This window comes from Vipera berus (assembly GCF_964194415.1).
Source record: "Vipera berus genome assembly, chromosome: 3".
NCBI lineage: Eukaryota > Metazoa > Chordata > Lepidosauria > Squamata > Viperidae > Vipera > Vipera berus.
Window position 1 is genome coordinate 53,566,788 of NC_138204.1, and position 72,089 is coordinate 53,638,876.

The 72,089-nt window shown below is 41.4% G+C and overlaps 2 protein-coding genes across 2 annotated transcripts; both read left to right on the plus strand.

The window, feature by feature from the left end:
- The first annotated feature begins 6,679 nt into the window (after nt 1-6,679).
- Nucleotides 6,680-33,955, plus strand: ATXN7L2 (ataxin 7 like 2). Its single transcript, XM_081323674.1, has 11 exons — nt 6,680-6,836; nt 10,024-10,092; nt 13,288-13,392; nt 15,596-15,800; nt 17,725-18,023; nt 19,459-19,541; nt 25,366-25,613; nt 25,719-25,911; nt 26,586-26,707; nt 28,552-29,416; nt 33,429-33,955. The coding sequence occupies exons 1-11, from the start codon at nt 6,695-6,697 to the stop codon at nt 33,441-33,443; spliced, it is 2,346 nt and encodes a 781-aa protein (XP_081179800.1). The 5' UTR covers nt 6,680-6,694; the 3' UTR covers nt 33,444-33,955.
- Nucleotides 33,956-36,056: 2,101 nt separating this feature from the next.
- Nucleotides 36,057-50,983, plus strand: CYB561D1 (cytochrome b561 family member D1). Its single transcript, XM_081322391.1, has 3 exons — nt 36,057-36,224; nt 48,321-48,358; nt 49,426-50,983. Exons 1-3 carry the CDS (start codon nt 36,101-36,103, stop codon nt 49,924-49,926), a joined length of 663 nt encoding a protein of 220 aa, XP_081178517.1. The 5' UTR covers nt 36,057-36,100; the 3' UTR covers nt 49,927-50,983.
- The last annotated feature ends 21,106 nt before the right edge of the window (nt 50,984-72,089 follow it).

Genomic DNA, 72,089 nt, shown 5'->3' on the forward strand with positions numbered 1-72,089 from the left:
AGAGTCAGAAACGACTAGCACGCATGTGCGGGGGAACCTTTACCTTTACCTTTATGCAAGTAGTTGAGCACTGCTTCCCTCCAACCCCCAGGCTTTTTACAAAACTTTCCAATATAGTTCATAGCCCTAGGATTTCCTGTGTGATCTATCATCCAAATAGCAACAATACTCAGCCCAGTTTGATTTTTTTAAAAAGGCCATTTGAGTTGGCCTTTAAAGATCAAACCTATTGATTTGAATTTAACCTTATAACGAATGGGCAAATCTGTAAGAAATAAGTTAAAAAGAAGAAAGACACCTCAGGTCAGGCTTGATTCCTGTGATTACATGAACTTGTCTATGTCATTTTCTTGGGAGCAATACAAAAGAATTTGCCATAATCTTCCAGGTTGTTTTCCTATTTAGTCTACAGCCCTCTCTCTCACTCCTGGTGTTTTGACACTCAGGCAGTAATAGGGTCCAACCCCGCTTGATTTCTGAATCCTGTAGGTTTGCAAATTACTGCCACCTGCTGAGATAGTCAAAGTCACAGTGGGTAATATATGCCAACTTGCAGGCTTCAGTTAAAGACTGGCACTTGAATTCTGCACTGAGGTTTCCAAAGTCTTCTGTAACGAGAATTTCTTTCAGATTGCAGATGAGAAGAGTCTAATCAGGAACTCTCTCTCACCTACCCTGTAATGTGCTGGGGAGCCTGCTGGGATTACTGGGCATTACATAAAAACAGAAAGTGTCTACAGACACCTCAGATCCTGACATAAACTGTTTCAACTTCTCCACTCAGGACGCCGCTATAGGGCACTGCATGCCAAAAGAACTAGACATAGGGACTGCTTTCCCCCTTCCTGCCATCACTCTGCTAAACAACTAATCCTTACAGTATTGTCTTATTTCTAAGTATATTCACCCATGTTGTATGACATTATTGTTGTTGTTACATTATTATTATTATTATAAAACTTATTCATAAAACATGAAACTCAGTCAACTGAACACACAAATTGACTGGCACTAATGGTTGACACGGGCTGCTGCCAGCATCCTAGGTATCAACCAGGTATCTCCTTAAAATATAAGATGTTCCGAGTGGCGCAGTTTTTTGTAGCTTTGCTGTAGTTATTGCAGGAAGCTGCAATTTCTTGATGTATTTTGCAGTTTTGGGACATAGTTCCCAGTGCCCCGATGACAATGGGTATCACTGTTAGGCGTTTCATCCATAATCGCGCAGTTTCGATGGCCAAGTCACGGTATTTCGTAATTTTTTCCAGTTCTTTTTCTTCGACTCTGGCATCTCCTGGTACAGCGATATCAATCAGCTGTATGCTTTGGTTCTCTACAACTGTGATATCTGGCGTGTTGTGTTCCAAATGGCGATCTGTCTGTATTCGCAAGTCCCACAAGATCTTCACCTTCTCATTCTCGACAACTTTTTCCACCCTATGTTCCCACGACTTTTCAGACACAGGCAAGCCGTATTTTTTACACAATGCCCAGTGGATTAGTTTAGCAACTCAGTCATGTCTAGCTTTGTAATCAGTTTGCACGATTTTGCTGCACTCACATATTAAATGTGAAACAGTTTCAACTTTGTTGTTGCAAAGTTGGCAATTTGGATTGTCAGTAGATTTTTGTATCTTCGCTTTCATGGCATTAGTTTGTAGTGCTTGTTCTTGAGCAGCCAGTATTAAGCCTTCCGTTTCTTTCTTAAAAGGGACACGGTGGCTCAGTGGGTTAGGAAGCTGAGCTTGTCGATCATAAGGTCGGCAGTTTGGCAGGACGAATCACGAGTGCCGCGTAACAGAGTGAGCGCCTGTTACTCGTCCCAGCTTCTGCCAACCTAGCAGTTCGAAAGCACGTAAAAATGCAAGTAGAAAAATAAGGACCACTATGGTGGGAAGGTAATAGTGTTCCGTGCACCTTTGGCGTCTAGTCCTGCCAGCTACATGACCACGGAGACGTCCTCGGACAAGCGCTGGCTCTTCGGCTTTGAAACGGAGATGAGCACTGGCCCTTAGAGTTGGAAATGACTAGCACGCATGTGCGGGGGAACCTTTACCTTTACCTTTTACCTTCTTTCTTGATGGTTCCCATCTTAAGCCATGCCCATGTCAAGTTGTTATCACATTTTCCTTCAATGTTTTTCAAATGTTGTCCATGAAAAGCTTTGGTTTTCCATCTATTCAATCTATTATCCAGCCGTTTTTCCTTATATTCTGCCTTTGTTTCTGTTATTTTGATAATGCTCTCTGTTTTCACAGCCTGCAGCAATTTTTCTGTACTTTGATTCACTATTATTATTACTATTATTACTATTATTACTATTATTATTATTATTATTATTATTATTATTATTATTATTATTATTATTATTATTCCTCATCTTGTCTACTACCCCCTCTTATTGGTATCATTATTATGATTATTATTCTGTTGCTTTGCATGTACACTGAGAGTTTCTGCACTGGAGACAAATTCCATGTGTATCTAATCACACCTGGCCAAATAAAGTCTTCTCTTTTCTCCTCTCCTCTCCTCTCCTCTCTTCTCCTATCCTATCCTATCCTATCCTATCCTATCCTATCCTATCCTATCCTATCCTATCCTATCCTATCCTATCCTATCCTATCAAAACAGAAGGGTGGTGCTACATAATACTAGAGATGTAATTGCTCCAATTGTTTCTTCCCAAAAGTGGTTGTTTAGAGGCTTCAGTGAACTTTATGAACAGTGCATAAAATGACAGTTCATTCTTGGTAACAGATGCTGTTACTGTTCAATAAAATACTGCTCAATATATTTCATTCTTTTACTTAATCCCTTTTAAATCTGTTCATTGCACCTTTTTTAGGAAGAAATCTTAGAAATTTGCTATGTTCTGTCTGAAAAATTATTTTCTATAGTCCAAAATGAGCTCTAAATTTCACTAACCGACCATTAATTTTAATATTAAGGGGGGGCGAGTAATGACTTATACTCACGTACTTTATTTACTTATCATCATTTCATAAACTACCAAATTTCTGAATGATATTTTTCTTCCCAAATTAACAAACTCCAATGTTTTTATCTTTCTGAATTTTCAGTTCACCATCAGTAAAGGAAGGTTTATACCAGCTTACAGATGCTAATGTAGGTTTGTTTATTAATCTGGCTTTTAATCATTGGTTATTTCCTAATGTTTGACTAACACTTGGAAAGTATCTCTTAAGGCTGGGATCCCCAAGCACCAGGTCTGTACCCAGTATCGGTACTGGTCCATGGCCTGTTAGGAATCGAGCTGCACAAGCCAGTGAGGCTTCATCTGCACGTGTGGGATCTAGGCTGCGTGCAAAATCAACACCAACCTGGTCCCTGGAAGACAATTTTTCTTCCAAAACCAATCCCTGTTGCCACAAAAATAGCAGACCGCTCTCTCAAGGGATGTGACTCGTAGTACTGTCTGCAGCTTTACTGCAGTCAGCACTGCAGGTAAATGAAATGAACGTTTGCACCAAATTCCAGTATCTTTTAACAGATTCGGTTAAGAGAATAGAATTCTAATTCTAATTTAACAGAATAACACAAAATATAAAACTATCATTTTTAATTAGACAAGATGGTGAAGCTCCAGAATGGTCCCTTTCTCAAGGAAGCCAGAAGAAAGCCTTCATAAAGTAATGTTGCTACTTCACATTTTAGTTTCATAACTATACCAAACAGCATAGGAGAAATGTATCAGAAATGCGTTGGTGTTATTATATCTCCAACAATTGCAATAAAGGTTGTGCAGGGTGGGTTTCAGAAAGGGAGATTTCTTTTGAGCAAAGGCAGAAACAAATCCTATTATTAAAACTCACCACAAGCAGAGTGACATCCTGAAGGAGAAATATTGCTGTTTGGAGATTTTAGCAACAGCTTTTAAAAGGAGAAAATATTCATTAGGAAAAGAGCAAAATGATGGATGAATTTACTGTAAAGGCTGGACAGGAGGATGCTGGCTGGCACACAGGATATTGATCCACAAATGGAGAGAGGGCATTTGTATAGCAACGGAAAAGCTTCTAGGGATTCAAGGGCTTCCTAGCTTGCAATTCTTCTCAAGCCCAAGGGGGCCTTTTGTCACTGTGACAGAAGATGCAGACCAGCTGAGCTCTGGCGCTCTCAAGAATAGCCTACTTGGGACTGTTTCTCTGAAGAGCAGACTCTTCCCCACACAGGATAAAGGGGAACGGTGATTTCAGCACTTGCAAGCCTTACTTGGCAGACACTCAGGCTGCAGTCCCACATAACTGAGACTAAAATAAGTTCCATTTAAACGTCCAACTTAAAAGCAAATGTATTAGGGTTGGAAGTGCTAATGAGGGCCTTGATCTGAGGTCATCTTCACTGCTTCTCTGTCCTCCCCACCTCTCTTGAGTTCTTGCAACCTAATTGGCTGCCCTATTTTGATTTAGCTTGCTGGGTGTGAGTGACTTGCTGCAATGGAAACATTGTGTGGAAAATTATTGCATAGACATCCTGTAGATACCTTCAGTCTCCAAGCGTAAAGAAATGCATGGACGTCTTATATGAATAAACCTTTCTTGCAGCTTAGTTTATGCTTGCTTGTTCAAAGTCCCATTATATTATTCATTATCCTTACTGTAAGCTAAATGTGCATAGAATTACAGCTTTGGAAAGCTATATTGAAGAATGTTCTAGATCTCATTGAACGTAACTTTTTCATAGTGGCAGAATGGAAGCAATTATTTAAAAAGGAGGGTCAGGTAATAATTGTAATTGTTATCTTCAATTCAATTTATTCCTCAAGGTGTCTTCATGTATAGTAGCAGCTCTCTTTTGGGTAGGAGATTTTCACATATTTAAGAAATTAATTGGTTGCATAATTCCTTCTATATTTGAACAACTGTTCTACTGCAGAGACTTTCATTTGTGGGACTATTTAGAAATCTATATTGCATTTAACTATTAATAGTATTGTACACTATAGCAAATATCATGACTATAATATGTTACATGAATTTAGGATTTGCTACTTTGGAATATAAAATGTTATGTTTTTATGGAGTGTCTCTCCTTTTTTACATATAAAATTTTTATCTACCCTGTCAGACTTTTTTTTTTTGGTGCCCTCAAGTCAGCTTAGTCTTGATTCCCAGTGACTGCCTGGAAAAATCCGTTTTCTTGGCAAGATTTGGGAAGTAGCTTACCATTGTGTGCTTTTTAGGGCTAAGAAAGAATGACTGGCCCAAAGCCATCCAGCTGAATTTGTGTCTAAGACAGGACTAGAACTCAGGGTCTGAGTTTCTGGCCGGTGTTTTAACCACCACTCCCAACCGGCTCTCACCAGAAGACTACTTACAGGTAGCTCTCGACTTACGACCACAATTGAGCCCAAAATTTCTGTTGCTAAGCGAGACAGTGAATTTTGCCCCATTTTATGACCTTTGTTCCCACAGTTAAGTTATTAACACGGTTGTGAAGTGAATCTGACTTCCCCATTGACTTTGCTTCTCAGGTCACAAAAGGGTATCACATGACCCCAGGACACTACAACTGTCATAAATGAGTCAGTTCCCAAACATCTGAATTTTGATCACATGATCATGGGGATGCTGCAATGGTTATTAAGTGTGAAAAACAGTCATAAGTCACTTTTTTCAGTGCCGTTGTATCTTCAAGCACTCACTATTGTTAAGTCGAGGACTACTTGTATTATGTAATTTGTACCTGAAGGATTTAGAACAAAGATGAACAGCAAAAAACCTGGTGGATAGTTTAGGAGAATAAAAAAGGCATACCCAATTGGACTTTAAAGTATTTCTAAAAATTCTCTCCAGACTGGGTAAATGGGTAATAAGACGGTAAAAGAGATTCAGAATAATTAAGTGTAAAGCGTATATTTATAATGTGGTATATATTGATAAAATTGGAAATTATAAATGACTTGATCTGAATGAAATCTTGGGTTGTGGTAGAATGCTGAATGCAACAACCGAACAAAATCACCTCTACAGTTGAAATGATTAGACAACGGATTTACAGTACAGTACAAGGTCTGTCTCTTATATCCGGTCTTGGAATACAGGGAACAGTCGCTCCATCTCAAAAAGGATTCCTTTATGCTAGAAAAAAAGGTGTCACACAGGACAATAAAAATGACCAGTAAATTGTCACGCTGTATCATGAGGAAAAGATGTACCATATGCTGACCTTGCTTTAGAGGAAAAAGATTGCATTGGTAATAAAATTATAGGAAAGGAAGGAGAGAGTAGTATTCTCTCTCCTTCATATTGTTTCAGTCTCGGATCAGGACAGACGACTGGGCGAAACGTGTTTTTTTCCGCCTGGAGATGGTTACTATCTCGCGATCCTAGCTGTCATAGACCTTAGATCCGAGTCTACTCGTGTGCTTATTTCTTAGAACAAGATTTCTACTGCACGCATGTCATAAACCTAGGAGCTTTTCTTCCCCAAAATGGGAACTGCTTAAAAATTATTGGTCGGGGTAGGGTTCTGGGGTGGACGGACAACCGTGGAAAGGATGAGCGAGCGTATCCCGAGCATATCCCTCTGGTTTCCATCGCTTTCCTTGGCATGCGCAGAGGAAAATCGCCACGAGCTCGGGGACTACATTTCCCGTGGTGCAAGGGGCAGGTTGCACATGCGCAAAATGCCGCCGCTGGCGGGGAGGGCTGCGCGTTCCCGTGCGGTGATGGCGGTGCGTGGACGCGCGGCGGTAGTAGCAGCAGTAGCAATGGCTGCTGTGGATCGGCGGCTGCCGAATCTCGATGACTTCGCGGGGCAGAGCTGGAGTGCTTGGGTGGAGAGAGTTGGGCCGCCTACTACCGAGACAGGTGAGCGCGCCTATCCCGCTCGTTAACCCTTAGGCAGCGAGGAGCGGCGGGGGGAAGTAGGGGACACTTCTCAGTCGCCGTTTCTGCCGCCGCCGCCGCCGCCGCCGCCGCCGTCGACGAGCTTCCTCCCTCCCTCTCTCCCTCCCTCCCTTCGCCCGCCCTAAACAAAGGAGCCGCCGGGTCCTAGCGCCGTGGAAGTTCTTGCTTGATGGATGCTTTTTTTTTTCAAAACCAGGTTTCCCAAGATCTCCCGAATTCCTAGAATGGATTCCTCTGTCGAGCCTGATGTAAATAGGAGAACATACTGTGATCATCTTGGTGTCGATCAGAATCTTTGTTCCCCGTAGTTTCCACACAGAATGTTAGGTGGTTCTGTCCTTTGCTTTGATTCCGTCTGAGATGAGGGTACTGTAGTTAGTTATGCCCTGTTCACACGATTCCCCCTGACTTTTGACCTTTACTGTTTTTGAGTCCACATTTATGTATGAAACAGTCTATGTACATTCCCACTAGGGTCTTTGAGCCCTGCTTTAATTTTCCCCAGTTTATTTGAATATTCTTTCTTCTGATTCTTTTACAATCACTTTTTCTACTTTCTCCAGAATAGCATTCCGTGCTTTGATATGCTCTTGTGGCACTTACAAGCCACAAAATACCTTGCTGATCTTGAATTCTCTCCTGGATCACTCTAGACATGCTGCTTTTTCTTTCTCTAAATGTTCACATTTGCCCTTTCAATTCAGCCAGCTAATATTTTCCATTGATTTTATTCTTTAAATCCCCTTATAGCCTATTCTCAACCAGCTTTTCTAAAGTGTTTTCAGAAATCTGTGTTGGCTTTACCTCCAGCTGTGCTGCTTCTCTGGATTTCCTTCTCCTCAAGTTATTCCATTTTATTCAGATCTTTGCCTTGGCTGAAACTGGTCCCCGCCCATCCATCTGTTTCACATTCCTTGCACCTTCCTTCTGTCTTCTGGAGCAAGCTTCTTTTGCTCTGTTGACTTGGCCACTAAATTATTACCCACTAGAATTTCCTTGCCTTTGCTTTCCTCTCTTACCAACCTGATCCCTGACATCCTGATTCAGTGTCTCCATGCTCCTCCTCCTTCATTCTGTTGTGTCCTTTGCTCTGTTTGCCCTCCCTTGTGAGAGAGGCAGGTTGAAAGTATATCAACATGGTGCGGGGATGTCTTGGCTTCTGGTGATTTTTGTCCTTGGGATCATTTGGGAGCACTGCCTTTAGCCTCTTTGACTTTCTCAAGTGCAACCTGACAGCAGACTCCAGAAGGGGCGGGAGAGTCTGAGGAGCTGTCCCTGGTGATGCTTTTTATATTGTTGAGCTTCCCTCTCCATTATCTTGAGAGAGTTAGTGCCTTCATATAATATCTGATGTACTTCCAGATCGAGCAGAGTTTGTGTAATGGCTCCTGTATTTTCAGGGATTTAGAAGCAAGTTATAAATTTTCCTTGCTCACAGCTCTCTATCAGAGTGTTTTATTTACTTATTTAGCATCCATCTTTTGCCCTAATCCTGTGATTTTTTTTAAAAAAATAACTATTTTGAATTTCCTTCTTCTGTTTGATGTTGATGCAATTGATGCATTTTAATAGATACTTCTTACCTTTGTGAATGCAGCAAGTGGTGTGAAATGTATTAGATACAGAGCATTATGACTTAGTAAATATCAGGAGTCTGGTCCTGATGACCATCTCTGTGACACATTCACACTGTTAATTTGAAGTCACATCACTGAATTTGACCTGCATTGCTAAACACTTGTGGGCATTTCATGTCTGTCTCTATAGTGCAAAGAGATTCCCAGGTGGGAAATAGTAGAAGAAAGAGTAGTTCTAAATTCATTTATTTGATTCCTCATGTACATGTGGGGACTAGATAGGAGATCACATATTAGTACAACTACATGCACAGTGTGGTAAGAAAATGTTTCCATTGTAATGAAACCAGAATATTCTGGTTTACAGCATGACACCACTGTAATCCAACATCAGCAAAATTTTGATTCCATGGGCTAAAATCCAGCAGCATTTATTTGCCTTGAAATTTGGGAATTCCATTTTGAAGTCCATCTTAAGGCATCTATTTTTGAAGCTTGGTTTGACTGCTAGGAGAATAGAGATACTTATCCTAAAAAGTGCATAGGTTATATACACATACTATTGTTTCATGTGATACAAGCATACCTCTTTCATATTCATATTCATTTTACATATGTGCTTGTTGAATACTGGTGGATGGTGACTATTTGAAATGAAAAAGAAAAGAATTTTCAAATGAAGCCTTACCACAGGAGTTGATCAAATCATGTTCTTCCCCTATGGCCACAATGTTATAATTTGCAAAGCCTTCATGGGTGGAGCTGTATGCTTGTCACTGTCTTCCACACACCTCTTGATTTATATAGATTGGCAGAGCAATTCTGCTGAAACAGCAGGCTGTGAAGTCTGAGATTCAGCAAGTCCACTGCTATAAGCTGGCGGAAGCTGAAGAACATCTGCTGTATTAGCAGAGCTGATTCTTGTGGACCCTTATTTTCTTGGCAACTTTAACAACTGCTATGATTATTGCTGTTATTAAATTATCCTTATCTTTGATAAAGCTCAGCCTTACCTTTTGCATAGGGTTGTTACGAAGATAAAAATAAGACAACCTTTGCATAGTCCTCTGCTCAAGTCCATTTGGAGACAAGGTGGCATACAAATTAATAATTCTCATCAAGAAATCAGTTTCATATACTTTTGAAGGGGAGGGGGTTAATTAAAAAAACTATTCAATTGCAAATGTAATAGAGATATTGTGTTACCTGCTTGCAGATGGATCTCTTCAGTACAGTACTAGGACACAATGTAATTGCAGAGTGCTACATGACAAGTTTGAGAAGGTGTGATGTGTAAATGAGATGGAAGTTCCTTTTGCTACTTATTTGTCTTGAAATACGTTGTAAGCCTATTCAACCTACTGACATAGCCATACATACTCTATAAGCCTTACTATATATATAGTATGAAGTAATTCTATTTGAGCATTCTTTGAGTTGAACTTTAAGGGGTAGAAAGTGTCCATTCTAATGTATCAGAAAGCCATAGGTTCTTGTTAGCACTGACAGATAATATATCTTCAGTAGGTTTAATTTTGGCTGATGGAAACATTTTTTTTAAATTTGCCTAGTGTCTGATCTGGAAGAAAACAGTAGGAATGTGAGAAAGAAGATTGATGCAATGACCCTCATTAAAGAAGGTAAGAAGACATCAAAGTCTCTGGTGAAACATGCGCTGTAGACACCGTTGCTCCAAACTCCAAACTTGTGGATTTGTAAATGCTCTGCAAAAAAAAAGGGGGATGAATATAGCTATACTCCACTGTCTGGAATGGCAATTACTGCATTTTTACACAGCAGGTGATCCTTAATTTAGCCTATACATTTTTTTTTCAATTCTGCAAACAGAAGACTGTGGTTTTGCTTGCCCATGAAGCAGTAATATGTCCATAATGACTTTGAGTGAGGGCCACAATAGGGTTTGCTGCATTATGACAACCAACTCTTACTTTCTCTTTGTGGAGAAGGGAAGAGTTAGAATGCATAGAACAAATCCTGGGCAAATGCTTTGATACTGGCATTTTCTGCTTTGCTGCATCATGGATGGCAGCAGTGGTAAAAATGTCCTATTCCATGATTATATTCTTGTATTTCAGGGAGAGTTGATGTTCTACCTATTTAAAAAAACGATGGATTTTTCCTAATTATGGCATGAGCCTTGCCATATCTTAGGATAAAAAGGAGGAATGCTCCTACAATTTATTAGGAAATCAATATAGGGGAAGCTTAGTCTTGAAGATATATCTTCCTTGATATCTGAATCGGTTTGTAGATTTTTGTCTTGAATCTTCCCATCTTGCCTCTATAGCTCTTCTATTGACGAAACAGTTAATATGACCTTTCCAGAGATTTAAGATAACCTAAACCAGACATGTCAAACTCGCGACATCACGGGACGTCGCGCAATGTATCAGAGCTTTTTCCCCATTGCTGGCAATGGGGTGGGCGCAGTTTCCTGGTGACGTGGCAGTTTGACACCCCTGACCTAAACTATTCAGATTCTATAGCCATGCTTTGTTTAGTTTCAAAGTCTCTTTTGTTATGGTTCCATCTCTGTGGCTTCTAATAAGATGACGTTTCATGAGCCCCAAGAAAAAGCCACTGACTTCCCACCATATTTTGCCTAAAGATCATTTGTCCATAGTTTCCCTTATATTCATATTATACGATCTCAGCCATTTCTTAAACTGAAGTTAAACAGACTTACAGAGACTCCAGATGACTCATACAAATGAGTCAAACCCACAGGGAAGGGCCCAATATGTTCTCAGACTGTTCTTTTGTGACGTCAAATATCAATCATACTCTGTCCATCAATTCAGTATTTTAACCAGTACATTAAAAAAAAACACCCGTCGTTAAATGAAAACTACGCTAGAACTCATGCTAGAAGAGATAAAATCAAATCTAGCTCATCCAAATCCAGTCTCTCTTAATATTAATAGTTGGAAAAGCATGCCCTGAGTCACCAAAGGCCTGTACTCTGCCAAGAGATCAGACAGCTTTCTTTTTCTATTTGGTGTGTGTGTGTGTGTACACATGTGTTTCTAAAGAATTTCTGTTCTTTATTAGAGTAGGGAAGGATACAGCTTCAGATTAAAGTCCTGCTAGAAGGTAAGAATGTTGACATCAGCAATGACATCAGCAACTGAAATAATTTTTTCCAGATGAGATTGCTCATACCCCAAACTCTTCATTCAGCCCCTTTTGCTTCTCTAGCAGACCTTTGGATATATGTGAATTATATTGGACAACCCAGCCAGAATGTTCAGATATGAACCTCTGCTGTGCTTTCGCCTGACTTTTGCAATCACTTTGAACCAGCCAAGCCCTTGGATAGTCTGCAATTAGTTGGGCCTTGTCCCTCCCTCCTCTTTGGCAGCTTTCCTCTCTTCCCTGCCCTGCTGCCCTAGGTCTTTTCACTGCTTTCTAGCTTGTCTGTGACTCTTTGTTTTCCATTTCTGCTGCCCCAGCTGTGCTAGGAGGTGGGGCTACTTGCTGCCAACGTTACAGAGCATAGGGCAGCAAGTGAGAACCCCCTTTGCCATATGATAGCCGTTTGTTTTGTTTTTTTAACATGTGTGCCCACATTAGCAAGGAGAGGCAATCTCCGGAATAGATATGGAGGCCACACCACTCAGTGGCAATTTTCTAAATTGGAACAGCTGCCTGTGAAAATATCAGCCTAAATGTTAGTAGCATATAAAATAATTGCATACAGATTGGAATGCCTAGTTTGGTGCTCAAGTATTAGATCTGTTTTTGTTTCAACCCTAATATCCTCCACATACATTTGCTTTCAAGTCCCACGATCATTGGTTGGTATTATCAGCATATCATAAGAATTGTAGTCAACACTGAGAGGTGAGTTGGGGAATGTCGCTTTAAGCTACTGATCATATGGTCTCTCAACTAGGAATTAGTAAGAGTAAGGGACGCGGTGGCTCAGTGGGTTAGGATGCTGAGCTTGTCGATCAGAAGGTCGGCAGTTTGGCGGGTCGAATCCCGAGTGCCGCGTAACAGAGTGAGCGCCTGTTACGCGTCCCAGCTTCTGCCAACCTAGCAGTTCGAAAGCACGTAAAAATGCAAGTAAAAAAATAGGGACCACTACGGTGGGAAGGTAACAGCGTTCCGTGTGCCTTTGGCATCTAGTCATGCCGGCCACATGACCAATGGAGACGTCCTCGGACAAGCGCTGGCTCTTCAGCTTTGAAACGGAGATGAGCACCGGCCCCTAGAGTCGGAAACGACTAGCACGCATGTGCGGGGGAACCTTTACCTTTTTAACAGAGTACAGTATGGGCTCTGCTATCCAGCTCTTGCAACTCCTGTTGTTGTGGGATGTTTAGCCGGTTGCAGCCAAGACCATTTGGCTAGCTGGACCAGTGGCCTGACTTGATATAAACAACTACTGATTATAACTGAACAATGTACCTTGGCTGTTCCATCTTGCACCCATACAAAGCATGCCAAGAAATGCTAGTGTATGAAACAAGTGTGACAAAAATACAATTTTTTCTTCTCAGCTCCGTGTCTCACTCTCTGTTCTTTTAAGTCAAGAGCGGGGAGGGACTCTGTGGTTGTCCAGGTGTCGCTGAATTACCACTTCTTACAGTTTCCATCAAGGAGTTGAGTGGGGTGGGGTGTTAAATAGCTGTAGCTCAGCTGCATAGGGAGAGTCCCAGGTTCTCCTGACTTAAACCTGCGCTTTCAGGATAGGTTGAGCATCTCATTTTGCTCCTAGGTTTGCTGAAAATTAGGCTGCAAAATTGAGAGGGTGACATGGGCCTCTTCCCTGAGTGTGCTCTCATCGCTCGCATCTCTTGTCCTTTCAGACATGTCTATCTTTGGTCATTGCCCAGCTCATGATGAGTTCTACCTGGTGGTGTGTAACCACTGTGGCCAAGTGGTCAAACCTCAAGCCTTTCAGAAGCACTGCGGTAAGCTAGGCAGCCAACATGCCAATTGAATGTCTGTAGCCTCTCAAGGAGTGCTTGGGAGTAGTGCTGTGGCCTGGGGGTGGAGGTGGTGGTGCCTAGAGTGAAAGGCCCTCTTTTTTGTTTCCTCCCTGCAAATTAGGGAAGTTCCTCTTTCCTAGCATTGCTTCTCATTGAGCAAGGAGATAGTAGTCAGGAAACAAAGGATATGTTCTGCTCATATTAGGGTCATTCCCAAGATGATATTTTGCTACTTATGCCCCAAGGTTGGGAGGCAGCTAAAAAATGGCCAGACTTGCATGTCTTCATAACTTCTGCAATATATGTATGAAATATATATGAATAATTATCTGCATCTAACAGAACCATCGTTAATGGTAAAAGACATTGTTTGTTAGAGTAGTACTTTACTTGAGTTGTACACCTGATTGACCCTTTTCTGTCTAATGCTTTGCAAGCGGCATTGCAGCTCCTCTCCTTCCCAGCTGGTATTGCTGCCTCCTACCAAATTCCAACTTTTAGAAATAAAATGATGTTTGGCCATTTTTTGGCTGTTTTTCCATTTGTAATCTCAAAATTCAGCCATGGAAATTAAATGTAAGAAATTTCCTTCACCTCAAATTTCTACCTTTATCCAAAGCTGGATTGTTGCCTGAAGGGAGATGAGGGGAAGTAATCATTTCGTGAGGATTATCAAAATTTCTTTGCTCACTACCAAAATCTGTTCTGAGTTGGAGCAAGCCAAGTGAAGGGTCTAAATTAGAAGCCCTCTGGCGACTTGGCAAGTTGTAATTTAGCCTGTTGGCAAATAAGAGGCAAATGGGCGAAGTGAATGACAGAGGTATCCAGAATGTGAGCAGAAGTCACATGATGGCAGTACCCTTTCGGAAGCAAGATAGGTTGGATCTGCTCAGTGTTTCAATGGACAACCACATATATCAGTTTGAATTACATGATGGAAGAAATATTTCTGTTATGTATTTATCCCCTAGCTATGCTGGCTCAGGAATTCTGGGAGTTGAAGTCCACGAGTCATAAAAGAGCCAAGGTTGCCTACCCCTGCCCTAGGCTTTATGAATCATGCCTAGAGAGACAGAATAATCCCATATATGTTGCTAGTGGCAGCCACACAAAGAAAAATATATGGGGTTTGTCTTCTGTTGTCCCATGGTTGGCTATGAACAGCTACTGACTATACTTCCCTGTCAAACAGGAAACAGAAAGTAACCTGTTTTCTGTCTCACAGCTCTGGAAGAACTATCTGGGACAATTTGGGAAGGCGCACTTTGAGGGTTGCCAGAAAAACAGAGCCAACTTGGTGCAGTGGTTAAAAGCACCGGACTAAAAATGGAGAGACCCATGAATTCTAGTCCTGCCTTAGGATGAAGCCAGCTGGGCGACCTTGGGGCTATCATTCTCTTTCTGCCCTGGGGAAAGAAGCAGTGTTAGGAAAACAATATGGATTGAACCATATAATAATCAGAAGTCAAGATTAGAAGTGACTTGAAAACACAATATAATAGTAGCAAAGTGTCACACTGTGGAACAGGGAGAGACTTTAAATGTGATTTGATAAACCAGAGACTTGTACAAATGTGCCTCTGAATTTTGGGAGCTCCAGGCTCAATTTTAGATGCTGTCATGTACTTTGACTCTATAGGTTCTGGGTGAAAGTTCAAATTTAGTAACAACAGGTCTTTCTTAGGGCAGTATTGTATATATAAAATCAAGTTTGCAGGTGGGATGATGAGTAGATTAGAAAAGGAAAGGTCCAGAATTTTGCAGTGGAAACTATCTAAATAATTTTTGATTGGCATGAAATACAGAATGGCATAAGCTCTCTCTGACTTAGTTGGCCTGTTGTGATCCACAGATTTAGTTTTGACTGGGAAGTGGCTGATCAGGCTAAAGTTATCTATTATAATTTTTTTATGTTGTTTGCATTGTTTTTATCCCTGAGTAGCTTTGGGAGGAGAACTGTTTTGTTAATGGCTGATAAAAGAGATTGGGAATCATAACATATTTATAGTAGAGTAACAGGAGTTAATTATGGAAAACATGCTTTTTAAAGGCCCTGGGTTACTGTTGTACCTATCCCACTTCATACCCAAGGCAGACCTGCAATTTGCAGCCTGGTTGCTGCCTCACAGACTCCTTCACTGGCTAGCCAAGCTTTCTGGCTAACAGCATTGTTATTTCCACATAGAGAGACGTCATGGACCTCTCAGCAAACTCTGTGGTCGGGTGCAGCCATCATCCAATTTGCAGAAGTGCCATGCAGTCAATGGGCGGTCCATTGTTAGTGGCAGTCATGGATCCACCAAATCATGGAGGGAAAAATCTCAGAGCTTCTTTAATCAAACCCAGCATATGCCAGAGAAGACAGACAAGATGCCGAAGGACAACCTATGGTAAGAGGGTCTGGCTGGGGTTCTTTGTGAGTAATAAATCCAACCATTCTCTTTGAGAAGATCTCAGCTCGGGCATACTTTGAAGAAAGCAGTCCTAGCTATGTGTTGGTTGGTTGAAGTGCAGTAAGAAAGAGCAAACAGTCCCCTTTAGGATAGCTATAGAAATTGAACTACTCAGCTATAGAAAGTGAATGAACAAATGAACAAATGAATATAGAATAAAACTTAAATATTTCATGAGGTAACACAGGAAGTTTTTAAGCACTTCTAGGGTTTCATCTATATTGTTGTTCTGTAAGGTTATTTTTATTTTTATTTTATTTTAATTCCATTTATATCCCGCCCTTCTCCAAAGACTCAGGGTGGCTTACAAGCTTAGCAATAGCCTTCATTCTATGTATATGCCTGCTTATTAGGGCTTTCGGGGGGCCCCCAAGCGGCATTATTACAAAGTCAGCTTATTGCCCCCAACAATCTGGGTTAATATTTCATGCAAATATAAGAGTAAGTTTTTTTCTTTGAAGATATTCTATTCTATTCTATTCTATTCTATTCTATTCTATTCTATTCTATTCTATTCTATTCTATTCTATTCTATTCTATTGTATTCTATTCTATTCTATTCTATTCTATTCTATTCTATTCTATTCTTTTCTATTCTATTCTATTCTATTCTATTCTATTCTATTCTATTCTATTCTATTCTATTCTATTCTATTCTATTCTATTCTATTCCATTCCCTGGGAACTCTTTATGCTTTGAGTGTGAAACACTTCTGAAGTGCTCAAAACAGCTCATTTTACACTTGAGACAGAAGTTTCACATGTGATTAGGATGTTCTGAGATTGAAGTAGATCAGACAAAACATTTTACACACTCTTAATTTTATACACATTTGCCACATATAGTTCCCAAAAAGATGATTTTTTAAACATCAACCTAGTACAACTCCAAAGGAAATCAGAGCAATAAATAAACCAATTATTAACGATGCAAAAAAGGAATACTATATACTCCCTTCATGCCATTTTGATACTTCTGTTACTTCTTTCTATTAATTTTATTTAACTACAAATGCTAATGGAAATGTAACATATGGAAAAGCTAGCACGCAGCAGTTAAAATGTACAGTCAAAACAATAATCAATCCGTTTTCTATGTTATAAATGGAAGGTTAATGATTACAGTTAAATTCCATTAGCAAGATAACAGTGTTTGGAATTTTTTTTGAAGTCTTGTGAGAAAATATGATTGCTCCCTTGGGTTCAGATGACCCCATTTTGGTTTCAGAGTGTATTTACTGAAATGGAGCATATTTACTAACAGGTGAGGTGTGATGGCAAATGTTTATTTAGTGTATTTAAAATGGAGCATATTTACTAAAAGGAGAGGTATGATGACAAATGTTCTAAAGTGATTTTCTTGGCTTGGTCATTTGATGGCTGAAAGTGATCTAGAAGACTGTTGCTAGGTGCTGGAATCATGCATGAAGTTATTTTTTATTTTTATTTATTTTAATTCCATTTATATCCCGCCCTTCTCTGAAGACTCAGGGCGGCTTACAAGCTTAGCAGTATCAATGTTGGTTATCAATGTTGGTACTTCCCACTTTTCACAGATTCTTGTTTTACCATCCCTGGAAGCTGAGCTTTATTTTCGTGTCTTCGCTTCTTCTACTTTCTCCTGTATCCCTCATGCAGTGATTACATGCTTCTTTTTTATTCATAAATATAATGCTAATAAATGAAGAAGGCAGCTTTGTGAATGAAGCTGCTGCAAGAGTCTGCTGTATAGAACACCAACCATCATGAGGGTCTTTACAAGGCCTCCAAATTACTTTCTTTGGGAATTTACATGAAATACAGTTCAGAAGATTGCCTATGACCTCAACCTCAAAACAATGTGTGCTGTTTTGTCCTCCAGCTTGTTCGTGCCTGTAGTAAATCTAGAGAAGATCTCCAGCCTTCCAAAGTCAGATGGAGACGGAATCAAGGCTCCCCCTCTGCTTTTTGACACTGCCGTTCCCAAACAGTCTTTGGTTACCTCAAAAGAGGTTCTAGGCAAACCTTCCGTACTGACGTCACCAAAAGAACTTCTGACATCAGCCAAAGCTGGCAGCACCTCCATAATAACTGCTGACACTTTGAACAGGAAACTGGCGAATGCTTCTAGCCTGAGTGAGAAAGAATCGGGTGCTGTAAAATCTCTGAAGAAAATATCTCGTAAGTCTTGCCTTTCTAATTGTGTAATCTTCTGGCTGGAGGCAATGTAATAGATAGTTGAACCATCAGGAATGATTACATAATAGTGTCTTTTTAATGGTTGGCATTGTAAAACAAGAAACTTGGTTTGGTACGGTGGCTGTATTTCCTAAGCAAAACATTTCCCATAAATCCGTTCCTCATTTCATCTGTAAGGAAGAGTGGGTTGCTACCTAGGTCATAGGGCAAAGTTGAAAAAAAGTTCTTTGCAACTTTTTGCTTCCTTAGTAATCCTGAAGGGAGGGAATAAGGCTTCTAAGATGCCATCTTAGAAGCCTCTTTCCATGTATATTTATCACCTTTCTCACTTCATCCTTTGTCAAAAGAAAAAGGGTGTGTATCATAACCACTTTGGAATTTTTGCAAAACTAGTGTATCTACTGTGCAAAACCAGTTTGTCTGGTTTAATTCCATGATGTTGAGCATTTGTCCCAAAAGTACCTAAGTGGATGGGAAGGGAGGGAAATACTACATGTATCAGCTTACTTTTAAGCACTGGGATTATAGGATTAGGTGAAGGATATGTGATGTGAGCTACTTAGCAGCTAGAATAAGTGAGTTTGTGGGGGAAAGAATATGGTCTTCCCCAACCCTCAAAGGATTTCTCTTTTCAGCTTATGCCATATGATCACAATTCTGGGCCAAGGCAAAAAGGATGTCACACCAATTGTGCCCAAAAGATATGACTCCATGTAGGCTGACCCATAAAATAAAACAAAGATCAGCGGGAAAATAAATATACAAAATACTGTACAAAATGAGACATGCCATTCATTTACATAAAGAATTGTATTTAATGCACCTCTGGCAGCAAAAAGTGAACAATGGTTGTTTTGTTTTGTTTTTGGATTACAGGCAGTCCTCGACTTACAACAGTTCGTTTAGTGACAATTCACAGTTGCAATGGCACTGAAAAAAGTGACTTACGACTGTTTTTCACACTTACGACTATTGCAGCATCCCCATGTCACGTGATCAAAATTCAGACACTTGGCAACTGACTCCTATTTGTGACGGTTGCAGTGTTCTGGGGGGGTCATGTGATCAACTTTCGCGACCTCCTGCCAAGCAAAGTCAGTGGAGAAGCTAAATTCACTTAACAAGCGTGTTTCTAACTTAACAACTGCAGTGATTCACTTAACAGCTGTGGCAAGAAAGGTCGTAAAATTGGTCAAAACTCACTTAACAACTTTCTCACTTAGCAACAGAAAGCTTGGGCTCAATTGTGGTCGTAAGTTGAGGACTTCTTGTACTGCATTTTCAATAAGGGGGCTGCCTTAACAAATCAAAGGGAAACGGGTTATTGGGAGGGGAGACATGTCACTGGACCAGCAGGAATGTGATTCTTTTGACTGCACTTTTGCTTTGGCATCTAACTCCCTATTTGTTCCCACAGGGAAAGAATGTGACTTGAACCGCCAATGTGGCGTGGTGAATCCTGAAACCAAGAAAGTTTGTACTCGGTTACTGACCTGCAAGGTAAGACGCTGTGCAATGTAAGGCCTGCTTCCTGCAGGGGTTGGAGAGTTGAGTAGTGCAGTGCCGCAAGTTGCCTTTATGACTGCTGCTCTCATACTTTCTGGCAGGATAGGTTTCTTCTTTTCAAGAGGCTGTCCTCCTTTGTTTTTAATGGCAGTCTGGCCTGGGCATCTTTAGGTGTCTGCATCTCCATGCAGATAATTGCTTTATCTGCCCATTGGAACAGCAGAAATGTCTTATTGGAGTGCCAGCAGAGATGTTCATATGGGAAATAAAAAGAATCAAAATAATAGTCTCAACCATGGAATCAAAGCCCTTCCACTCTGTACGTGTATGCAGTGTTGATTCAGACATGCTTTGATTGTGTGTGGTCACAACCACCATTACTTTTTTAAGCATCTTCCCCTTCAGATATTGCTGGTTCCATCATGTCTAGAGGGCACAAAGGCCGTTTTTAACATAGCCAGTTCTCTACAAATGTGTCAATTTTGAATGACAGTGTTGTCTTGCAACCATATTCAAGTTCTTAGGCTGCCCAATTTTGTATTAAGACAGTTGGGTATAAGTTAGTTTTTGGATGAAAGAATATTCTTATTTGCAAGAAGACTTGGGTGTGCCAAAGTATGACAAAACTTTACAGCATTATCATTGAGTCAGAGGACACTAATGAAGGAAACACAGAGTTGAACTTAACTATTCCAACTCCATGTTGGGTGGAGTATCTAAGCGCAAGACATCCACAACTAACAGATGACAATCTAGTTTTTGTTTTGAAGATTTCCAGCAAAGGTGAGTTTTCAGTCGCTCCCCAGTAATTGGTTCCATTCTTGAACCACTCTTGCTTAAAAAGCTTCTCCCCAAATCTACCCGGCAATAGACAAACAGCCTGCATTTTATTCATTCATTTATTTATGTATTACATCTACATCCTGTCTTTCCTCCAACAAGTGAATAGATAATGGAGCTCACTCCTCTTTTTATTGTCACGGCAATATGAGTTTGGTTGGGCTGGAAAAAAAGGGAACTGTGGTGGGAGTAGTTTTATTTAGTACTTGTATCCAAACAAGTGGTCCAAAGTCACTCAGTGATCGCCATGATCAAGTGGTAATGTTGATCCACTTCCATTTCCAGTTCAACACTCTACTGCACTAGTCTTCTCACTCTGTTGCATTCAGCAGTTAATAGATTCCAACATCCCCTTGCTCAATAACCACACATTGTGTGTCTATTCAGGGCTTATTAGCAAAGTCAGATTAAAAGAAAAGGAAAAAAGAAATAGTGTCTCTTCTTGACCAGAATTTAGAATTTACTTAATAAAGTACAGGAGGGGTAATATTTTAGTAAAAATGCTGCACACACCTTTATTGCAGTATAACCCTCATTCCATAAAAGCTAGAAGCCCCTTCCTAGAATCAGTGCATTTCACTGAAATTCACTGAAGCAGTGTGCTGGCTGAGGAATTCTGGAAATTAAATTGCACGCTTCTTAAAGTTGCTGAAGTTGTGAAACTGATGCTAATTGAAACTCTTTACCTTATAGGGGGGGCAATTGAAATGAGAAGAATGAGCAAGTATTGCCATAAGAGAGCCCATTTCTTCAAATGGTCCTTACTCTATAGGCTATGATCATGCAACAAGTAGAGTCCTGTGATATATATGGCTCTGACAGGAGAAGAGTCTGTTACTATTAGTTCTAATAGCTGCATAGATCAGTTTTTCCACAGCCTAGTAATCTCCAGCTATGTTGACACAAAGTTCAGTGTCTCTGGAAAAAAATCCCTGTGATCTGCCCCTTCTCAAGAAATCTTTGCTGGTATGTGTAAAAGACCTTGGGAGACTGGGCAAAGATGGACTGCCAAGGGAATGGTAGATAAGAGACAGCATAGCCTGTGGCTGGATAGTGGGCAGGGCAAGAGGCTCAGAAGGGATTGTCCCTAATTTCTAAGTTTGTAAAGGAGATGGGAGGAGAAATGTACTTTGAGACTTGAAAGATTCTGTCAATGTAGCTTTACAATAAAGTAGAATTAAGTCATCTAGTTATGATTTTTATCTGATTTATCTCATGAGGAGGCCGACAGATCTTTACAACCTGTAGTTAATTTAGAATCTCTCCAACCTGGTCCTAAAAGATGGCAATATTTACTGTCTGTCACCCACATATTGATGACACCTCAACCCAAATCAATGGATAACTTTCCTTAGCGGTTTCGTGTAAAGGTTAAATAACTTAAAGGGAAAAATTAAGGCCTAGAAAATATATTGGAGTTCTCTAGGGATCAATTGTTATTGCCCTGACTACCAACTAGAACTACCTAGTCAAGGAGAAGTAGAAACACTGAATGATAGTGCCCTCAACTCACAACCATTGCAAGTTGTCAAGGAGGATACAGTGGCTAATAGTACTGAACACCATCAAGAGGGAGAAGAGAAAGAGTAATGTCCTTCTCCGTCTTGATCTACATGTAGCTTTTCTACCAGAGTAGCCAGTACTGTTTCTGTCCCCTGACTAGACCTGACTCTAAACCAAAAATGGTCCAGGTTATCCATTTTCTTTAGGATCTTCAGTAACAAATTCTCAAACACTTTCTCAACAACCTTCCCCAGAAAGAGGGTTTGGAGACTGGGTAGAAGTTATCAAACTAGGTTGGATCTGAGGAGGGCTTCTTCAGGAAAGGGTACGCCTCTGTCTCCTACAAGGGTAGTAGCACCATACCCTTCTTCTGGGAAATATTGACAGTCTCACTCCATCACTCATGGTCCTGCCTACCATTCCAAAGGAATCAAGGAAGATGTGGTCAGCCTACAAGTAGTGATATTGAGACTTCATTTACTGATTTAGAGAAAATACATGATAAATGTATTGAATGATGACATGCATTGTGAAAACATAGACCAGAAGATTAATTACTGATGGTGATAAGAGAGTAAGATAGAAACAAAGCACATGTTCAAATAAATATTATGCTTGGAGAATGATTCAACATTAAGTGGAGGTAAGACAAGGATACAGGACATCTCTAGGTTGCTAGATGTATTTATGGATAAATGTATAAGGAATGCTTGCAATGATGTTGGACGAGTGTTGGTTTGGGCACATGAATATACATGTACTCTTATATGCTATGTTAACCGAGAATGAAATAATTTGCAGAGAAAATGTTAGAGTGTATGATGCAGGGAGCAGTGTGAGTGGGGCAATTATGTTTGACAAGGAAATGGAGTGAATGATTTTAACTTATACATAAATGGGGAAAAAAACTAGAACAAGTAGATGGGTTTGTGACCTTGGTAGGATGTTTATGAAAGATGGGGAAATGGATTGAGAGATTTTAGGATGTGTAAATACTGATAGAAACATAGTGGGCACTGTGTATTTTGTGTGAGGAATGAACGCTTGTTGGAAGAAGTGAAAATGGCTAGGAATAAATGCATGCTTCTACCTGAATGGTTATATGGAAATGAGTGTTAGATATTTCAGGAGAAAAATATAAAAAAGTTGAATGGGGTGTTTAAGAAGGGCATAAGGTGAAAAAAGAACATAACGGAGTTGAGAATGAATGCACGCTGAGTTTGAAATAAATATGCAAGTCAGTAACTGGTCCAAAAAATATGCTCTTTGGTGGCTTGATCAGATAGAATGAAGGAGGATTGAAGTAATACATGAAGGAAGAGCAAATAGATTAAGACAAAGGCAAAAACTAAGAAGGTTCTGGGTGGAAAAGAGCCTCAAACAGAAAAAGGTGAGAAAGTTAAAAGACCAAAATAGTGTATAGATGGTATATGGATATGGTGGAAGCAAGGAAGGATAGTTTGCAAGGATAGAAAGACAGGAAGATGCATTGTGAATGTTATTGGTATAAACTAGATATGTGTATGAGGGGTCCTTGATGCTCTCTGAGCTTGCTTGTTTTCTTGCAGACATTGGGATAATGTCACCAAGCCAAGTCCAGAAATGCCAGGGAATTTCTAGAAGCTTGTCACTCTGACAAATCAGCCATCGATAAAGATAAAAGACATTAACAACATCAGTAGACTGTGCAAAAGAGACTATCACCAGCCCAAAAAGGAACAAAAAGACTGCAGCACGCTCCACCAGCAATCAGCACCCAGATCAGCATAGATCAAGGTTAACATCAGACTAACAATCAAGTAAACAATACCCCAGTCAAGAAACTGCCAAAGAGCCAACAGCAAACAGCCACACTAAGAGAATCTCTAAGACCACCCCCATGAACGTGACAGGGCAAGCCACCAGAATATAAACTGACAGCAAATGACACTCTTTACTAGCACTGATGATGTTACCTAGTTTTGGTAATGAAAGGTCTGCAAGAAAACAAGCAAGCTCAAAGAGACTCCTCATGTCAACCCTGAGCTACAAATATTCTCTTTTATTAGATATGTGAATGTTTAGTTATCTTTTTCTTAGTTCATACCTTCTTTGTCTTACTGTTGCTTATTCCTAACATAACAACATAAGAAAGCATAACATAACATATAACATAACATAACATAACATACAACAAATATGTAAGAGGTGCAATGGACATATCTCTTTAACATAGGTAAAGGTAAAGGTAAAGGTTCCCCCGCACATGCGTGCTAGTCGTTTCCAACTCTAGGGGCCGGTGCTCATCTCCGTTTCAAAGCCGAAGAGCCAGCGTTTTGTCCGAGGACGTCTCCGTGGTCATGTGGCCAGCATGACTAGACACCAAAGGCGCACGGAACGCTGTTACCTTCCCACCGTAGTGGTCCCTATTTTTCTACTTGCATTTTTTACGTGCTTTCGAACTGCTAGGTTGGCAGAAGCTGGGACGAGTAACAGGTGCTCACTCTGTTACGCGGCACTCGGGATTTGACCCGCCAAACTGCCGACCATCTGATCGACAAGCTCAGCCTCCTAACCCACTGAGCCATCTTTGTGAATAATATTACAGTATGTGTAACAGTATATAATTTTTGGGCACGGTGGCTCAGTGGGTTAGGATGCTGAGCTTGTTGATCAGAAGGTCAGCAGTTTGACGAGTCGAATCCCGAGTGCCACGTAACAGAGTGAGCACCTGTTACTCGTCCCAGCTTCTGCCAACCTAGCAGTTCGAAAGTATGTAAAAAATAGGGACCACTACGGTGGGAAGGTAACAGTGCTCCGTGCACCTTTGCCGTCTAGTCATGCTGGCCACATGACTATGGAGACGTCCTCGGACAAGTGCTGGCTCTTCGGCTTTGAAATGGAGATGAGCACCGGCCCCTAGAGTTGGAAACGACTAGCACGCATGTGCGGGGGAACCTTTACATTACCTATATAATTTTTCTCTCCTTTGTAACAAGCAGAAGGTCAGAAGCCACATGCATTCCCAGCAAGTCTTGGATTCAGGTTAAGAAGTCTTCCAAAATTTGCTACTGAACTAATATGACAGAAATGGAAAATTATTAAACATAGGGTGCAGTTGATGTATTAATTGAATCACATTAAATTTGGCTTTGTCTTCGTTTTTATTCCAGTTTCAGCCAATCCCTGGAGTATGGCCTCCTGGGAGCCCATTAAAGGATCAAATGTGGTCCTTACCCCAAGAAAAGTTTGTCTACTCCTATATAAATAATGATTTTCTAACCATAACCTCTGCTTCAGTGCTAGTCTCTCAGAGATGTGTTAAAATGTTCACCAGACAAATGTCACACGCTTTTTTCCTAAGATTGTACCACTCATGGGTTTTATGTGGGATGTTATTTATTTGAAAATGGCCTGTCATCACATCCTCTCTCTGAGCTTGCTTTTCCACCAGCCAGCTGATAAATCTAACATCTCCCTCTTGCTTGTGCTCTAGATCCATTCTGTACATCAGCGTCGAGAGGTGCAAGGCCGCACAAAGGACTTTGATGTGTTAGTGGCCGAACTGAAGGCCAGCACCAAGAAAGGCGAATCTCCCAAAGACAAGAGCCCAGTGAGGAAAGACATAAATACTGAACGGCTGTTGCAGGACTTCTCTTCTATGTCACAGACTTCCTTGGTTCTGACCAATGTTTCTACTTCTTGTCGAACGAAGCAACCATATTCCCACTGTGCACTTTCCAGGTATCACACAGTTGAGATGAGGGAGCATATGATGATATCTGCCATACCTTCTGGATATTCTGTTCTCAGAAAGCTCAGCTCTTATCCTCTCTCTGCTGCTTGCAGGTCTGGGGTTTCCTCAGAGAGTGACCCTGAGGACGTGCCTACGTCTTCTAGTGAAATTGACAACCGTCTCTACCGTTTCTCAGCATCAAAGAGCACGGGGCGGGTGACAAGTGAGGAGAGTGAGGATGATGCCACAGATGATTCCCGCAAGTTAGATTGCCATTATGCAACACGACGACCCCATCCCCAGGCAGTAAGTGACAGACCGAGGCCCAGCCTGCTCTTTTTCTTTGTGCTGTGTGGCTTTGATGAGAGATTGTCGAGTATTTGTCAATGTTAAAAGTGGAGCTATTGGGAATGGAATGTCATACCTGTGAAGCTGTGATATGGGCTTCCAGTGCCTGGGTTCACCTATCACTGTAAGTCATAATGTGATGTGTTTGTTTTGTTTGTGTTTTGATCTCTAAATCCAGACATTATACTAGTTCAATAATGCTTAGCACAACTGTGTAAATTAAATCAATATGTCAAGCCTTTAGTCTATCTAGGCTAGTGTTTTGAAGGGCAGGAAGTAACTCTCCAAAGAAAAGGAACTCCTCTTGGCTTTGCGATTAATAGTTCCTTTAATTCAGTCAACCAGAGCTTGAATATTGGTGTTAACAAATGCAAAGCTTCTGTGCTATACTAATGAAATGTGGGTTGAATCCACACAAAATTCGTCATTCTTGGAAATTAAGATGATAGACTTAGTCTCTCTTTCTCATTAGCTGAACAAATAGAGGATAGAATAGAGGATAGAATGAATAACTTTCTTCTATATAAACTGGGTCTCCTACTTGTCACTGTAGAATTTGGGAGTATGCTCTTTGCATGATTTTGAGTTTCTGACACTTTCATCCTTCCATTAATCCTCCCCCACCACAACAGTTCTGCACTTTTGGAAGCAGATTGGTGAGCCCAGGGTGTTATGTGTTCAGTCGACGGCTGGATCGGTTCTGCTCTGCACTCAGTTCCATGCTGGAGAGACATCTTAGCTCACACATGTGGAAGTAAGTTACCCTAGGACAATGCCAAACAAATTGGGGAAATAATTGGAATGTGCTTCTGCCTTTGTGCAGTCATATACATGAATTTGGGCATGCAGTGGAAGAGAATTGTGATGTCTCATATGTCAGTCCTAAATCTTGCATATTTCCTAAAAGCAGTCCTGATTTATTTATTTACATAGTTTGTATCTCACCTAACAAACTCTGAGGGCTGATATAAAATTGTATTACTAAATTTGTACTCTTAAACAAGATTCCAGCAAGCACAAGAAATGTTTAGAGGTAATGCACAAGAAGAAGAAAAAATGGGAAAACTGCAAAAACAGCACAGACCCTCCTTATTCCTGAAAATTCAATTATATTTATCTGTTCATTTCTTTTTAAAACTACTAAGTATTCTGTGTAGTTATGGCTCAAAGACATATAATAGTTACAATGAAACAGGTCGGTAAAAAACAGAATAAAATCACTAACAATATGTAACAAAGGATTTTTTTTAAAAAAAAATAGCAATGGTAAAATGTTACAAAGATTAAAAGGCATCCAAAACGGTTGTCTGCAAACTGAGAAATTGCATTTACCTAATGCTATCAAAAAAAGCCCAAGCAGCAACAGAAGCTTGGTGGATTTTCATATAGAATATTGTTCCACAAGCCATTCATCGTTCATCCAGGCTGAGAGTTTTACACTCTGTCATCATTGTGAAAACTTGAGAGAAGGTGTCATGTTTGAAGAGAGTTTTACGTTCTTACAGTGGCGTAGCGTGGGGGGTGCAGGGGGGGGGCGGCCGCACCGGGCGCAACATCTGGGGGGGCGCTCGCACTCGCAGCTCTCTGCCCCTGCCTGGCTCACTCACTCTCTCTCACTGCAGTGCTGGTTGTGCGAATCTGATCCGAGCCGCCGGGTCGCCGCCCACTGTGGAGGGGGGGTGCCAGGTGTGCGGTGCGGAGAGAGAGCGAGGGACTATCTGGGGAAGGGACAGTGCAGCGGCCGCCCAGCGCAGCGCTGAGCGCGGGAGAGAACCACACCAGACTCGAGTGCTAAAATCCACGGGTTAGGGGGCGCAAATTACTTGCCTTGCCCCGGTAACTGACAACCCACGGTATGCCACTGCGTTCTTATCCCAAGCAACACTGAAATTGTTGGTTTTTTTTTACAGTTTTGTATCTCTTTGACAGAAATGGCCTCTGAAAATAAAAAAGATAGCTGGCTCCTTGGAAACAAATAGGGATCAGTTAAATATTTATTGTTTTCTAGTAGGTAGGCTTACTTTTCCACGTCGTAGATGTGTTTGATGGGAGGTAGTCATGTGTTTTTAGCTTTTATTTCTCTGCTTCGTCATCAATCGCTCTAAGTCAGTGCCCGTAATCTCTGCTGTTTGGGAGGGGGGGAGGGGGGATTCTCCAGTAGATGGCACTGGATTACCAGGTTTGAGGATATATCCTGCACAGACAGAAAACCTATCTGAAGAATGAGTGAGCCTAGCAGGGGAAGAGGCTGAGTGACGATGGAGAAGATACATGTATTTGCAGGCATCTGTCCTTGTGAAGACCTTTAGAATTTGAAAGCAAATAGATGGGGGGGGGGGAGGTTTTGAATCTGAAGAACAGAGATCCGGTATAATTTGGAAATACTATATGAAAAAACAGAGTATAATGGGGAAAAAAGAAAAAAAGGGAAGGAAGGAAGGAAAAAAGGCAACAAAGAAACTAATAAAGATGTTTTGTTCGTCTAGTATAGAATGAAGGTACCTTCCCTGAGTAGGGGATTGGACTAGATGACCACCAAGGTCCCTTCCAGCCAAGCTTTGCTTCTTATCTCTTGTTTTCTTGCTTTGACCCATCTAGAAGGATTCCTCCAGCTGCTGATCATCCAGTTTCCACATCATCTCCAATGGTTTTGGGCTTCTCCACATCCAATACAACCCCAAATTACAATTCTTCCCTGGTTTGCAGCCTTCCCCACAGTATCCCAAGCAGGACCTCTGTATCCTGGGCAACTTCAGTGACAATGGCATCCAGGGACAACCGTAACCACCATAGTGTGAACTATGCAGTTGGTTCGCCCCATGCTGCAGCTGCCTGTAGCCAGTCAGACTGCATGGGTGGAAGCCAATCCATCACGTCCCCACTCCCAGCCAATACCCCATCACCATCATTCAGCAAGTTGCCTTCGAACAAGGCCAGCAAGTCCTCCAAAGCCAAGGAGATGGCTGGTAATGTAGAGCCAGAAGCCTTAGCTCGGAAGCGCAAACTAACTCCCAGTGTTCCTGCTAGTCCACCTTATAAACAAACGTGTTTCCTTGATCTGGGCAAGAACAAAACAGTTGGCTGCCAGGTGTCCCATCCATCTGCCAAGGCCAAGACATCTGTGGTGGCTTCCTCCAACCTTTCCCTGAATGGGACAGTCTCTTCCGGGGCCAGGGTCAAGAGAGTCAACCATCTGGATTGCAGGGCACCTAGCCACATGCCAGTCAAAGCCTCATCACTGGAGAACCAGGGCTCCTCATTGAATGGTCCAAAAACACTGCTGACCAATTGCATCTCAGATGAAGAGGCCAAGAGACGCAAGAATTCAGCCACCTATTGTAAGCCAGCGAAGACCAAGCATTTGCCCTCATCCATGCCTTCTTGTTCCTCATCTGATTTGGCTGGCTCAATCAGAAGGAAGAAGCCAGTTGTCTCCTTTGAGGAAAAGCAGAACACAATGAAGGTAAGCTCCTGTCTTAGACACTGTAGGTGTGTGGCTTAATTTTCTTCCACCTTGGGAGAGCTGTACTGGCTTTCTTTTTGCCTTCATCAACTTTGTTTGCAAAGTCTGCATTCTGCCATTACAAGGCTGACTACTTCATAAATGTAAACAGCTATAACACCCTAAAACAAAATCAATATTGAAATGGATAGATACAATTTAGGTTCTGCTATAGTGCTATTTAAAGTATTCAAATGTGGTATTTTCTCTGATGTGTTTGCACATATTTATTTGTATGCCACCTATCTTCTTGATAGAATGATTCCTGCATTGTTACATATTTGAAAAATAATACACTAAAACTGAACACCAATGGTCACCATTTCAAGTCTGTATTTTTTATTAGTATAGTAAGCCTTATTTGGTAAATTAGCCAACTGAACCATGAAAAGATCAATATTTTTGAAAAATAAGGACATGAGGCAGATAAGTGTATGCTTATTTTCTCATGGTAACAATAGGATTTTTAAGCAATGTTATTTTTTTTGGTTATATTTTTTAAATTTCTGTACCACTCAATAGCAAATATTTTTGAATGGCTGTGCTTTTTTAAAATTAAAAAGAAATTCAGCAACATTGTTAGAGTAAGTCAGCTTACAATTACTGAAAACTCAAATGATCATGGAAACTAATTTTATTGCTGGGGAAATCTACTTCTTATTAAATTCCCAGAAGCACTATTTATTTTAAATAATAAATTTATTATTTTATTTCTGCACAACTTTGAAGGACAGGACACAGAGACACAATGGCTGAAATCACAAGTCATACCAAGTTTTAGTGTGCTTTAGTTCTGGTTCGTCTTTGGTTATTTGTAAAACAGTTTATGGCTTGGCGTTGCTCCCACCTTTCTAATTCTGCTGTTCAGTTTTATGCAGACTTTAGCATGTGCTAAAGATCCAGTTCTGTTTCCTAACAGGATTGCTTGACCATAAGAGCTGTATAAGAAACAGCAGTTCGCAAACGCAGTTTTTTCATCATATGAAATAGAAAAGCAGTTTTTTTTCTGCTGAATGTTCTTCCACTTAGTTGCTGCTGTCACGCTGAGGAATGGGTGGAAGCAAAATGGCAGCTAAGAGGTCTTGGAAGGGACAGGAATATATATTTAGTCAAATATACCGGAATAGTTAGGTTTTGAAAAGGACATCAGATTATACATTTTCCTGGAAACATAATTGAAGAAAAGAGACTGCACAAAACATTAGAAATGAAACTTTAATTTATAGACTACATTTCTGTCTCCAGTATAATTTATATCTCATAACAACTTGTTGAAATCAAGCCTCTGGACACACTGATAGATGTTAGTGCAGTGTTGCAAATTGTTACATTTATCATAAAATGAGCCGAATGGAATGGGGAGTGAAACTCCAGCTGATGAACAGAAGCCCTTTTGATGTTTCTGTTTCTGCCGGGCACACCTCTCTTTTCTGAAACTCAGAGTTGTTAAGTTTCCTTTGGCGAGAAAGCTGAGAATTCAAGACCTCTGAATTAAGCTAGTATTGGTGGTTTTATGGCAGGGTGCAAGCAAAATTGTGTGAACAATTTATGAACAAAAAAAAATCTGCTTCTAAAACTTTTTATGAAAGGCCAAACAGATATAGGTATTTTGAAATGATACTTGGATTAATCTTACCTTAACTGATTTGAGGAAATGCTGGTATAGTATTGACTAAGGATCTGCATATTCCTTATTGCTGAAGTCAGAAATTTGAGGATCATGTAATCCAGCTCTCTGCTTGGTACTCACCAGCCAAATGCTGAATTATGTATTTATTAAAGTATTTATTTATTTATTTAATTCGATTTTTATACCGCCCTTTTCCCGAAGGACTCAGGGCGGTTTACAGGGCAGATTAAAACAATACAATATATACAAGTTAAAATAAAAATTAAATTAGATAGCCCCAAAAAATTAAAAATAAAACCTTAAAAACCTTAAAAACCCTCAGTCCAGGCCGGCAAGCTTGAATAGCCAAGTCTTTAGGTCCCGGTGAAATGACCAAAGGTCAGGGGCCATCCGGAGTTCCACCGGCAGCTGATTCCAAAGGGCAGGTGCGCCCACCGAGAATGCTCTCCCCCTGGGGGCCGCCAGCCGGCACTCCCTGACCAGCGGCACCCTGAGGAGACCCTCCCTGTGGGAGCGCACAGGACGATGGGAAATTGATGCTGGCTGCAGGAGCTCCCGAAGATATAATAATAATAATAATGTTGGAAGGGACCTTGGAGGTCATCTAGTCCAACCCCCTGCTCAGGCAGGAAACCCTATACCATTTCAGACAAATGGCTGTCCAGTCTCTTCTTAAAAACTTCCAGTGTTGGAACATTCACCACTTCTGGAGGCAAGTTGTTCCACTGGTTAGTTGTTCTAAATGTCAGGAAGTTTCTCCTTAGTTCTAGGTTGCTTCTCTCCTTGACTAGTTTCCATCCATTGCTTCTTGTCCTGCTTTCAGGTGCTTTGGAGAATAGCTTCGCTCCCTCTTCTTTGTGGCAGCCCCTGAGATAGTCCGGACCCGTGCAATTTAGGGCTGTATAGGTCATTACCAGCACCTTGAATCTCACCCGGAGGGCAACCGGAAGCCAATGCAGCTCGCAGAGAAGAGGTGTTACATGGGAGTATCGAGAAACCCCATCACAACTCGCGCGGCCGCATTCTGCACCAGCTGAAGCCTCCGAGTGGTCCTCAAGGGCAGCCCCATGTAGAGAGCATTGCAGTAGTCTATCTGGGAGGTCACAAGTGCATTCCCAAATATTTGAACTTTTTGACTATTTGTAATTCTATTTTTTCTGATAATTGCTTTTTTTGTTTATCTGTAAAAATTTTAACTATCACTTTAGTTTTTTCTCTGTTTATCTTTAATCCTGCTATCTCTCCAAATTGTTCTATCTTTTCCAATAGCTTAGGCATCGTCTCTAAAGGTTCCTCTAGAATGAATACCAAATCACCTGCAAATGCTTGTAGTTTGTAGGTTTCACCTTTTATTTTCAATCCTTTAATTTCTGGATCTTGCCTAATGTTTCTATTTAAAACTTCCAAAGTTAAGATAAATAGTAATGGGGATAATGGACATCCCTGTCTTGTGCCTTTTCGTATATCAAATTTCTCAGTATGTTATGCCACTAACTGTAGTTATATTGTGCTATGTTAAAATGGTTCCCAGCCGCCAGCTCAAGAAGAGGTAGGGTTTCTTTCCGCTTTGAGTTACTTTATTTCATTTGTCATGAAAATATAAATTAAATCCAGTAGAGATTTCATTTTAAAACTTTGTCCCTGAAAAATTAAGCTGCAGTTGCTGTGATAGCTCCTGATGTTCTCAGTGGGATTCCAGCCACTAGTGACTTGGAGGTTCAGTATATACAAGTCAGAAAAACATCTGCCCAGCTACCCAGACTCACTCCTTTTTGTATTAGTTAAACACATCCCCCTACACTCAGAATTTCATATACTGTATGTTCAACATTTCCTTCCCATTCAGTTTAAGTCTGCTTGGTTAAGCAAGTGGCCAGGAAAAATGTACCATTGTGTGATTCCATCTTTCAAATGTTTTTGCAGTCACATGGAGGATCTATGTGGAAATAACTGGTTGCTTTGCTGGAGTATGATGTGAGGTTTTTGTGTCACTGGATTACTGTGAACCTCTAATGATGGGCAGTAAGGGAGCATTTCCTTATTATACTATAGTCCAATTTATGCACTTGCTGCACAGGGTTTAATGGGGATCATGTTTATTTGAAACCTGATCCAACTTTTTTTAAGCTAGAGATCCTTGTTTACATGGTGGGCTGACAACATATGCAAAGTCCATTACACTTTTATGAAAGGTTATTAATTAATAAATATAGCAGCATGTCCTTTGGTCATTTCAAAGGAGCTCTGGCTACACACTAGCCACAATAGATACATTTTCTGTGGTTGGTGTGACATGAACTGCCATATTCTTCATTGACACACTCTTCTTTCTTCTCTTGACAGTCAAAAGCACATTAACAGCAAGTGCCTGCGTGCTGCAGAAGCCAGCAGTCTGAAAACTCTGTCCATGGATCCAATTTGAAGCCTCTTTGCTTTTTATAACTTTATAGTATTTTTTTAAAGAAAAAAAAAACCCTCTAAAATACCTGAAGACTATGATTGTTCTTTTTTGGTGTTGTGGTGATTTTGGATGGATGGATGGATGGATGGATGGATGGATGGATGGATGGACGGACAGACAGACAGACAGACAACAAAGTGAAAAGAGAAAAACAAAGAAAAACAAAAACTGGATCAAAGGATACTGACAAAAGTGCAGATTTCCCTTCCCAACCATATAATGACAGGAGGGGTACAGAAGCAGGGACCCCATACAAAAAATAGGATTACAGGCTTTGGCAGGGGGTAATAATATTTTGGCATCTTCCTGCATGTGCCAAGAGGTTATTAGTACAACTTGGCTCAGGATTTCTGGGAGTTGAAGTCCACAAGTCATAAAAGAGCCAAGGTTCCCCACCCCTGCTCTAGAGTAATGCACATTATTTGCTAAAGGAAAATCAATACTTCTTCTCTTATGCATACCTTTAGCTTAGCAACAAGAGGGCTGGGCCAAAACATTACAGGGATTTTCCTGTGACAATGGCTTAGCCCAGCAATGAGAGATTTTTCACTGTACAGTACGTCCAATTCTTGAGCTACAGAAAACAGAATTTGAGGAATCGATATCTTATTGAACCTTAACTAATCAGGGGTTTGTGCCTGAGAAAACCAGGGTAAAAGAGCACTCCTTTGCTGCTTAAAGTTCTAGATACTGAAGACAGCTTAAATGTCAGCAAACATCTGATTAAGAGATGAAGTAACGCATTTGTAGAGAAAGATGGGTGAACAGAGATGCTAAATTTCAAAAGCAAGAAATACCTTAGTTTTCCAAAGTTGTGGAAGGTGCCAGGTAGTATTGAAAATGTAATTGAAGGAGAACCCAGAAATGCTGGGTATACACACTTACAATACAGTAGTATATACAACTGGCCATTTAACTGGTAATGTGGCTTCTGCCTTGTTTCACTGAATTTTGGAGCAAAAAGTTAGGTAAGTCTCACTTGGTCATTTGTAATGGCGGAACTGATTTTTTCAGACAAATCTATACCCCCGTTTCACTGTTTCTCAGGCACAGAAAAGTGACCTAGTGCAGAGGTCCCCAAACTTTTGGGCACCAGGGACCAGTTCCATGGAGAGAGGTTTTTCCGCGGACTGGAGGGTGTGGGGTTTTGTGTGCTGCCTGCATCCCACGGATGGGGCTTTGCTTGTTTGTGCGGCCTGGTTGCTGGCATGCCGCGGCCCAGTATCGGTCCACGGACTGGGGGTTGTGGACAGCACAAAACAGCAGGAAGAATACAGATGGTTGCTTTCCATGTACCTTTATTCATATCATGAAGTTGAGGGAAGATGTATATGCTCCCTGCTGGTGTGCAAGAAAATATAGGTACACATCTGGAGGTACCCAGGGTAGTTTGACCTCATACCCTGGAAAATTATGAAACTGACATTTAGAAGTATCAGGTAAAAAAATTCCAGAATAATCCCAATTCTTGGAATCTGCAACATCTTCCTTAAACAGTGTATCTTGAAGAGAGGAGATGTTATAGATTAGATTGGTCACCCTAACTCCAAGCCGTGGTAGGTTGGGTTCATGGAATGTCATTGTCCTCTATGGTCTCCTCTGATTGACACATTGCCCTCTTCAATGTATTTTACACATCGGGTGTAACCCAAACCAACTCATTCTATTTTAGCCCATGACATGTAATGTGAGAATACCGATCTCAGGAATTACGCTTAACTATGGGCAAGTGGGTCCCGAGAATGTGGCTTGGGTGAGGCGGTAGCGGGCGTTGCGTTCAAACTCCGATCATTTCTCCACGCGTTACAGCCGGAAGATTACTGAGGCCTGGCAATTTCCACGTGAATCTTTTAAAAAGGCTGTCAGAATCCATTTATATCATATTCATAAATGGAATGTTTCAAACATTATTCCATGGATTCTGCCATCTCCCAAAGAGAAGAGAAGAACCGGTATTAGGCATTTCAAAGGAAAGGAGAAGCCTTTTGAACTGGGAAAACAAAAGGGGGGGGCTAGCATCTGGCTTTTGTCACGGAAGAGAGCAATAAACATGAAGGGTCCTAAGTTCCTTTTTCCCACAGAGGGATGATACGAGATAAAGGATGGGGGACTGACCAAATGGGGTTAAGGGGGGTTAAACCGGGAACTCTTTATAAGGGTTTACTTCGTGGAATAATATTAAGTCCTGTCTCGTTTCCTACAACCAAGCATGTCATAGTAAAGATTCTTTTTGGAATAGATTTGACTCCAAGAATTTTGTCTTCCTAAGACGTGGTTTGGGGTGGGTCCTGACAAAGGCGGCCAGAAGCCGTGTCGGCCCTCACGTAAGAAGAGACTGGAAGCGGGACCGAACGAAAGCCGCCCAGCAGCGTCGCCCACGTTCCCACGCCCCGGGAAGCCCTCCTCGCCTTTTCTCCCGGGCTACGTCCCTCCCAACAGGTGCTTTGGGAGTGGCAGCCGGCGGCAAACCACACCCAGCCTTTCCCTTCCTTAGAATAAACGCCGGAGGAGAAGGCGGCGGGGCTGGGGGGGGGCGGGAAAGGAAGGTCTCGTCATGTCGGACGCCCCCGCGGGCTGCCGGGTGCTTCTCTGGCTGCGGCGCGGCTGCGGGGCCCTGGCCCACTTGGCGGCTTGGGGGATGGCCGTCTTCCTGCTGCTGCTTTCCAGGCCTGGCACTAGTGAGTGACCCCTCTGCTTCCGGTTACTCCCAGCACAGGGTAATCTCGCTTGGGGGACTCTTTCCCTGAAGCGGCAGGTCGTCCCTTTCCCCCCCAAAGGCTCTCTCTTCTTTCATAGCAAGCCTCTGGGTTGCCCTGGGGTAGTCTCGCCGTGCTCGGGTCCGCTCCTGGGGCAGTGGGTTCAGAAGCTTACCGTAGGGCAGCGGGAGAGCCCGCCTACTTATCGTGGCCGAATGACTTGTCCTCGACTTTTATTGATGCACACGTGAGCTGAAGAATTGCGTTAAGCAGCAAATATCAGGCTGTCCGATCGCCTCCCGACGGTGGCACCGAGCCAGAAATCGGGGGGGGGGGGCGGGGAAATGTCCCCAAAGCAGTGCGGGAAGAATTACACGCTAAGCGGGAGAGTTACAAAGGGTAAAGCGTTTGTTATGGTATCTCGGAAGCTTCTAACAATGGAGAAAAGCTGTGAAAAGCTGTCAACGGTCCCCTAACCCAAGGATCTCCAACCTTGTCAACTTTACAACTTGGGGACTTCAACTCCCAGAATTCCTCAGCCAGCGTGCCTGGCTGAGGAATTCTGGGAGTTGAAGTCCACAACCTGTAAAGTTGACAAGGTTGGAGACCCATGCCCTAACCGAAGCAAGAAGCTTTTTTTTTTGCGAAACATCGCTGCATGTTCACGATTTTTTTTCTTCTTCTTCTTCTTCTCCAGGTGTTGGCTTTTGGTTTTTAGTTCGTCTATTATTATTTTTTGCTTTATGCTTTGGTGAGAAAGAGTGGAATATGCTACACTACAGTGTGCAAAAATAGCTGATGAGCAGAGAGAGACTTCTCTATCGCTTAACTTATGAAAATTGGCTTCTCTTGCCCCACTGTACACAGAGGTGGTGAAGGAAGCCTTTTTAAACATTTGTAGGATGTTGGTATTTTAACATAAAGATAAGAGAAAGGGTAATGAAACAATCTCGGACACGTGCAAACAAGGTAAAAAAATCTGATTACTGTACAGTTCCACAATATGTATTATTTAGGGGGAAATACTGGTTAAATATACTTTCATTTTTTTAGTTAGTTACCGAGAAGTATGGTACTGTACAGCATTTTTTCAACTACAGGTTAACACTGTTGCTTTGAAGTGTCTTGGACTCTGAACTAGGAAAATAGAGAAGTGAGACTCTTCCTATGACTGGTAGATACTGTTACAATTAGCTAAGTATTATGACATGGAAGGAAAGTGTTGCAGGACAACAGTTCCAATTAAATGATTTTTGATTGTCTACTTGTCTTATAGTAATGAAATCATATGGTGCTTTGGTGACAGCTAGATGATGTTTGGGAATTATGAGATTTGAAAGACAAGATAGAATCAGGTTGAATTTAATGGATGGTTGACCATTTAGATTACTTACTATTCCAAGAGAGTGAGAGGGAGCACACACACACAAAAGGATCATTTCAGAAGTTCATCCAAAACAAGAAAGCAAAGAACAAAGATGTTAATATGTTAATGATACTGTACAAGTTACTGGTTTATAATTTAGTGTCTTGTGTGGCTGCAACTCTCATTTGTGGCAATTTATCCAAAACAAAGGTATAAATGTTCCAAGTATTGCATAATTACATCATCTGAACCAAACTTTTAACTTTCTCCAGATTGGAACCATACATTTTTGTGCTGTATAAGTGATTTAAAGAACTGTTAAACCTGTATTTGGAATATGCAATATGAGAATAGATATGTACATCAAAGTTACCTAATGACAGCTTGGACTACTTGAAATGTCATAACTTCCTAGGTGAAAAGCTCCAGGTAAAGTGCAAACTACATTGATTTGCCCATGTGATGTGCCATGTGTCTTTCATGACAAGCTAGATACATGTGCTAAGAAATAAAATATAGAGCCTAAATGAATGTTGTATGCGGGAATTATGTGTAAACTGACTTATAAGGCCATATAATGCTTGTTCCCTTGTGGCCAGCTTATTATAGGTGGTACCACTTAGTCAAGTTTGGCTGATTTTGAAAAACAGGGTTGGATGACTGCCAGGATAATAAGTTAGAGCCATAAGTAAAACTGGAAAGGGACAAAAAGTCTTAAAGGTGACAATCTTAAACTATATACTATTGCTAAGAAAATAAATATCAACTTATCTGTGTAAGTTACTAGTTGCCCAGATCCATGACTAAAACTTAGTGGCTATTCTTAGTTTCAAAAGCAAACTAAGATAGTTTTTATACAGGATGAGATGAGCAGTACTTGATTTGTGTTGAGAGTGTGTTTATTATATTACAAAACTGAACTTTGAAACCTAATAAATAACTTTGGTTTAAGCACATATCTATCAATTCTATTTTGTTTCTGTCTACAATTAGATAATCAAGAAGTAGGCTTTATATTTGTTTTTTAAGTGTGCCAGGCACAGGCTGCGCTCATAATTTTGTATAATGTGCACTATAAATATGTGTCCTTATCTGCAGATCTTTAGAGATTGCTTTTTATGAGTCAAGCTATTCTCCAAAGCGCCTGAAGGCAGGACAAGAAGCAATGGATGGAAACTAGTCAAGGAGAGAAGCAACCTAGAACTAAGGAGAAACTTCCTGACAGTTAGAACAATTAACCAGTGGAACAACCTGCCTCCAGAGGTGGTGAATGCTCCAACACTGGAGGTTTTTAAGAAGAGACTAGACAGCCATTTGCCTGAAATGGTATAGGGTTTCCTGCCTGAGCAGGGGGTTGGACTAGATGACCTCCAAGGTCCCTTCCAACTTCTTCTTCTTCTTCTTCTTCTTCTTCTTCTTCTTCTTCTTCTTCTTCTTCTTCTTCTTCTTATTATTATTATTATTATTATTATTATTATTATTATTATTATTATTATTATTATTATTATTATTATGAGGTATTCTTAGGTTCTTTCAGTTTAGAATGGTGTTTACCTGTTGAAACAACCGCTGGAGAAAAGTTTTAGTTTAAAACTTGTCAGCTCTCTGGCATGTAAGAGATGTTTCAGAATCCAACAGCACCAGTGAATTTCATACAGTGCTGGATTGTTTCTGTTTCTTTTATGTGTAGAGCCATTGGTGTATGAAAGCTATCTTATATTTGCAGTAACTAGGCGTGATGCAGCAGAGTTGAGCACTTTTAAATGGAACAGATTTGGACCATTGGGTCTAACCTGCTTAATGTATTTCTGCTGAAATCAACAGGGCTGGTGTGCTCATTGTATTTCAGAGCCAGTTTAAGATTTGGGGGTGGGAGGGGGAAGAGGCGATATAGAAGTAGCACAGCAGAGTGTTTCTTTTTGTGAAATCCCATTAAAGGCAGCAGCCTAATAAAAGCAAAGGCATGGGAAATCTCAGAATGCTACCATAGGATTTTGCTATTCTAATTTTGTTGAATGAAAAATATTGATTCATTTGATTATTTCAAATACTGAACCATATGGTGGCAAAGCTCAATTGTTTCCATGCCTCTGTCATGCAGTCTATGAATTTCTACTAAGTTTAATTTCTAATTATTTTTTTTGGAATATTCCTCCATGCATTTCAATATGCCTGTACAAAAGAACTTGCTTCAGAGATTTGGCTAGCAGTTGAGTTAGTACATTGTATTTGTTGAGGAGCAAATGATACAGTATTTCAATATGCAGAGTTCCCCTCTGTATTTCTGAATTGCTGTATCTTCCTTCTACACTGATTCAGTTCTCCTAAATGTGATTTTTGTTAAAGTGCTCATAATAAATTGTTTTGTTGTTATGGAGCAATCCATATGACAATGCTACATAGTCCAAAATCTCTTTTTTTCCCCAGCTGACAGATTCATGGCCGTCTCCAGTGGTTGTTGCAACTTAACGCCTGTAATTTAACTACCAAAATTTGATATGATTTAACTACCACTTTAAGAGTGGAAACACAGTGGCATGAGCTTTGAAATGTAGTTAATGCAGTACATTTATACTTTATTAAGTACATTAAGTATAAATGTACTGCATTAAGTGCCGTTCAAGGCTCTCACAGGCTTTTCTCTCCCTACTACAAAAGAAGAAGAAAAATCTTGGATTGAACAAGATGTGTGAAACAAACAGACAGATTCCTCTGATTCATTGTTCTGCCTCTTGCGGTCTTCTAATCCCTCCTCCTTCTTCAGCCACTGGAATCAAAAATTGCTGAGCACTGTTGTATAGTCTAGAAATTTTAGTAGACTTAGAAGGGTTACCCCCCTCAAAAAAGAAAATTTGAAGAATCACTGCTTCATAGAAAACCCATTAAGCAGTGCTTTTTTTTGTAAAAGAAAAAGGTGCCGCAACTCACACATGTCATACAACCCGCCTTGCCTACCCTACAAGGTTCCATCCAAAAAAGGTGCCGGAACTCCGTTCTGAGCGTTCTATGAGAAAAAAAGCCCTGCCATTAAGACTAAATGTGTCCAGTGGCTCTGGAATGTATTCATTGGAAGTCAGGAACCTGGGACAGGCATTCAGTAAAAATGCCCCCAGCCTTGAATCTAGGCATTGTATTTTCTCTGCAATTTTGTGTTTTGTCTGAAAAGTACTGCTTTTTCAGTTGGTAGAGGATTTGGCACAGAGCTGTAGTCCCTTAACTTCCTTCCCTCCCCACCCCCCGGCCGGCAATTCCCTGCACAAATTGAAAATATTCTGTTGTTATGAAAGGGGCATTTTGGTAAAGGTAACATCTGAAGATTTTTTTCAATTTCTGAAATTCTTAGCCCTACTAAAAGAAATATCCCCAAATCCTGTAGCTGCTGTGATCTTGACCCAAGATAGTGGATTCTAGATGATGTTTCAGTGAGAGGTAGATTGACTTAAAAAGGCTAAAAACAAGGTTGGTGTAGTGATTAAGGCACCAGTTTAGAAACCTGGAGACTGTGAGTTCCAGGCCCATCTTAGGCACAAAGCCAGCTTGATGACCTTGATGACTAGTAATTCCGTCTCAGCCCTAGGAAGTAGGCAGTCGCTAACCCTTTCTGAAGTCTTGTCAAGAAACCTGCTGGGACTCGTCCAGGCAGTAGCCAGGAGTCAGTACTGACTTGAAGGTGTGGCTGTGCACACACCTAAATGATGAATGGAGATGGATTAAACCAGCTCGACAAGGAGAGGGGACTTTGAGGTCTGCACATTTCCCCCCCCCACCGCTTATTCCCATACTCTGCTTTCCCTGGCATGAAGAATAACTAAGTATATGTTAAAGAACATTGAATGCCTGACATTAACTTGTCCCTGGCTATTGTGAAGGCAGTCAACACCCCTCTTTCCTTGCTCTATCTCAAAAGCCACGGTTATTGATCTTTGCCAGACAAATTGTGGTGAGCGGTGAATCGTTTTGAAGCAAGGTCTGGGGCTTGCCCTAATACAGTTGGGCACTAGAACCCAATGAAGGAATATGTGTCCTATCATCCTAGGCCACTGACTTTTAAAGTCATTCATTGGTAGCAAGAAATCAGTGTTATTCAACTCTGTCTAAAATTCTCTCATACTTTAGTTGCCCACCTGTGTATGATGGAGATAAAGAGAGAAGGAGAAGTAAATTTGAAGGCTGCCTAAAGAGCTGCTTTCTCTACTTTCCTTTTCCAGGTGAAGCCTGCTGAATAGGTGTCAAGAACTTCCTGCCTTTTGGCTCAAAAGTATCAAATATGTTCAGTAGTCGTCAAGGCTGAAGTGTCATATGGCAGATGTACCACGGGAGGCACATCAGACCTGTGCAGCATGGCTTCAGAAGCTGGGGCAACCATATTTCTACAGGGCTTCAAGAAGACCAGTAGAAGCGTGCATAAGTGTTATGGGCTGTAAGAGTAAACGTGAAAACCCGGAGGAAGAGCCACAACCAAAGACATCAGTCAGACAAAATAAACTTGAATCTGAAGCAGAAATGCAGTTTGAGAAAGCATCTCAGGCTTGACCCTCCCTAGTTGTTTTGCAGATAAAGGGAAGGAGAGAGAGGCACATTTGATTTACAAGATTCTGTTAGTGTAAACTTATAAAAGATGTATTAACATTCATAGCTTGGGTTTCCTAGTCTGGTTTACCTTGAAGGGTGGACAATAAATCACCCCTCCCGTAGCACCCAAGCACAGGGAGGCTGTCTCACATGTAAAAGAGGAGTGGGGTTTTGATCACATAGTCACAGTTGCTATCTCGATGTTTTGGCCCTCCCCCTCCCCCTCCCCCCATGGATGCCCCAGGCTGATTTGGGTAACAAGACTACTTTACAATTCTGCTTGCTTGCTATGCTTTGAGCTATAATAAGGCTTTTAAATGATGAAGAAAGGGTGTCAAGAGTCTTATATGTGACAAAAAGATGAAGAAAGTCCCTGTGTGGGGGTAAATTTCCTCTCTTGTACCTAAACATGGTACAAAATACCATGGCAAAATTATTTGGGGGGAGGCGGGGGAGAAATTGACCTGATTCCATGCCATTGCCTTCATTTCATCCCTAATCCTTGAGTGAGACAATAGGGTTTCCCTCAGAGGTTGACAGCATCAGTAACAATTGGTAACATCTGCACTGTAATGCTTTGCTATTACATTGAAGGCAAAACCATGTCAGTAGCAAGTAGGGTTAGTGGCTTTTGAGATGAGCAGGCCCTTTCTTCTATATTATGCTGGCTGTGGAATTCGGGGAACTGAAGTCCACATATCTTTAAGCTGCCAAGCTTGAGAAATACTGTGCTTTACCAAAGACAGCTATTTTATTGTTACCATCCTAAAAGGCAGTGCTAGAGAGCTGTCAGAACCATGCAGTAACTCTAGACAGCTCAATCAATAGTACTGTAAATCAGAGCTTTTCAACCGGTGGTACGTGTACCACTGGTGGTACGCGAGCACCGGGCTGGTGGTACGCGGTGTCAGCTTCCTTCCCCCCCCCTTCTGCTCCTTTCCAGCTCATTTGGTTGAAGAAAAAATGCTGCTTGGCAACAGCCTGTAGAAATCCTAGGCCGCGTGAAGAGTGCAGGTGCAGAGCGAGGCCCCGCCCTCCCCAGGGCCGGCCATATGGAGTCGCCAGCTGATCGGCGCGTATGGCCGGCCCCGACCTCTGCCGACGGGCTCCAGTCCACAGAGAGCTCATGGTGGGTTGATGGCTTCCCGGCGGCAGCCCCGGAGGTGAGGAGGCTGGGAGGGAAGTGGTGGCCTGGCACTGGGGCTGCCAGGGCTCAAGCGCCAGGATCAGCACCGCTTGCAGCTGATCAGTGCTTCTTTGGGGCTGCCAGGGCTGGAGCTCAGCGCTGATCCTGGTGCTTCTGCTGAGCCCCAAATAAGCACCAATCACCTGGAAAGCAGCACTGATTCCGGTGCGTCTGCTGAGCCCCGAAGAAGGACTTATCACCTGGAAAGCAGTATTGATCCCTGCTCTCACACACACACAAACACGTGCGAGCAGTTACAGCTGAAGGCGTTTCAACCTTCAACTTCGGCTCCCAGTGCTTGCCCTCGGCTGCTCCCCTCCCCTACATGCCTCCAAACTGATCCCCAGGCCAGCGTGTCTGACTGAGGAATTCTGGGAGTTGAAGTCTAGACGCGGCTTGTAATTGGGTGATGCCGTTAAACTCTTGTGCTGAGTGGGAGGGCGTGCCACCGTGGCTCTTGCTCTCCGATAGGTTGCGGGGGCCACTGTGGAGGGGAGGGTTATTTTGCGATGGGGTGGGTGAGAGACAGAGAGACAGGAGGGGCGGTTATGGCGGGAGAGACGAAAATGCTTCCGAGTGGCCTCATCATGGCTGCTGCCTCCTGTTATGGGTTGTGGTTCTTTTGATCCTGGCGCGCAGCTCCAGTAAGCGGGCAGGTGAGCACGAGATAGTTCAGGGCATCCCCAGCTGCCCCTTTTCCTCTTGAGCCTCTTTCTGGTAACGGAGGCCTTCTCCGCAAGCAAGTGAAATGGGCAGGGGCTCAGGCGACACTGGTTTCTTGCGGCAGTGCAGACCCGAGGGCTGCTTCGTTCCCGCTTGGCCTCTCACAAAAGAGTGAGGGAAGGAAGGAAGGAAGGAAGGAAGGAAGGAAGGAAGGAAGGAAGGAAGGAAGGAAGGAAGGAAGGAAGGGACAATTGGAAGGAAGGAAAGGAAGGGACAAAGAGGGAAGAAAGGAAGGAAAGGGAGGGGAGGCCAGGCAGATTACGGGCACTGGCAGCGGCACCGGCACACACGCGAGCGGGACAGATGCGCACGGCAGAGGCGCTGCTCGGGGCCGGAGGGTAATCGCACGTGTGAGCGCCCTCCACGCTGGCACCGCTGCCAGAGCCTACAATCTGCCCGGCCTCCTTTCCGGCCCCGAGCAGCGTCTCTGCTGTGTGTGGCTGTCCTGCTTGTGTGTGCAATTGCCCTCTGGCTGCGAGCAGCGCCTCTGCTGTGCGCATTCCCGGCAGCCAGTCAGGAGGATTCCTGGCCAGAAAGAGCAGGCAGGGGAGACAGCTGGCACCGTGCCCAGTAAGTGGGACCTTGAGTTGGCTCGGCTATCTCTCCAGCGTCTCCCAGAGGCATCTCCAGCATCTCTCCTTCCAAAGTTGAAGAGCAGCTGCAGTCTATCCTGACTTGAAAGGCAGGCGGGGAACGTAGCAGTCAGACCAGCTCCTTAGCCCTAAGGACGCATCTGATTCGGGAACCGGGCAGGCGGGCGGGCAGGCTCGAAAACCTGGAGCGGATCTCCCATTTGGTCTGGGCAGGGAAAGCGGGACCAATTGGAGGAGAAGCTGCAGCTGGAGGCAGAGTCTGTGATTTTTTCCAGGCTGGGGTCTGGGCGGCATAGCGCTGGACAATGGAAGGGAGGGAGGGAAGGAGGAAGAGACAAAGAAGGAGGGAGGGAAGGAAGGAAGGAACGAAGGAAGGAAGGAAGGAAGGAAGGGACAATGGGAGAGAGGGAGGAAGGAGGGCACCCACCCCAGTCCCACCCCCCTCCACCAGAGACCCATGGATTCCCACACACACACAGGCACCCTGCAACCATGAGTGATGAGCTCCCCCCCCCCCGCCCATTGACTTCACTTGTCAAAAGTTGCAAAAGGTGATCACATGACCCTGTGACCGTCATAAGTATGAATCAGTTGCCAAGCATCCGAATGTAAATCACATGACCCTGGGGACAGTCATAAGTGTGAAAAATGATCATAGGTCACTTTTTTCAGTGCCGTCATAACTTCGAACAGTCACTAAGCGAATTGTTGTAAGTCAAGGACTACTTGTACTTTATCATTTTTTTTTCCTTTTTTTTTTGGTCAAGTTTTTGACACCTTGTTGGGCGACTGGTGGTACTCGGACATTGCCTTATCCTAAAAGTGGTACAATGGGTGAAAAGGTTGAAAAGCCCTGCTGTAAATGCTTTGATTCTGTTACTAGTTTAGCACAAGGCTGAAATACTGAAGTAAGGATGCCCCCGTGTTAAACGAAAAATGCTTTGGCCACTTTTTGCTCTTTTCTTGTGCTGTGCTTTGCTCACATTCCTTCATATTTCTTAGTTATAGACAACAATGTTATAGACAACACTTTGGCCTGGTTGGCCCAACAGCAAAAGGATAATGATGGGCAACTGGACAGCACTTGCCTGGATTCACATATCTGATGTGTAGTATAATTTAGTGTACTAAGGGTTTTTTCGTCTAATGTATATGTATATTAACCCTTAGGGTGTGACTGCAGTATTATTATTTATCCCTTTTATTACTTTTTACTTCTCCCTTTTATTGGTTGTACACTTTAGTATTATTATATTCAGTGGTGTTGCAAGTACACCTAGTGCTTCTGTACCCAGACAGAAATTATTTGTGTGTCTAACCACACTTGCCAAGTAAATAAAATAAAAGTTCAGAACAGAGGTCCCCAACATTTTGGGCATCAGGGACCGGTTCCGTGAACAGAGGTTTTTCCACGGACCGGAGGGTGTGTGGTTTTGTGTGCTGCCTGCATCTTGCGGATGGAGCTTTGCTTGTTTGTGCAGCCCAGTTGCTGGCATGCCGTGGGCTGGTACTGGGTTGGGGATCCCTGGTTTAGAACAACTGGCTGATTGCATCATCCGAGGCAGTGTTGGAAATTCAGAAAAGGGGGACTCTCTGGGTCCCAAATACATCCAGTACTTTCTTCCCCGAGTATAAACATAGTGCATAACATGTAACTAATGCTAGACATATTAAAATGGTCTTACAGCTTTAGCAAAATATGAGGCCTGGGGATCGTGATAACCAATAGTACTTGCAGGTATCTATATTTGGAAAAATGTACCAGGTGTGCCACTTGTACATCGGCATGCATAAAATAAGGGTTGCATTTGCAAATTATTGTCAGAACCAATTGTTGTCTAGTTTAGAATTGGGTGTAAGTGGGGGTAGGGTGGGATGGTCAAGAAACAATATAGAGTTGACATACATAATCCTACTGCTCTATTTATCCTATTGCAGTTTCTTGATTGGCAGATGTTTTTGCCCCCAGCTATTGACGTGCAAAAGAGGGAGGATAGCAAAGCTAGAAGATTGAAGTAATTGCTTTGCATACCATGCACTGAGCATGCAAAATCAGGAGAGCTCATTTGGGAGACACAATAGAGGCAGGGATAGGGATTGGCAATGAGGGTGGAACATTTCTTGCTGGTTTTCCGTTGCCTAAAGAATGGGTGAATAGCACTTTAACTTAGCAGTAGGAAAAGGGTCTGGGTGAAGACTTAATAAATTTAGAGAACCTGCAGAAATTGTGGGGAAAACATTAAAACTGCAATAAAACCTGAAAACAGTCACCTCTTCTCTAGATAAAGGAATCATATTTTTTCTCTTGTTTCAGAGGAACAGTGTCAAATACTCTGTGTGCAGATGTTGAATATGAGGATGTATATACTAAAGGCTGCTGCATCTAAGAGATTTGTATGAAAGAAAAACAAGGATTTGAGGGCTAACAGCTCCATGCTAAGTGAAAATATGGTTTCATTTTTAGCTCTAGTGCTCCAAATTCTGTTCTCTTTATTAAAAATAAATATATAAAATATTTGTGGAGCAAATCTTTTAGCAGGGTTTGCTAAAAGGCTAAAAAAGGGAGTATTTAGAGGGGAATGGATTATCTTTTTAGGCAGTGGAAATGCTGCATTATCCTTGGGTTCTTTGATTCTCCCCAAGCGTTTTAGATCCTGCAATGTAATTTACCATGCTCTCTGTCCTTGCTAAAATGTTTGAAACACTGCAAGACAATGTTGTAAATGTTATAACTGGGAAAAATTACACTTCCTGAAAAATTACACTTCGGAAAGCATATAGTTTACCTGTAGAACATTTTGAGAAAGCCAGAGAAATCAGGCTGAGAATTGTAACTAAACCATGGCATATTTCCTTGCATCATTTTAGCACTGGCAACTGTTGGCTGCATAAGCATAGGCTGTTCTCCAGAATCTTCCATAGCTAAGGTACAAAGATGTCTCTCACTTGTTTGACTGCAGTCACAACTTTATAATACATTTATTTATTTGATTTGATTTTATATCTGCCCCACTCAGCACATGATTGAGAGAGGCAAACATAGATAAATGGTAAAAACCAGATAACAAAACCAAGTATAAAAACATCAGAAACAGCAACTGCACAGCACAAGACATTGTGGGCTGTTCCCTGACACCACTGGATGACCTCGCCAGGGCTCGTTGCCTTGGAAGAGTGAGGAAGATTCTCAGGGATGACTCACACCCTGGACGGTATCTCTTTACTCTCCTACCATCCGGTAGGAGATATAGGAATATAGCCAGCCGTACCAACAGGCTGAAAAATAGCTTTTATCCGTGGGTTGTTAGGCTTTTAAATGGGACATAATCTTATGCAGAAATGACTTGGGAGGCCGGTGTGTGGTGTAGTTGGTTCACATAGTGTGGTGGGATGGAGGGTTTGTTGTCACTGTGTGTTGCGGGGAGAGAGCACGGGGGGGGGGGGTAGGCTCAGCTAATCTCAATGTACACATGTTGTACTTTGACAATAAAGGTTTATTATTATTATAATACAAACGCATAAGATTAGATTTCCTCTGTTACGGTTTCCAGGGATCAAATTGGCTGGTTGTAGTCGGGTTTATTTTTAGATTGGTTTGCCAAAGCTGAATAGTCTTCCTTTTTCTCTCTTCCTTCCAGGTCTATTTTCCTGGCACCCAGTATTCATGTCGATTGCAGTAAGTTGTTCTCTTCTTATTCAGTATATCCCAGGGTTGCTCATTTTTCCTAGGCTTTATTTGTGAGAAAATAACCATAAATAATAAGGCTGTATACAGGTTGCCTTTCAGAGAGGCAGAAAAAGTCCTTTTGCCCTTCTTTTGCAGATGACAGTACACATTCAACACGTACACCTCTCTAGACATGTGTGTGTGTTTTCATTTGGGCAAGTACTGTATCCTAGGCACCTGCTGAATAATATTTGAACCATCCAACAAGAACAGTACAGTCATAATGGGTGTGGTTTGTCTGAAGAATCTTAAAAACATTTTCTGTCCTATAAAAACTGAACGTTTAGCTGCCGAAGCAGAATGGTATTTTTTTTTTTAAAAAAGAAAGCTTTGCTGTTTCTTTTTATCACTGTCTCTCAGTCTAACTCACCTCATGGAGTTGTGGATGTAAGGAAAATAGGAGGAGGAAGGAGTATTCGTATGTTTCCCACCTTGAATTATTTATAAAATCAGTATAAACAAGATTTTAAAAAAGAATCTTTTTAAAAAGCAAACCATTGGATATAAGTGCCCAGAAAACTGCTTAACCATGTCTATGAAATCACCAAGAGTTGAGCTTGACTTGAGGGAAACTCACCCTTATTCTTCACGTGAATAGTACTTTTTCTCTCTCATGTCACTTCAGGTTAGTTGACTGCTTTTTAACTGCTTTTCTATTATAGACCACCTTATCATTCACTCCATATTGAAAACCTGCACCAGGAAAGGTTAGGCTGAACGTGTGACATGTCCATTATCTGTGTGTGGGGAGCGTACCACTTAATATTGTTAACTATTTAGATTACCTTGCTAGGCCCCAAACATGGGACAAATCTTTATTTCCTGTTTCGGCCTAACCGAAGGCCATCGACAGGCAGTAGTCACAACAGTGACAGCTCATATTTGTGTAAATATATATATATATATATATATATATATATATATATATATATATATATATATATATATATATTCGACCTCACTTGTTACTTTTAAGTAGGAATAGCCTTGTTATTAATGGGTTCCTATGTTCTCAGTTCTGCCTCTGTCTGACGGAAGCCAACCTGATCTTTGCTCCAGAGGGCTCTCTCTTCTTCTGCTCACACAAAGTAAAAGTCCAGCTGCATTGGATTGCGCAAATGCTGGCCCTTGTGGCTGCCACCTTGGGCTTGGTCTTCATTATCTCCAGCAAGAACCGGAGCGAACTCCCACACTTCATCTCCTGGCACAGCATCCTGGGTCTTCTGACAATATTGGCCGGCTATGGGCAAGTCCTTTGTGGATTGTGCCTACTCTTTCCACAGCTCCTAAGGATTTCATTAGTAGCTCAGCTCCGGAGGTACTATGTTGTGTACGGACTGATAGTTTACTTGCTGGCCACTTTCACTGTAGTGCTGGGCATTTGTTCTGACTGGTTTCAGGCCCAGGTCAAAGGCCTGGCTTGGTATTTATGCTTGGGATTGATCTTCTGTCCAGCGCTGGTAATTGTGAACCAGACTTCTAGAACTTGTTTGTCGAAGAAGAGACAATATGTTTGAGATGTGATCTCAGGAGGACACCCGGGAATCAACATTTCAATGCTATTACTTGTGTGTTCTCTTCTTATTATGATCTTTATTACCATTCACATTTGATTTTCTATGCATTCTGCTTCTTTTGTTCTATCGGTTGGGTGGGTATGGACATGCTAGAGGGAATGAGAGAAGTTGCAATTCCGCAGACCTACAGAACATCAGGCAAGGGGTTATAATGCAGTTATACTGGAAATGTTACCAGTATAAAAAAACGTTTTTAAAAAAGATTTTTTTTAAAAAAAATGTTTTATTAAAGTTTATTATAAGATAAAAATATAAAAAGAAACAAAGTTAGAGAAAGAAAGAATGACTTCAGACTTTGTTCAGTACAGGGGAAAAAAACATTTTTTTTTACCATAACCTTTTGCATTACATTTCTAAACATCTCAAGCCATTTCTATCACAAAGTCATTCTAATAATCAAATTCTAAAATCAAAGTTTGTTCAATTTTGAGCAAAAAGTCCAGAAACAGTTTCCAAATAGAAACAAATCTAAAATCTTCTTTTTAATTAAAGCCCAGGGCTTTTTTCCCCATAGAACGCTCAGAACAGAGTTCCGGCACCTTTTTTGGATGGAACCTTGTAGGGTAGGCAAGGCGGTTTGTATGACATGTGTGAGTTCCACCACCTTTTTCTTTTACAAAAAAAGCACTGATTAAAACATTCGGCTTTGTCATTTCTGCCCACTGCATTGTTTCATTTTTCTTTCTAGCTCACTGATAAGCCAACATGCATTTTTAACTGGTCCTCCTGGTTGAATCCACAATGGTCTTCTCTCTGAAGCACAGGGTGGCCATAGTTGCCAATTTGCTTTCTTCTTCAATAGTGATAAAGAAGTACTGGAGCTTACAGTAGTATCTATTACTTTCACTACATAGTAGGCCCTTCACTAAGTAGATCAGGGACCAATCTGCAGTAGTTATTTTTCCCTTCAGCCCACTCTGTAGGCTTATCTACTAATAGACATCCCAGTCTATTATCCTGAAGGTATACAATTTTTCCAGACTTCTAAGGTAAAGGTAAAGGTAAAGGTTCCCCCGCACATGCGTGCTAGTCGTTTCCAACTCTAGGGGCCGGTGCTCATCTCCGTTTCAAAGCCCAAGAGCCAGCACTTGTCCGAGGACGTCTCCGTGGTCATGTGGCTGGCATGACTGGACGCCAAAGGCGCACGGAACACTGTTACCTTCCCACCGTAGTGGTCCCTATTTTTCTACTTGCATTTTTACGTGCTTTCGAACTGCTAGGTTGGCAGAAGCTGGGACGAGTAACAGGCGCTCACTCTGCTACGTGGCACTCGGGATTCGACCCGCCAAACTGCCGACCTTCTGATCGACAAGCTCAGCGTCCTAACCCACTGAGCCACCGTGTCCCTTTTTCCAGACTTATAGGTATCTGTAAACTAAGGTTTCTACCCACTTAAATTCTATACTTCTGATCTGGTGAAATTATAATATTACTGAGAGTACCTTCAAAGCTGCTACAGAATACGTTGTGAACATTTTTCACCACCATCTATGTCCTTCCCCGTAAAATATTTGGACAAGAAATATATGGTTTCTTCTTGGTTGCGAAGATTGGGGGGGGGGACATTTTAGCCTGATTTCCAACTATGTAGCCCCACAAACCCATTAAAAAAAGAAGCATGACCACACCTGGTTCATTTAAAAACAAAAGAGAAAGAGAAACTGAAGTGGCTCACAGCCTTCTACCCATTCAGTTATAGAGCTGTACTTGTATCGCTTTCTCCTGCCACAAACATGAAGCGTTTATGGCCTTTTAAACTCATTAGGCAATTACAGTATTATTAATAAGTAACTACAGGGCAATGATTTCATGGGGGTGGGTGTGGAGTTCCCGCACAGCAGTACCTCAGAATCAAAGAGGGCTGCAATATGCAATTTACTCAGTATCCACCCTCAAACTGAAAATATTTTTGGTATATTTATATTTTACATTTCTAAGATGCTCAGTTCCGACAAATACATGGCTTATCACAGGGGTCTCCAACTCCTGGCCCACGGCCCACTAGTGGGCCATGAGCTGCTTGCAACCAGGCTGCAGAAGCGGCTTAGCATTTAAATCAATAAAAAATATATATATTGCACCATCTGGAGGAGAACGATAGCCAATTCTCTCTTCTATTCAGAAATAAAAACAGACAAGAGGGCCCACAATCACCTAACACTAGGCTTTTTCCATGTGAATCTTAGAAGTGGGGGAGCACTATTTCAGAGGTATGTGCTGCAAATGAGAAGGCTCATCTCCTGGGCTAGATGACATTACTTAATTGATAGGACCAGGAAGAGACCCAAGCCTTACAGGACCAGCAGAAACTAAGGACAGATGCTTCCTTAAATTACAAGGCCCTGTGTCATATAGGGCTTTAAAGATGAAAAGTAACACACTGAATTGCAGCCAGGACCAACTAGTAACCAATGAAAGTCTTAGAACCTGGATGATACATGTGATCGCTTACCAATCACTCCTTCTTCTGTAAAAAGTATAGCTTTTGAATGGTTTTCAAGGTTTCCCTAGGTAGACAGCATTGCAAATGTTCAACCAAATTGTGACTGCGGCATTAGTGACAATTAGAAAACTCTCTTGGTTCAAGAAAATGCACAATTGACATACAAGGTGAACCTGTGCAAAAAGGCCTCCTGGCCAAGCTACCATTTGTTCTTCAAGCAGGAGCTGTGAGTCCAGGAGACATTTAGCTGGCATATTAGGCCCAAACAGGACAGGACAGGTAGCAGAAACCCATCTGAGCTTGTTCTTCCACATCCAAATCTTCACAACCTCTAGGCACTAAAACATAACTTCAACATAGGGGATCATAATATAGGTATCATTAACATACTGAAGATAATACCTGACTTCAAATGGATAGATGTCCAGACTCAGAAGCCTCATGTAGGTATAAAATAAGAAGGGTCAGAGCATCAAGCATTGTGGTACCTCACCATCAGGTCATTGGGTTTGACTGAATGGCTTCTCCATGGCTCCCTATACTTCTTACCAGCATTAACTGAAACCAACCATGGAGAAAGGAGAATTATTGCACCCTAATATCCTGTCTCCTTCTACTCCCCATAGTCAGTCCAGAAGGATACCAAGACCTATAGCAGTGATGGAGAACCTTTTAGAAACTGAGTGCCCAAACTGCAATCCAAAACCCACTTACGTATCATCGCATCGTGGCCCATTGGGTGGGCGTGGCCCATTGGGTGGGTGTGGCCCACTGGGTGGGCATGGCTGCAGTGTCAACAGCAGACTGCGTGGGACTAAAAAGTTCAATCAATCAATTCCAAGTTTGCGAGATTTTTTTTCCCCTCCGCGAGAAGTTGAAATTGATTGAACCTTTTTTTTGGCACGGCGCCGGAGGCCTAAAGTGAAAAGGTTTTATAAAACCCAGCTGTAGGCCTAGGACTGGGGTGATGGTGTGCGTGCCCACAAAGAGGGCTCTGCGTGCCACCTGTGGCACACGTGCCATAGGTTTGACACCTATAGTATCAAAAACTGCTAAGAGATCAAGAAAAAACATTCTTGTTGTGCCCCCCCTCCATCCCAGCTCTGTCACAGGTCATCCACAATGTATGATCAGTGTATCACTGAACTATAATTTAATTTAATTTTAATTTTAATTCCATTTATATCCCGCCCTTCTCCGAAGACTCAGGGCGGCTTACAAGCTTAGCAGTAGCCTTCATTCTATGTATATGCCTGCTTATTAGGGCTTTCACACACCCCCAAGCGGCATTATTACAAAGTCAGCTTAATTGCCCCCAACAATCTGGGTCCTCATTTTACCTACCTCGGAAGGATGGAAGGCTGAGTCAACCTTGAGCCTGGTGGGATGCGAACCTGCACTAATTGCAGGCAGCTGGTGTTACTTAAGGAGGCATTAGCCCACTGCTCCACCAAGGCTCTATACATCCAACTGTCCTGGGATTGCTGCTGCCTCAGTACTATGGCTCCTGTACTTTTTTCATTGTTTTATATTGCCAGTTTTTTTTCATACTATCCTCTGCCTCAACTATCGTTGTTTCCTTGTCATTTGATTTTATTACAGTATCAGGCTAGGATAAGTATCACCTTTCCACCTGTTAGAATGTAAAGTATGATCCCCACAGAGTGCCACGTTTCTCTGAACATGTCTTTATTAAGTAGGTACCTACAATGCTTATAGGTAAGTCATAAAGAGTACATTTTGCAACTGTGGTCTTGCATCTTGTGTTCCCCACTCACTACTTGCAGCTGTGATTGTCATGCAGATTTTTTTAAAAGCAGTTACCGTACTTAAGAGCAATGAATCAGAAACAGAAGATCTGAAGAAAATTCAAAGTCATGCAGAAGATGTTTTTGTGTTCTCATGTTTTTCATGTAATATAGCAATACTTTGACAGTAAAATTTTGTTGAATATTTTGCTTTGAGGAAATCACACAATTTTATGTTTTGTTCTTATTGCATGACTAGCATACCGTATGTTTCTACTGCAGCCTTCCCAAATTGTTTGTCTTCTAAATCTGATGGGACTGTAGCACTCAGAATTATAGGGGATTGTTCAGTATGATAGGAATATCTGGAAGGCACCAATTGCAGGGGTGTCAAACTGCCGGCCTGCATGGTGGTTTCATCATACCGAAGCCACACCCACCACATTGCCGGCAATGCAAAAAGAGTCGCAATACGACGCACCACATCACATGACGTGGCGAGTTTGACACCCGTGAATTAGGGAAAGTCTATTGTCCTCGCTTGCAATTGCAGTATAGTTTGATGTTCTGAGTTACGGTAGCTTGCAGAAATTGCAGCAGCACAATCTGATTTGCTGTACCATTGGCCTGGCAGCACTCTGGAATGGAAAATGGAAACTAGCTGCAAAAAAGTCTGGAAGGGTAGGTTATGGTACAGATAGCCCTGGACTTACAGAAGAGTGTTCAGTAACCATTCAAAGTTACAAAAATGTTGACATGACATATGGCTGTTTTTCACACTTGCAACCGTTGCAGTATCCCCCATGGTCATCAAAATTTAAATGCTTGGCAGCTGGCTCATATTTATGATGGTTGCAGTGTCCTGGGGTCATGTGATCACCTTCTGTGACCTTCTGACAAGCAAAGTCAATGGGGAAAGCCAGATTCACTTAACAACCATGTTACTAATTTAAAAACTTCAGTGATTCACTTAACAACTGTGGCAAGAAAAGTTGTACAATGGAGCAAATTACTTGACAAATGTCTTGCTTAGAAACAAAAATGTTGGACTCAATTGCAGTCGTACGTTGAGGACTACCTGTACTTTAAAAGCATAGCAAGTGAAAATTACAAATGAACTGCATTAGGGAGAGCTTACTTCCTAGGTGTTTTTTCTCCTGGAAGTTTTAAATCACAGTATTTAAGACTTCTATATTGTGTATTAATGTTCAGTGGGTCTTTTCCTAGCTGTCTTGTTCTGAATTTTTGGTTTTCTTGTTTCACACATTCACTTGTTTAGTTTGCTGATTAACCTCAAGGAAACATCTCTGTAACCGAGTCTTCATATATTGACAATGTAAATCTATATAATAGCAACTCTGTTGTCCCATTTATTTGCTGGGCACATAGATGGTATGTGAGTGGGTGTGCACATGTGTAGATGCGTGTAATTGAGTGATTTTCTCTGTAGGAAGGAGGCTTAGAATTTGAAGTACCAAACCCATACGCAACAAAACTTGTTTCTGAACATGTCAAGCCATTAGTCTGGAATGCAGAGTCCCCACTGCTGTTTATCACCAAATACTCTAGAGCAGAGGTGTCAAACTCAATTTCATTGAGGGCCGCATCAGCATTGCAGTTGCCCTCAGGGGGCCGGGTGGGTGTGGCCTACTGGGTGGGCGTGGCTAGAGTGCGTATGGCCTACTGGGTGGGCGTGGCCAGCTCTACATGGTTCGCATCAAGGGTGCCTATGGGGGCCTGGGCAGAAGTGGGACAGATCTGAGGGTCTCTGGCAGAAGGAGGGTCTCTGGGCCAGGGCCAAGGCAGTGGGGGCCGTTCCCTCACTGTTTCCAGGATGGCTTTGCGGGCCGCATGAAACCACTTTGCGGGCCGGATCTGGCCCCCGGGCCTTGTGTTTGACATGTCTGCTCTAGAGCTATTCTAGTACACCCTCCTGGATTGCTTTTGACTGAGTGACTATATAAATAGATTAAATAAACACTATAATTTCCTTCTTGATGAACTTTTGGTGATTGGAAAAATGACAAAAATAACATCAGGAAAACATGAGACCTCAGCAGGAAGATGGTGCCTGAATCCCTTCTCTACAACAGACCCCAACAGTAAAAGCTTCCCGTGTAAAAATTAAAATGTTTGCTACTTTTAGACACATTCTATCTTACCAAAGGCTAAAATTCAAGTTTGCCTTAACCTGTATTTGTACTGCCATTTCATAGAAAGAAGATTTGATTTTATAGTATTCTCTCTTTCTTCCTTTTTTTTGCTGCAATCAATTAATAAATTACCATCTTTAGAAGTCGCTAACACAGTGCAGTGACATCAGCTTCATAATTTTGTGTGGTAGAGAAATTCCCTCCTATCACCAGTTTGACTTTTTTTCTTATTAATACTGGTGATAGGGTAATCCTTTTACTTCGAAAGGCCAGGGTCAGAATTGCAATTCCCCCATAAATTTTCAGAATTAGTAGTTTTGCATTTACAGTAACATATCTCTTGGTCTGTGTATCTGCATTTCCCATCACACGTTCACCTTTCCCAGAAAATAAAACTATCTACTTGTATAGATTCAGCTTGATCATTGCTATTAAATTGTTTATTGATGCTAATGAATGATGTGTTGAAGGGAATACACATTTCTGTAGCAGATGATACAAAATTAGACAGAATCATTAATAGCCCAAAAGACAGAAACAAAGCTTAAGATGGTCTTGGTAAAGTAGAAAGTAAGGCTAAATGTAATATAATTAAATTTGCTTTATAAATGGCAAATCATTCACTTGGGAATCAAAGGATTCCTGACCTGCAAACAGTATGTGTGAAAAAGATTTTGAAGTAATAGTTGGTTGCATGCTGCATGAATCCAGCAGAATGAAGTGGCTGCAAAGAACAAATTACAGTTGCAAGAAAAAGTATGTGAACCCTTTGGGATTATGTGGAGTTTTGCATGAATTGGCCATAAAATGCACTCTAAATGTCATGTAAGTCACAACAATAGAAAAACACAGTCTGCTTAAAATAATACTACACAAACATTAGCTGTTGTCATGTTTTAATTGAACACGACCACGCCTAGGGAGAGTAGCAACAGTGCTAAACTTTATCCATTTGCAGACAATCTGTCTTACCGTGGACACATGAACATCAAGGCTTTTGGAGATACTTTTGTAACCCTTTCCAGCTTCATGCAAGTCAACAATTCTTGATCGTAGGTCTTCTGAGAGCGCTTTTCTGCGAGGCATGGTTCACAGCAGACAGTGCTTCTTGAGACCAGTAAACCCAAAACAGGTGTGTGTTTTTAAAGGGCAGGACAGCTGTCAGCAACACATCCAATATCATCACACTGATTGGAGTCAAGGTTGGCTCACTGCTGGCTCCAATTAGCTCTTGGAGAAGTCGTTAGGCTAGGGGTTCACATACTTTTTCCACCCTGCACTGTGAATGTTTCCATCTTATGTTCAATTAAAACATGACAACAGCTAATGTTTGTGTAGTATTATTTTAAGCAGACTGTGTTTTTCTATTGTTGTGACTTACATGACGTTTAGAGTGCATTTTATGGCCAATTCATGCGAAACCCCACATAATCCCAAAGGGTTCACATACTTTTTCTTGCAACTGTAGCCTGCATCAACTGAAGCATCATTTCCCAGTTCTAGTCTGCTCTACATTGGCCAGATACCACTTGAATATTGTGCCAGTTTTGAGAATCATATGTTAATAATTCAGGCAAAAATGCAAGTTTTGGGTTTGACTTGTCTAGAAAAAAGAAGAAATAGGGGTGACATGATAGCCGTATTCCAGTATTTGAGGGGCTGCCACAAAGAAGAGGGAGTCAACTTATTTTCCAAAGCACCAGAGGGCAGGACAAGAAACAATGGATGGAAACTAATCAAGAGGAGAAGCAACCTAGAATTAAGGAGAAACTTCCTAACAGTGAGAACAATTAACCAGTGGGACAGCTTGTCTTCAGAAATTCTGGTTGCTTCATCACTGGAGGCTTTTAAGAAGAGGCTGGACAGCCAATTGTCTGAAATGGTATAGGGCAGGGGTAGGCAACCTTGGCTCTTTTATGACTCATGGACTTCAACTCCCAGAATTCCTGAGCCAGCTTGGCTGGCTCAGGAATTCTGGGAGTTGAAGTCCATGAGTCATAAAAGAGCCGAGGTTGCCTACCCCTGGTATAGGGTTTCCTGCTTGAGCAGGGGACTGGATTGGAAGACCTCCAAGTTCAACTTCCAGCTCTATTCTATTCTAGTTTCTAGTTTCTAAAAAACAAAACAAGTGTGAAGATGGGCAGGGAGGATAAATAGAGACCTGGAAGCTAAGTTTAATAAAAAGATTGAAATCATTAGAAGAATGATTTTGAGAACAACAATTGGTAAGAATGATGAGGAAGGGATATTTATGTGTGGTTGCAAAATCAGCCAGATGTTTAGACTGGATTTAGCATTTTTATTCACCTGTCAAGTCCTTTCTAAGGACCTGGGCTAGGCAGAGGTTGTTTGATGCTATAAAACAGACATGTCAAACACAAGGCCCGGGGGCCGGATCCGGCCCTCGAAGTAGTTTCATGCGGCCCGCGAAACCATCCTGGAAACAGTGAGGGAACGGCCCCCACTGCCTTGGCCCTGGCCCAGAGACCCTCCTTCTGCCAGAGACCCTCAGATCTGTCCCACTCCTGCCCAGGCCCCCATAGGCACCCTTGATGCCAACGATGTAGAGCTGGCCACACCCACCCAGTAGGCTATACACACTCTAGCCACGCCCACACAGTAGGCCATGCCCAACCTGACCACACCCACCCGGCCCCCTGAGGGCAACCGCAATGCTGATGCGGCCCTCAATGAAATTGAGTTTGACACCCCTGCTATAAAAGGTATTGTCACAGGATGTAAGCTGTTCCAAATAAAACTATTTTTTGCAACTGACTGCTGGTGATTTTGTCAGTGCTGATGGTGTTCAAGTGGCGCTCCAGATACTTTGGGACAGCTTCTGAGGGGTGCATTGGTCCAGTATTGGTACTATCTTTGCTTTCTTTTGTAATGGTCAGTTCCACAGTCAGCCAGATGTTTAGACTGGATTTGGCATTTTTATCCACCTATTGTTTGTTTGCTTGTTTCCTACCTTTATTATTTAGCTAAAGTTCTTCAAGCTCTTGAAGAGAACACAGACAAAAGAGGCCAAGGGATGGCTGTGACATAATAGATTTAAGTTATAGGAAAACAGTCAAAGACCACTGAATGATAGGGAAAGTTTCCTTGCAGAAGGAGTCATTCAACAATGGAACCTAATTCTTGGAACAGAGGTTGCCTCCTGTTCATTTGATGGGCTCAAGTAGAGACTAGACCAGGGGTCTCCAACCTTGGCAACTTTAAGACTTGTGGACTTCAACTCCCAGAATTAAAGTTGCCAAGGTTGAGGATCCCTGGATTAGACAGCACCTTAATCTGAATTCCAATCTGGAATGCATGTTGCACATGCATTAGATCAGACATGTCAAACACAAGGCCTGGGGGCCAGATCCGGCCCACGAAGTGGTTTCATGTGGCCGGAGAAGCCATCCTGGAAACAGTGAGGGAACGGCCCCCACTGCCTTGGCCCTGGCCCAGAGACCCTCCTTCTGCCAGAGACCCTCAGATCTGTCCCACTCCTGCCCAGGCCCCCAAAGGCACCCTTGATGCGAACGATGTAGAGCTGGCCATGCCCACCCAGTAGGCCACACACACTCTAGCCATGCCCACCCAGTAGGCCACGCCCACCCAGGCCATACCCACCCGGCCCCCTGAGGGCAACCGCAATGCTGATGCGGCCCTCAATGAAGTTGAGTTTGACAGTCCCTTCCAGTTTTATGCTTTTATCATTAGATTTTATTTGCGTATATAATCTACCAGCATGTTTTCTTGTTTAAAAATCAGCTTGATGAAGCAGTAATGAATCCTTAATAGATGAGGTTTTTCCCCTAGAAAGCAATGATTCAATTTCTTTATATGTTGTCCTTCCTGAGCTGACCTCATGAAATGCATTATTGATTACTTCCTTGCAAATGGTGGTTTGCTTCATTGTTACAGAGCACAAGAATACCAATGTTATAAATGAGTAAGGAAGAACTGAAAGTAAAGACAGTTTGAGGTTAGTAGATGGGCATAGTTGTCATTAATGTGAATAGATGCATTAGTTTCTTAAAACATATTACAAAAAAAGTGGGCTCTTTTGCAATTCTGGAATAAACACTAGAAAAGCAATTATACTGTAATATAAAACCAAAAACCAAAAAACCTCTATCTAGTAGCAGCCTGTCAGAACTTTGAGCATAAGTATAAAAATTATTGTTTGAGTTTGAATGATTTATTTTAAGTGATGTTTATTTGAAATGCTAGGATAAAACATATTAAGTTGATGATCGTTTGCCTCACAAACATTCTCTTGTTAACTGTTTACTTTGAAACAAAGATGTGTTATTACAATATGGAAATAAATATCACTAAAGCCTATATTATTGACTGATTATTTGATGTTAACTGTGGAACAAGATGAACAGAAAAACCACGTGTATCATTAGTCTATCAATTATGGCCAGTTTACAAAATGTGGGAGTTCTGGCAATGCCCAAATCCACTCTCTGTGATCTATTTCCTTCCAGCTGTGTTGGGATTCAGCTCTCATAATGACATTTAACTGGCAATTGTGGAGAACAAAACCAAACTATCTAGAAAGTACCAAATTGGTCCTCCTGCTTTTTTTAACTGAGAGACTGTGTGAGTGTTGCCCCCTACACATTGTTATGGTCTGGTTCCTAACATGGGAGACTCATGCTTTAAAAATTGCTAGCAAAAGCTGCCTGCATGTGAAATGTTCTCCAATCAGTTTTACTGAAGCAGCTTTGGGGAAAACGGCATTTTTCTCCCACCAATGACAGGCTATTCTGTACCCAAGGGATCCAGAGTATATGGCAGTTTCTCCACTTCACTAAAATTGTGAGCCAAAAATATAGCACTGATTCTGTGATATGAATGTTTGGATAAGGGATAGTCACGTCACTAAATGGATTACTGTAGTCCAGACATGTCAAACACAAGGCCCGGGGGCCAGATGCGGCCCGCGAAGTGGTTTCATGCGGCCCGTGAAGCCATCCTGGAAGCAGGGAGGGAACGACCCCCACTGCCTTGGCCCTGGCCCAGAGACCCTCCTGCTGCCAGAGACCCTCAGATCTGCCCCACTCCTGCCCAGGCCCCCATAGGCACCCTTGATGCGAACGATGTAGAGCTGGCCACGCCCACCCAGTAGGCCACACCCACCCAGTAGGCCACGTCCACCTGGCCCCCTGAGGGCAACCGCAATGCTGATGCGGCCCTCAATGAAATTGAGTTTGACACCCCTGCTGTAGTCTTTTTAATTTCTCAGTTCAAGACATCGGAAGTACCAACTAGTGTTTTATTTGAGGATTAATAATCCACAAGGGGGAGCCATTTGCAAATCTTCCTCTAAAGATAGTGCTATTCTTTATTACTGGGGAGGGCCAGGTAAAAATAATTTAGGCCAAAGAAAGTAGCTATTCTGTTGGCTCTACATCCTAATGCAATTACAGTGAGGTATTGCTTAACTTGTGTTAAGTCTTACGTATATCTACAAACAGTGTATTCTGTTTAATTTATAATTTACAACAAACTTCCTGAACCTAGCACTGTTCAGATAATTTGGAATATAATTCTCATTGCAACAGGAGTGAAAGACATCTAAAAGATCCAAATTTGGAAAAAGTAGCTGATGATAAATTCACGACTGCCAGTTCCAATCACTATTATTGTTTGTATTCCAAGTAAATGATTTTTATTTTGACTAATGAACTTGCCCCAGCAGTGTTCACTATCAGCATGTTCATATAATACAGTAAGTGAGTCTCATGAATGCCTCACCAGAGAACAGGATGAATTGTGGCTGGTATGCCAATCACTTTCCATTTAGGCTTGTTATTCCAGCAGGTCAATTTAGGATGGTTGTCTGGGATAATGGCTGATGTTAACATGAATAAAGAAATATCAGAAACACACACACCACCCCTGCCTACCTTTGATTATATATTTTAAATGGTAGCCTAATCAAGCTCAAGGCCACCGAAGCCAAAGTTGGAGAAGATTAAGACTCGTTCCAGTTATTTCACCTTTACCACCACATGCTCAGCCAGGTTAATAAAAAAACTTGATAGTGGTGAAAATGCAGCAACTCCATTCTGTGCTGGTTCCTGTCTTCTCTTTCCTTTACTTGGAGGCCAAAAGGGGAAATTAATTTAATGTAACCCTTTTCTAAATCAGGCAACATAATGGAGTTATACTTCAATTAAGTAAACCTAGAAACCATGAGTACAATTTTCATCACTCATGTACACCTCAAGGAAATGCTCTACTGGAAAAGTTGGGAGGAAAGGGAAGAGCAGGACAACCAGTTAGGGACAGATCATCCTGGAGAAAACCTAAGTAGTTAAGGGGAATCAAAAATGACTTGATGGCATATAATAAATCCATATATCCTCTATGTACCAAAGAACAAAAAAGATGACAGAGAGAGAAACACCTTTAGCTCTAGCTTTATTGGAGTCAAACATTTTATGTGACCATGTAGCTTATTTTCAAAATGATAACTGGAGATGTAACTTTTAGAAAAGTAACTTAGAAGAATCCTTCAGCCTAACTCATATTCAATAATACATGTTCAAAGCTAGTTCCAAGAAAATTATGGTCAATCTAGAAGCTTTAGACCCTTCCTTCAGGTTGGATTGAAACTAAGAAAGTATTTTACAGAAATCTTGCCATGTTATCCCTTGTCATTATTCCTACATTGCAGCTTGAACTAACATAGGTTTATACATCAACTCTGCATTATAGTTCATTGTAACAGACCCTTTACTTCAGATGAATGGAAAAGAGTAGTTAAGTACATAGCAATGTACACCACTGTTTATACTTACAGGCCAGAAGTAGGCTCTTTAAAGTGTCTTCTCAGATATCCTCCAAAATCCAATTAAGCATTTAATTGCATGGAGAAGCTTCATGCTCCGTTGATCTGCAGATCTTTATTTTTTTTCCTTAACAAAAGAATGTAATAGGAATCCAAGGTAGAACTGATTCATTTCTTCAAGCCAATGTTTTTCCAGTCTATTCAGCTTCCAGGAATACCTGCATAAGTAAAATGATTTTGCTATGGTTTTCTCTTGTAGGATTCCTTAAAATCCTAGATAGATTCCAATTGCAAAGGATAATGTTTATAAATTCCAAGTCTCCAATTCCTATAATGTTGTGAAAAGTAATTTAGATTCCAGACATCAGAAATTGATTGATGTATCTTTAGTTTGGCTTACACAAGAAAAAGTTTGAGCTTTCAAAGCTGTTAAGCAGAACTCTTTGATAGCAATGCAATTTGGCGAATAGTGAATCAAACACATTTTAATTCATAATTTATGCACAGTAAAATTCAGTTGCAAAAATTGCCCAAAGCAGCCAAGCAAGTAGTGAAATATGTGAATATGAGAAAGAAGGACCATGGTAAATATTGTTTTATTACTATGTAGTGGATGGAAGAATTATTCTGTAAGGGGTTTTTATTTTATTTTTTTGGTGATAAGACACAAATTCCTCCTGAGCACAGCACAATTCCTTATGTCTATGTGGACACATCCTTGTTGATTTCTTGAAAACAGCATGAATATGGTTTGCTCCTTTGTTCTTCCAAGATGATTTTCCAGAATAACCTACAGCCCTGAGAATTTTTAGGGGTCATCCATCCAAATACCCATTAATAAACTGTGCAAGGATAAGTCTAAACTATAATCTGTGGAGTAAAAATGCACATCATCTAAAAACTTAAAGAACCTGTATATTAAATCTGAAATGGTCAATAAAACAGAATGGGTTATTCCTGAGATCAGTTTTGCCTTATTTTCATGGTGGCAACACAGAATTTGGCTACTGAACAAGCAATGAAGGATTTCAAATCTTCTAGAATCTGATTCACACATAGAAAGTGTTTGGCTTTCATGGGGATTTACATATTAGGGGAACATTATAAGTTAACCTAGTATTCCTACAATTTACACTGTAATGATACATGATAAATGGATGCAATTTCCTTGTCACTGCATGGGCAAGTGCAACATATTGCCTTTGCCGCTATAGATCAAGTTGATTGGTAAGATCTTCTGGGGAAGTTTTCCCTCTAGTGCCCAAAGCCACAGAAAACCAGTTCGGTCCTTCATTCTGGAATACTATATTTTCAGAAATTCATTTGGCACTTACAAGAAATGATTAAGATCTTTCCTCAATAACTGTTGCATTTTGACTTTGATCTTGTTTCACATCTCCCCTTTTCCTTTCATTTTAAATTGAAAGTATGCTGTTTTGATTGATTGTGGTTTATATTTTAATTATAAATTACTTTGAATTTTATAAAATTGGGAATAGGCATGCAAATATATTGAATGAATTATATTACAAAAACTCAAGGCAGAAAAATATTATTTTTGTTACCCCACAATTAACAGGAATGTTGTTAATCACAGAAGCAATAGCAATAATTCTTGGGTAATATTTAATAAAGAGTGGGCTATTTTTTAAAATATTTTTCTATAAAGTTTATGCTTAGCAAAAATGTTAACAGCTGACACTAAAAGAAATATTCATTTATTAGAATAACTAAAATAATATAAATATAAAATCATTTTCACATATTTCATATTAAATATACAACTATAAACGTACACACCCTAACACACCAACCAACTGTGGAGGCAGTAATGATTTAATTGGCCCTTTTTGCATATTAAAACTATATCATAAAGCTATGTCACATTAATCGGTTGAAAACTGGAAAGAAAATTCCATGTTCTTTTCTCTTACTATGTATTCATTTAAAAGGTTACTCTGAATTTCCTGTCATTCACTGTTTTAAGTCTATTAAAACAGCATTTTGTCTGTTGGTTAAAGATCTTGCATTCATACAGATGACCCAGAAGAGATCTTATGAGGAGTTAATGCTACCTAAAATGTTGATGGCAAAATCCATTTAGTATCACTAGGTCAAATCCACACTTCTCTAATAAAAATTAGGTCATCATAATGACTGGATCCATTACCTAACAATCCACTAAAGTTTTACCAACCACAGACAAAACGCAGAGAATTTCAAAACACATTTCAGCCTTTTTTTTTAGTGGTTAATAAGGTTAACAGAAGGTCGCTCCTATTCACCTTTCTTTGCCCTTAAGTGCAATTAAAATGCACTTTCATGACATATTCCAGTTGCTATTAGGCCTGCCAGAAGACATACTTTATTGCAAAGGAAATCACCTTTCCAGGCCCCTTCCCTATCTCTAGCCTTTCTATCGGCCTTGAGAAACAGTCAGGCTACCATTAGGTTCAACCCTCCAAAAAAATATATGCTCCCAGAACATTGTTTCAAAGAGTTTTCTGTGGAGAAAAGAATGGGTGGCTTTTTATTGGTGGGAACTCCGGGCTCATCTCCTGTCTTTACCTGGTTTACTTTCTTCCTCTCACTTAGTCTTCAGCAGTGCTTTTTTTGTAAAAGAAAAAGGTGCCGGAACTCACACATGTCATACAAGCCGCCTTGCCTACCCTACAAGGTTCCATCCAAAAAAGGTGCCGGAACTCCGTTCTGAGCGTTCTATGAGAAAAAAAGCCCTGGTCTTCAGAACCGCTTGGGATGGCCTTTGAAGCTCTTCCAGTTTGGGTCACTGTTTTCTTCATTGCAAAAGAAAAAGCTGCAAGGAGGACAGGAGCAAGGCACCGGTTAGAACATCAGTTTTCCTGTACCTCCGCCAGCCAGTTTGATGGCCATTCTTCCTTAATCTTCCTGGTCTATTGAAGGGCCAGAGAACATCCCAAAAGATATTGACTCAGGAGTGTGAAAGTCCAGCAAAGAGGCAAGGCTGGTGATTGTGTGGAACTACACTCTATTCCTCTATGAGAATGGCCTTATAGAGAGAACCCACTGCAGAGCCACTAAATAGTCTGGTGTGAAAATGCTCTGTGGACTCGGCTCTTTGACCTATTTATATTTCTTCTTGAAGTTGTTTGTTCTAAATAACAAAAGCCCTTTGTTTTTCACAGACTTAGAAGTTGGGTACCAGTTGCTAAAGGGAGGGTGCTTCTGGATGCTGCTAGCCCAGTTGAATTCTGTAGCTCTTATTCCTAGATTAGAATGTATAAGGTTGCAGCCTTAAGGTTCGTTATACAATCCTCTTTCGCAAGCACCCAGAAAGGTCTCTTCCTCTGCATCCCCACTGCCACTCCTCTTCCCAAACAAAGAACAAGCTGCTATTCTCCCTCTCTCAGTATCCATGGAATCAGACTGCCTCGCAGCTGCCTAGCATAGCGAGATGTCAGCTGGGATTTAAAACTGAGCCGGCTGGCAAGTTATCCGGAGTGGATGCAGTGACAGATGGCTAGACAATGGCAGTAAAAAGGGCCTTTCCCATCAACGACTGGGGCTTGCCCATTAGCTTCCTTTCAGCCGTTTAGCTTTGTGTTAAAGCTGTGAGATGGGGGAGGCCTCTGTGATTCTGATCTTTCACTCTGCCTTGTCTGAGCTGGCTGCCTTTCATCAGCCTGGGAGACTCCCTGAATAGCACTTGAAGGAATTTGTTTTGTTTTGGTTTTTTTTTTATTGCAAAGAAGTCCTGTTTTGCTTTCATTCCTGCACAGATGGAAAGAAGTGGGGGGGAGGGGCAGAGAGCAAAGCAGCACTTGGTCTCTGCGTTGCTTTGCCTTTCTTTCAAAGCCAGCTGCAGACACTGCCCTCCTGTTTCCTGGCGGGACCTTTTGGCTTGCCTTCTGTCCCAATCAGATCAGTCCTCTTTTTGCAGTGTTACATTATTTTAATCTTGCATAAAGCTTAAACGAGATGGCTTTTTTCTGGTGCTGCCTCCCAACGTTTGGCTCACGCCTTTGAGAGGCACAAAACACAGGATTGCATTTCAGAGAACCAATCACCACACACACTTTTGGAATACCTGTATTCAAGTCCCGCTCAAGTCAAGGATGAGTTTAACCTCTGGCCAATCGCTCCTTTAGTAGGAATAAGTTACTTGTACAGTGTGTAATACAATACATAGGAAACAAAGCATATTTTAAATGGTAATGCAATCAATAAGAATAGAGCTAGGAAGGACCTTGGAGGTCATCTAGTCCAACCCCCTGCTTAAGCAGGGAACCCACCTATACCATTTCCGACAAGTGGCTGCCCAGTCTCTTCTTAAAAACCTCCCATGATGAAGCACCCAAAATGTCTGAAGGCAGGTTGTTCCACTAGTTAATTGTCCTCACAGCTAGGAAGTTTGTCCTTAGTTCTAGGTTGCTTCTCTCCTTGATTAATTTCCATCCATTGTTTCTTGTCTTGCCTTCTGGTGCTATGGAAAATAAGTTGAACCCCTCAACTTGTTGGCAGTTGGCAGCCCCTCAGATACTAGAATACTACTATCATGTCTCCAAGGCCTTGGATGAAAGACATATTTTAGCTGTATTTAAAAATCAAAGTGAACACATCTTATTAAAAAAATGCCATAGTTTCTGAACTTAAATTGTACAAGGATTCTGCTGAATGCCATCTATTTCACAAGTGGAAAGCAATGATTCTCTCTGAATCTGTGAGAGAAACTAAGCAGATTCAGGGTGTTTTGAGTGTGCACATACCCTAATTTACATGGTGCATTAACAGAAAAGTTTGTGCACATAAGTGTCCTGCTCTGCATTTATCATTTTATTGAATTCCCCCAAAACACCATTTTAGGTCTAGAGTTTATTTGTTGTTAGTTGCAAAGTCGTGTCCAACCCATCGCAACCGCATGGACAATGTTCCTCCAGGCCTTCCTGTCCTCTACCATCTTCTGGAGTCCATTTAAGCTCACGCCTAACTGCTTCAGTGACTCCATCCAGCCACCTCATTCTCTGTCGTCCCCTTCTTCTATTGCCCTCAATCTTTTCCAGCATTAGACTCTTCTCCAGTGAGTCCTTCCTTCTCATTAGGTGGCCAAAGTATTTGAGTTTCAACTTCAGGATCTGGCCTTCTAAAGAGCAGTCAGGGTTGATCTCCTCTAGGACTGACTGGTTCAAATGCCTTGCAGTCCAAGGGACTCACAGGAGTCTTCTCCAGCACCATAGCTCAAAGGCCTCAATTCTTTGGTGCTCAACCTTTCTTATGGTCCAACTTTCACAGTCATACATTGCAACTGGAAAAACCATGGCCTTGACTATACACACTTTTGTTGGCAGGGTGATGTTTCTGCTTTTTAGTATGCTGTCTAGATTTGCCATGGCTTTCCTCCCCAGGAGCAAGCGTCTTTTAATTTCTTGGCTGCAGTCCCCATCTGCGGTGACCTTGGAGCCCAGAAAAATAAAATCTTTCACTACCTCCATTTCTTCCCCATCTATTTGCCAGGAATTGAGAGGGCCAGATCCCATGATCTTGGTTTTCTTAATGTTGAGTTTCAACTAGAGTTTATAGTCTACCTAAAATAGGAGTAAATTGATGACATATGCACATTCATGTGCCAAACATTTATCCTTGATATGTCAAATGAATAAACGTACGTATGCAACATAAATTTCTGTTCTTTGGAAGCATATATCCAGAATTATTTTTTAAAAGTCAGAATACTGTGTCTACTAATGGAGAGTATTCCTTCTAAATAAGTCAGCCTCTGTTCTAAGCGACTTTATGAGGAACAGCAAAAAGCTTCTGTTCTTTGCCTTTTAATTTACTATTTACACTATTAATGCAAGATATCTTAAGCAGAGGCTAGGCAGAATATGCATGAAAAGGAACAATAGGTCTTAATGCATACTTCATCAGCATCTGTATATGTTCTTTAAGGAGAATAAGTTAATTGGCTCTTGTCAATTGCAGTACTTTGCTTGGATATTTGACAGTAAAAATCAAAGGCAATTCCCCTCCATTCCCAAAAAAGCATGACTGAAATGATAGCAGTGGGATTCTATGGATTACTAAAGCAATTGTTTTCTGGCATAAAAATGATGGATGATGATGATGATGACAACGACGATTTTTAAGGCAAAGCTTCCTCAAGGCAGTTTACTCAAAAAAAATGAGAAGTAAAATGTATAATTATAAATTTCAAATGCTTAATGAAATGCAAATTTTTCACTTGTTTTTGCTTGTTACAATGGCATTTTTCTAGATCCCCCATTTGCAATCTTTCAAAGTAACTGTTTCTTACTGCTCCTTTGGGAACAAATGTGATGAACATGCTAAGCAGTTCTATTTGCCGTCTTAAGAACTTGATTTTTTTTTATCATCTGCCTCTTAATGTGTTTCATTTGAAAGAATTCAGTGGAGTTAGGGTTTTGCTGTTGTTGTTTTGTTGTTGACAGACCATATATAGGAGCTTCTTGTTCAGTATTTTTTGCCAGCTGATCAACAGCCACATTGCTTATAGGTGGGGATTTTGGAGCACTAGTGCCACCCAAGGGGAGACAAAATTAGTGTTAAGCTCTGAAGTAACATTTCCCCCCACATGTGAATCAACTCATTTTGCCACTACAGCAAGAGATAATTCACTTTCCTTATTTTATTACAGTGTATCACCTCAGTTTATCTCTGCAATATGTTACCAGACAGACTTTTGCTTGTGATGTGTAGTTTTTGTGATTCTGAGTGAGATGTTAACTAAATTGAACATCATATTTGGGTAATACTTTTACTAGGATCAAGAGAAATGCACAAAAAGAACAGGTAAGGTTTTGAGTTCTCCGGAATTCCTTATCAGGCAACATCATGACAAAACAAATTGTTTTATTTCCCATGGATTATCTATATTAGTCTTTTGCAGAAAAAAACAGCAGATATCTGTGGTACCTAAATTACTATTTTTTATTGCATAAGCTATCATGGATAGAAAGGATGGAGGGAAGAAGCTAAACTGTCACACTTTGATTTCCTGGAAGTGGGGAAATCCCAGAAACCTAGGGTGAAACAGGGGACCCTGTCAACTGAATGCTATCCCATCCCAGATTGCCAGAGGAATCACTGCAAAAGCATTGTCAGTGGGCTTTGTTTTATTCAGTTTGCATAGACTCTTGGTTTGGCTTTCCAGAATGGAGGAAAATGTCACGATACCATAGGAACATAGATAGGCCACAACCATCTCAGTTTGACACATTCCTTGGGTGTGGAAGGCCAGTGTCCCTCTAGAGGCATTGGACATTGATGATCTGTCCAATGGTTAAAGTTGTTTTTCCTTCTACAATCTGCTTATATACCTGTAAATAAATGCAAATAGTATACACTGCCAGTAATGCTCCAATGGGCTCCTATCAAGAAATCTAATCCTGCATTTGTGTTGCCTCCCTGAAACTGTATGGAGAAATAGGGTGTATGTAGCACATAGGCTGGGTTCATACAATATGGGCTAAAATGTGCTGGGTAGCTTAGAATTCTTAGTTGTAGGAACTAGCCATTGTAGTTAAGTTACGATACAGATAATTTGGGCATAATAAACCATATGAACAAAGAATTCTGTCAATCCAGCATTAATGTGAACGCAACTTATACTTGTATTCTGGACAACCTATAGTGGTATTCTGGGGGAATAATAACCAAAGTTAAAACTAAAAAAATATACAGATGCAGAGTTCTCCTGTTTTGAACAAATATTTTTTTCCACATTTTAGTATTTCAGGGATTAGTCTGACCTTGGAGGTGTTAAGACTGTCCATATTACTCAAAAGCCACTGATGGGATTAAAAAATTATTACGAATGGAAAGGATTGTTGCTAATGTAATAGCTTTGTGACAACTGAGCTGGATCTCTCTGAATTACAAGATTATAAACCTACTGCTAGCAGGTTTTTAGATGCAACATGATCCTGATGTGTACTCTCCAAAGGCAAGCACTTATTTTATTGTTGAGGTAAAAGGTTTGGGTATTAATCTTTGCAAGGCTTTACTATTCGGCCTTCAGGCAGAATGGATAAATGAGTTTTAAATGTATTAATTGAAATATGTTATTCCATTCATTTAGAGATGGCTCTAAAGCTCTTTTAATGCCTGCATCTGTGCTGGGAGGATTTCTATAATGGACACAATAAGAGAGCTGGTCTGACCCTTGGAATGCTTTTGCTGGCTGGAAGCTACTATTGTCAACTTTTGAGTAATAAGAGGGGAGTAAATCCTGCCGTCTTTCCCACAAATAGAGGCATTCTTGTCTTCTAGGAAATTTGGGGTGTTGGGGGTGGAATCAATCTGAATAAGGCAATTACAAACTATGATGCATACCAAGTATCCACAATTGTTGAGAATTTAATGCAGGGTTCTTCCAACTTGGCCCTTTTATGACTTGTGGACTTCAACTCCCAGAATTCCTGTGGCATTGGAGAAGACTCCTGAGAATCCCAAGATAGCAAAGAAAATCAGTAAATTCTAGAACAATCAACCGAGAGTTCTCATTTGGACTACAAATAAGTAATCCCAAAAGTTCATACTATGGATATGTTATGCAAAGAGTTTGCGCTTTTGAAAAGCCCGCAATGCTGAGAAAGGTGGAAGAGAAGGAAAGGATTACCAGCAGCAAGGATGGACTAAAGTACAGCAGCAATTGGTGCTGTACGGACCAGGTTGGGGGCAGGCCATCCTGGAGAAATATCTATCTACTTGGTTGCTAAGAGTAGACTCTGACTAAGTGGCATATAATCATCAGTCAACTCCTGAACCAAATGCTGGAATAAAAAATGTTACAAGCTAGCAAAACATAATTGTAGAAGTTCCAAATCACCGTTATCATCATCACCAAGTTTGTGCAATGATATATGATATATACGTTTGTTGGAACTGTTCCTGAAACACTCTGTTGAACAGTAGATTTATTGAAGACACTTACTGTGACTGTGTTC

What these genes read in the sequence shown, in the direction of transcription:
- ATXN7L2 (XM_081323674.1), top strand. Translation starts at nt 6,695, where the DNA reads ATGGCGGTGCGTGGACGCGCGGCGGTAGTAGCAGCAGTAGCAATGGCT. An exon ending in GCCGCCTACTACCGAGACAG is followed by an intron (nt 6,837 to 10,023) that starts GTGAGCGCGCCT and finishes AAATTTGCCTAG; the next exon opens with TGTCTGATCTGGAAGAAAAC. An exon ending in CTCGGTTACTGACCTGCAAG is followed by an intron (nt 19,542 to 25,365) that starts GTAAGACGCTGT and finishes CTTGTGCTCTAG; the next exon opens with ATCCATTCTGTACATCAGCG.
- CYB561D1 (XM_081322391.1), top strand. Translation starts at nt 36,101, where the DNA reads ATGTCGGACGCCCCCGCGGGCTGCCGGGTGCTTCTCTGGCTGCGGCGC. An exon ending in GCTTTCCAGGCCTGGCACTA is followed by an intron (nt 36,225 to 48,320) that starts GTGAGTGACCCC and finishes TCTTCCTTCCAG; the next exon opens with GTCTATTTTCCTGGCACCCA. An exon ending in CAGTATTCATGTCGATTGCA is followed by an intron (nt 48,359 to 49,425) that starts GTAAGTTGTTCT and finishes CTATGTTCTCAG; the next exon opens with TTCTGCCTCTGTCTGACGGA.